Source organism: Oryx dammah, unplaced genomic scaffold (assembly GCF_014754425.2).
Source record: "Oryx dammah isolate SB20612 unplaced genomic scaffold, SCBI_Odam_1.1 HiC_scaffold_16, whole genome shotgun sequence".
NCBI lineage: Eukaryota > Metazoa > Chordata > Mammalia > Artiodactyla > Bovidae > Oryx > Oryx dammah.
The window spans coordinates 35,437,933-35,504,292 of NW_024070200.1; the positions used below are offsets into that span (position 1 = coordinate 35,437,933).

General features: G+C 54.2%; 5 protein-coding genes across 11 annotated transcripts in view; 3 read left to right on the top strand and 2 right to left on the bottom strand.

Moving 5' to 3' along the window:
* The window catches only part of CSK (C-terminal Src kinase), an 18,700-nt gene extending 14,506 nt beyond the window's left edge, over nucleotides 1-4,194 (top strand). The window contains exons 4-13 of the mRNA XM_040257258.1: nucleotides 1-48; nucleotides 361-580; nucleotides 1,341-1,434; nucleotides 1,643-1,708; nucleotides 1,788-1,887; nucleotides 1,982-2,072; nucleotides 2,531-2,604; nucleotides 2,693-2,888; nucleotides 2,994-3,080; nucleotides 3,331-4,194. The exon at nucleotides 1-48 is cut by the window's left edge and continues 65 nt beyond it. Of these exons, the coding sequence (XP_040113192.1) occupies nucleotides 1-48; nucleotides 361-580; nucleotides 1,341-1,434; nucleotides 1,643-1,708; nucleotides 1,788-1,887; nucleotides 1,982-2,072; nucleotides 2,531-2,604; nucleotides 2,693-2,888; nucleotides 2,994-3,080; nucleotides 3,331-3,513 (1,159 nt within the window). The 3' untranslated portion in view covers nucleotides 3,514-4,194. The remainder of the gene's footprint in view (nucleotides 49-360; nucleotides 581-1,340; nucleotides 1,435-1,642; nucleotides 1,709-1,787; nucleotides 1,888-1,981; nucleotides 2,073-2,530; nucleotides 2,605-2,692; nucleotides 2,889-2,993; nucleotides 3,081-3,330) is intronic.
* A 4,320-nt stretch (nucleotides 4,195-8,514) lies between these two features.
* On the top strand, nucleotides 8,515-20,704 carry LMAN1L (lectin, mannose binding 1 like). 3 transcript variants are annotated; one of them, XM_040257261.1, is made up of 14 exons: nucleotides 8,515-9,260; nucleotides 11,708-11,862; nucleotides 11,963-12,070; nucleotides 12,162-12,220; nucleotides 13,655-13,754; nucleotides 14,123-14,243; nucleotides 15,029-15,084; nucleotides 15,700-15,832; nucleotides 16,110-16,261; nucleotides 17,163-17,237; nucleotides 17,518-17,585; nucleotides 18,434-18,557; nucleotides 19,213-19,340; nucleotides 20,405-20,704. In XM_040257261.1, exons 1-14 carry the CDS (start codon nucleotides 8,930-8,932, stop codon nucleotides 20,535-20,537), a joined length of 1,743 nt encoding a protein of 580 aa, XP_040113195.1. In that variant the 5' UTR covers nucleotides 8,515-8,929; the 3' UTR covers nucleotides 20,538-20,704. The 3 variants fall into 3 exon arrangements, with proteins under 3 accessions (XP_040113195.1, XP_040113194.1, XP_040113193.1); XM_040257259.1 differs by lacking the exon at nucleotides 17,163-17,237 and having other exon boundaries at nucleotides 8,519-9,260; XM_040257260.1 differs by lacking the exons at nucleotides 17,163-17,237; nucleotides 17,518-17,585 and having other exon boundaries at nucleotides 8,517-9,260.
* Nucleotides 20,705-21,525: 821 nt separating this feature from the next.
* CPLX3 (complexin 3) lies at nucleotides 21,526-26,249 on the top strand. The gene is made up of 3 exons (XM_040257263.1): nucleotides 21,526-21,781; nucleotides 22,891-22,978; nucleotides 24,659-26,249. Exons 1-3 carry the CDS (start codon nucleotides 21,618-21,620, stop codon nucleotides 24,881-24,883), a joined length of 477 nt encoding a protein of 158 aa, XP_040113197.1. The 5' UTR covers nucleotides 21,526-21,617; the 3' UTR covers nucleotides 24,884-26,249.
* Nucleotides 26,250-30,082: 3,833 nt separating this feature from the next.
* On the bottom strand, nucleotides 30,083-37,107 carry ULK3 (unc-51 like kinase 3). 4 transcript variants are annotated; one of them, XM_040257276.1, is made up of 16 exons: nucleotides 36,957-37,101; nucleotides 36,171-36,311; nucleotides 35,967-36,087; nucleotides 35,171-35,275; nucleotides 34,347-34,490; nucleotides 34,069-34,151; nucleotides 33,293-33,448; nucleotides 33,015-33,120; nucleotides 32,769-32,809; nucleotides 32,440-32,542; nucleotides 32,248-32,312; nucleotides 32,084-32,162; nucleotides 31,967-32,007; nucleotides 31,508-31,591; nucleotides 31,328-31,394; nucleotides 30,083-31,209 (listed from the first exon to the last, which is right to left on the bottom strand). In XM_040257276.1, exons 1-16 carry the CDS (start codon nucleotides 37,056-37,058, stop codon nucleotides 31,193-31,195), a joined length of 1,455 nt encoding a protein of 484 aa, XP_040113210.1. In that variant the 5' UTR covers nucleotides 37,059-37,101; the 3' UTR covers nucleotides 30,083-31,192. The 4 variants fall into 4 exon arrangements, 2 of the variants coding, with proteins under 2 accessions (XP_040113210.1, XP_040113211.1); XM_040257277.1 differs by having other exon boundaries at nucleotides 30,095-31,209; nucleotides 31,544-31,591; nucleotides 36,957-37,100; XR_005723965.1 differs by having other exon boundaries at nucleotides 31,544-32,007; nucleotides 36,957-37,105.
* A 930-nt stretch (nucleotides 37,108-38,037) lies between these two features.
* Nucleotides 38,038-60,735, bottom strand: SCAMP2 (secretory carrier membrane protein 2). Of its 2 annotated transcripts, XM_040257284.1 has the most exons (10): nucleotides 60,564-60,728; nucleotides 48,350-48,418; nucleotides 47,824-47,922; nucleotides 47,159-47,287; nucleotides 45,644-45,761; nucleotides 45,005-45,133; nucleotides 44,219-44,378; nucleotides 42,999-43,100; nucleotides 39,474-39,591; nucleotides 38,038-39,215 (listed from the first exon to the last, which is right to left on the bottom strand). In XM_040257284.1, exons 1-10 carry the CDS (start codon nucleotides 60,618-60,620, stop codon nucleotides 39,081-39,083), a joined length of 1,116 nt encoding a protein of 371 aa, XP_040113218.1. In that variant the 5' UTR covers nucleotides 60,621-60,728; the 3' UTR covers nucleotides 38,038-39,080. The 2 variants fall into 2 exon arrangements, with proteins under 2 accessions (XP_040113218.1, XP_040113219.1); XM_040257285.1 differs by lacking the exon at nucleotides 47,159-47,287 and having other exon boundaries at nucleotides 60,564-60,735.
* Nucleotides 60,736-66,360: the final 5,625 nt, after the last annotated feature.

The window sequence follows — 66,360 nt, forward strand, 5'->3', positions numbered from 1 at the left end:
CCAGAAGCGGGAGGGTGTGAAGGCAGGCACCAAGCTCAGCCTCATGCCGTGAGTACCTCCAAGGAGCGATCAGGAGCTCCAGTCTGGGAGGGAGGAGGACGGGAGCCCTGAGTCCCCAGGAAGAGAGTCAGGAAAGCATGGAGGCAAAGCTGAGATGTCCGTGAGGGCCTCTCAAGACAAGAGGAAGGGCATGGGTGCAGACCTCAGAGGGGATGAAGGGCGGGAAGCAGAGGACGAGGGCCTTGGCGCCTGTCTGAGCCACAAACCCCGGGGAGGCACCAGCTAGAGGGAGGGCCTTTGGGAAGTGGAGCCCGGCACTGCCCTTGGGCTGCCACGACCCCAGGCCTGGCCTCCTTGCAGCTGGTTCCACGGCAAGATCACGCGGGAACAGGCAGAGCGGCTCCTGTGCCCACCAGAGACGGGCCTGTTCCTGGTGCGGGAGAGCACCAACTACCCTGGGGACTACACGCTGTGCGTGAGCTGTGATGGCAAGGTGGAGCACTACCGCATTATGTACCACGCCAGCAAGCTCAGCATCGACGAAGAGGTGTACTTTGAGAACCTCATGCAGCTGGTGGAGGTGAGCGGGGCCCCCGGGCCAGCTGGGTTCCGGCTGCAGCCCCACCGCCACTGGCAGGGTGACCTTGGGCAGGTCCCGCGGCCTCGGCGAGCCTGCCTTTCCCTGTGCCTCCATAGAGCCCCTGTCGTGTGCCAGGGTTGATCTCTGACCCCACAGTGCCTCCACACGGAGATGGCACCCCTGTATGTAGGCCAGGAAACAAAGGTTCAGAGCAGTTAAGGGACCTGCTGCTGGTCACACTGCTGTGAATTGGAGGTTCCAGAACTAGGTCTGAGTCTTCTGATCCCAGAGCTAGCTTCCCTCCAGCCACTCAGAACTGTCTGCCCAATCATGTGTGTATAAGCATGTCCCCTCGAGCTCCACCTTGGTGGCCCCCGTGTCTGGCAGTTCCCAAGGCCGACTCTGCCCCAGGCAGCCTTCAGGTGCCTTCTGCACCCACCCTCAGCACTGTCCCCGCCGCTGGCCTGACTTGCGGCAGGGGTCCTCTGCACACCTGGCTAGAGGCTGAGTCAGGGCTGCTGGTGCGGCCAAGTGATAGCAACAGCCGGTGTCCGTCCAGCACCTGGGGTGTGGGGTGGCATGGGAGACAGGCTGTGTGTCTGAGCCTCCCTAACCCTGCTAGAAAATGGGGAGCCCTCCCTCCCCAAAGCAACTCTGGACTGGGTGGGACCGGCCTCTGCTGCCCTCTGGTGGTCAGATCAGAGCGGTGCACTGGTGGTGCCCAGGGGCCGGTTCTGAGGGACTGCCCTGCGCCCTGCAGCACTACACCTCAGATGCAGATGGCCTCTGTACTCGCCTCATCAAGCCAAAGGTCATGGAGGGCACCGTGGCCGCCCAGGATGAGTTCTTCCGCAGTGAGTGCCACCGCCACCCCACCCCTCTCTTGCCCACCCGCCTCCTCCCCCACCCAGGCTTCCTGGCACGACGCCCATCCCAGAGGCTCTGGAGACCTCCAGGGGACCCCCATGTCATAGTCCAGTCTTCCTCTGCTGCAACCCCTGCTCTGACTTGACCCCCGCTCCCTGACCACCGCCTCCTGCCCCCCTGTCACCTCCCACCCAGGCGGCTGGGCACTGAACATGAAGGACCTGAAGCTTCTGCAGACCATAGGGAAGGGGGAGTTTGGAGGTGAGCCAGAGAGGGTGGGAGCCCTGGGAGGCGCGGGTGGCTGGGGAGTCCAGGGACCGAGCCCCAGCTGTCTCCCCAGACGTGATGCTGGGTGACTACCGAGGGAACAAAGTTGCTGTCAAATGCATTAAGAACGATGCCACTGCACAGGCCTTCCTGGCTGAAGCCTCTGTCATGACGTGAGCTGGGGCAGGGGGTGGGTGGGGAGGTCGCCCCGGAGCCGGGAGGTGGTGGGGAGGCTTGGCAGGCTCTGAGCACCCCGTCCCGCTGCAGGCAACTCCGGCATAGCAACCTGGTACAGCTTCTGGGCGTGATCGTAGAGGAGAAGGGCGGGCTGTACATCGTTACCGAGTACATGGCCAAGGTGTGTGCCTACCCCAACCCCCCCGCCATGCCCTGGGCCCATGCTCCCGTAGTCCCTGCTCTCCAGCTGAGCTTTGAAGCCACTGAGGCTTGGCTTTTGTCCTGGCTCATCATTTATTCATTGGAGGTGACCAGTGGAATGACCATTCCAGGTGACCTTGGAAAAGTTGTGTCACCTCGCCAAACCTCAGGTCCTCGTCTGTGAAGGGAAGTAGAACAAAGTTTTCCTCAGAGGTTTATGAGAATTAAGAAAAAATGCATGAAAATTGCTGAGAGCAGTGTCCAACGTGTAGGATCTGATATTCTTTCGGAAGTGATGTCCTGACTTTCCCCTCCCCTTCCCTCACCTCACACCTCCCGTGAGTGTCGCCGTTTACCCCTTACCCAGCCCCAAGCCCCCTGAGGTCTGGAGGGCACGTCTAACCTATGGGGCCTGTCGGTCTGTCTGTCCTGCCCCAGGGGAGTCTAGTGGACTACCTGCGGTCTCGGGGTCGGTCGGTGCTGGGCGGAGACTGTCTCCTCAAGTTCTCACTGTGAGTGAAGCAACCTGATTGGGGGTGGGGGGAGCTGCCCTGCTACGGGACCCCTGCCTGAGGGCACGTGCGGGTGGCTCATCCCTAGAGACGTCTGTGAGGCCATGGAGTACCTGGAGGGCAACAACTTCGTGCACCGGGATCTGGCCGCCCGCAACGTGCTGGTGTCCGAGGACAATGTGGCCAAGGTCAGCGACTTCGGCCTCACCAAGGAGGCCTCCAGCACCCAGGACACGGGCAAGCTGCCGGTCAAGTGGACAGCCCCCGAGGCCCTAAGAGAGAAGGTGGGCGGGCTTCTCCTCTGGGCCTGAGCAGGGTGGATGGGGTTGCTGGTCACCCCCACCCCCAGTTCCCAGGATCTGACACCGCCTCTCCCATCCACATGGCAGAAATTCTCCACCAAATCTGATGTGTGGAGTTTTGGGATCCTTCTCTGGGAAATCTACTCTTTCGGGCGAGTGCCTTATCCAAGAATTGTGAGTGTGGGCGCTGGGGCTGAGACTGGGGCTTGGAGAAAGGGGAGGGTGGCAGGGTGGGGGGCTTCACTGGGCCCTGCCTCTCGCATCTGAGGCCTGGAAGCTGCATGCCTGCCCTGGGGTCCTCGCAGGCCACCCCCGGGACCTGGATCTGAGACACAACTAGGGGTGTCATGGAGAGGAGTCCTAAGTAGGGGTCCCCTCGGGGTCAGGCCTCGCACCAACTGACACCACCCCCACCTCCGCACAGCCCCTGAAGGATGTCGTCCCGCGGGTGGAGAAGGGCTACAAGATGGATGCCCCAGATGGCTGCCCGCCTGCAGTCTACGAGGTCATGAAGAACTGCTGGCACCTGGACGCCGCCACGCGGCCCTCCTTCCTGCAGCTCCGCGAGCAGCTCGAGCGCATCAAGACCCACGAGCTGCACCTGTGACTGTTGGCCTCGCCCGGGCCGAGGGCCTGCGGGAACTGAGCCAGAGAGACTGCGGACCTCGCGCCCCCGCTTGCTGGGCCCAAACCCGAACTGAGCCCAGCAGGAGGCCGGTGGGCCTCTTTCCTGTCCCAGCCCGCGCCCCCTCTGGCCCCCGGAGACCCCGCCTAGGCCTGGCACCTTCTTTCATGGACCCACCTGTGGGGCTTTGGGAGCCCTGCCCTCGGGCTTGGATGGGAGGAGGCTGAAGAGCCGGGGGTAGACACCCTACCGTGGTCAGGCTCCCCCTGGCCTCCCATCTCTCGCCTTCTTAGAGTTTTATTCCTTTTCTTTTTTTGAGATTTTTTTTTCCGTGTGTTTATTTTTTATTATTTTTCAAGATAAGGAGAAAGAAAGTACCCAGCAAATGGGCATTTTACAAGAAGTACGAATCTTATTTTCCTGTCCTGCCCGCGAGGGTTGGGGAGGCCAGGCCCCTCTCTAGGGACCCACCGCCCCGGCCCTGCTCCCCACCCCGTGTCCCGTGTCCATGTTGCCTCGGTCGCCCCATGTCTGCGCTTGACCATGTCGCACCGTTTGCATGCGCCCGAGGCAGACGTCTGTCGGGGGCTTGGAGTCCGTGTGCCGCTGCCGCCCACCCACCTGCCTTGTGAGACGGAATCGTAATAAACCACTCCATGAGGACCCCGCTGCCCGGTCTCGGCGCTTCATCCGCCGAGCCTGCCTGTCCAACCCGGCCCTCCATCCCTGTGCCATCTTGTCCATCCCCCTGTCTCTCGTGAGTGAAGCTGTGCTTGCCCTGTGAGGGGGGCGCGGTGGGGAGCACTGCGGGGAGATGTAGCCACTGCCTGTGTCAGCTGCACGAGCGGGTGTCCTGTGTCTGCCGTGAGGGGGTTCTCACCACCCGCCTCCCCCAACATCCCGCTGCCGGGCAGGCCTGGCTCCGGGGCCGTCCTGGGCTTGGGTCCCGCCCGCCATCATCCCAACTGCCTCTCCTGCCGTGTTGTTCAGGCCCACAGCACAGGGAGGGCTGGAGCAGGGATGCCAGAGAAAGCCAGGCCTGACGCGCCGGACATGGGCTCCCCTTGGTAGGAGGCAGGATAAACGTCTCGTGCCGATGAGACGTGACCACGATGGGGAGGCTCTAAGCTGCTGGCCGTTCTCACAGCTCCCCTGAGATGGGGCATCGCTGACCCCGCCCCACGTGCGCCCAGCCCTGCGGGGCACAGATGGAGAAGGCAGACTGGCCCTGGGTTCCGCGGGGCCACTGGTCAGTCAGTGCAGAGCCTCTGAGGGTTCACTTCATTCATTGAGACAGGCAGCTGGTGGAGTGTCCACTTGTCCTTGGGCTCTGACCTGTCCTCTCCCAGCCTGCAGGACCTGAAACTCAGGCCGTTCCGACCGTGCAGGACACCTCGGGGCTGCTCCTCAGCCCACTGTGGTCCGGCCCCATCACCTCCTGCAGCTCAGTGCTGCCGCCTCGTCTCCCCCAGTTCGTGTTCTCTGCACATGGCCAGATGCATTTTTTTAAAGTCAGACCATTCATTCAACAACACACACTTGGATCCCTGCTGTGTGGTGGGACTAGGGTTCAGCAGTGAGCAAAACAGACCCTGTGGAGTTAACAGTTGGGAAGACAGTCACATAGGCAAACTGATAAGTGCTATGGAAGCAATGTGGAGCCTGGGAATCAGACCTTATGTGTATAGATCAGGGAGGGCTTCCCAGAAGAGACAGCATGCAAGCTAAAATCGGAAGGATGAACGAGGGTAAGGGCATGGGTAGCAGCATTCCAAGAGGGAGGGGCCAGCAGGTTCTCTGCTTCTCAGAGGACACAGGAGAGGGAACCAGTCTGCTGTCAGGGTTAGCTGCAAGGAGGTCACTGGTGACTAGCAAGACTCAAGTTTGGTGGGGGTGGAGTCCAGATCACGATCACAATGGCTAGAGGAGGTGCAAGGACGGCAGGAAGGTAGTCTGTGGAGGAATCCAGCTGTAATGAAGAAAGGATTTTTAAGGCGGTAGAGGCTTAAGCAAATCTGACTGCCAAAGGGAAGGACTTTTACCTCGGGATCGTGTCCACAAGCTGAGAGGGAGGTGGACAGTAGAGAGGGGAGGGCACGGTAGCGATTCCAAGTGGGAGCTTGCCGGGGGCGGGGTTGGCAGCTGGAATCCTGAGCATGAGGGGCAGTGGGTCTGCGATGGGAGAGGGACCGTCCTGGTGAGTTGCCGAGGAGAGGGTACCACGCAGTGGCACGCTGGTAGACAACTGACTCAGGTCTAGGGCAGGGGTCGCGGGTGGGGGCTCCGATCTAGAGTGTGCTGGTATCCACTCTGTGCCCAATACACGGTGGACTTCATGCTCCCAACCTGACTTCACTGAAAGTGGGGACCTGGGTGCCTTTTGATTATCAGCTCTCACTGACTGGTCCAGAAGCCAGCTCAGGTTCAGAAACCTCCAAAGATGCCCGTGGCCATGGGGTCACAAGAGGGGCCAAGCAGGTGACATAATGGAGAATTGTGCCAAGTGTGACAAGCAAGAGTGAAGGGGCAAGGTCCAGCTGATGGGGCCCTGTGGGAATGCAGGCACAGGGGACAGATATTCTGCCTGGTGGCGTGAGCCCCCTCCTGCCCCGGTCCTTCCTGACTTCTCCACCCCCTTCACAGTTTAATTCCCCCCTTCTCTCATCCTTCGCTTGTGCTCTCCTGGCCACTGGCACATCATAGATGAGTGAGAGGATTTCTCGCCTAAGGAGCTCATGGACCTGGGGGAACCTGCTCAGAACTCAGTTCAGTACCCAGAAATCTGGTGGGTGTCACCACTGCCACCCAGGCCAGGGAGGCAGAGGACAGAGGGAGCTTCTCAGACAGTCAAGGACCACTGGGGACAGAAAGGGATGGTGATCCTGCCAAAGGAAGGGTACTGCCTGGACAAAGGCAGTGAGGTGAGAGGCAGTTGAGAGGTTTAAGTGTGCCCGGGGCTAAGGGGCCAACGGATGCAGTTTGGGAGCAAGTGAGGCTAAAGAGAAAGCAGGGCCTAGACCCCACCTGGTTTTGCAGGCCCTGTGAGAAGTTTAACTCTATGCAAAGATGACCAAGAACAACAGAAGGATTGGGGGCAGAGTTTGGCCAGGTCTGCATTTTAGAGAAATGATTCTGGCTGGAGTCTGGCTAGAGTGAATGGGACAGGGGAGATGGTGGGAAGGCTGACAGGCCAGGTGGGAGGTGACTGATGGAGACCTGGGCTGGGGGACCTGGTAGGAGGTGGAGAGGAAGATGAACACAGCTGTTATTTTACTGAGCTGAGTTCTGCCCCTCTTTGTTCCAGTGGATGCATTATCTCATCTAACCCTCCAAACAACCCTTGGAGAGAGACACTATTATTATCTCCAGTTTACAGATAAGGTACATGAGGCTTGGAGAGAGTAAAGCATCAGGTAACAGTTTGAGGGTGGCAGGGGCAATTGAAGAGCTTACTGACGGCTGAGGAGAAGAAGGGGCCGTGGAAGGGCTCTCGGGACACTCCAGTCTTCGGCTTGGCAAGGTGGGTGGTGCCACCCATGACACCCCAGTCCTGGAGGAGGATGTGCTGGGGGTTGCAGAAGAGTTTGGTTTGGATTTGTGGCCTGGGAGCCTTTGTGACATCCAAGCAGAAAGGTCCCCTCCAGAGTTAAATGTTTATTTGGGCCTGTGACTCCAGGAGAAGCTGGGCTGAAAGCAGAAATTTGGGGATCGTGGGCCCAGAGAAGCTGCTTGAAGCCGTGGGTGTGGATGAACTTGGCCAGGTAGCATATGGAGCCTTTGGAGAGATGGGAGGGACCAGGGAGGGACAAGAGTGATCAAGAAGCAATTCCTGGGGTGGCTGGGGGCAGCAGAGAGGCAGGTGAGCTCTGGGGCGGGCGTTCTCAGAGCAGGGGGAAGGGAGGGGTGTCCACAGCGTTTCACATTGTGGAGACCTTGTTGAGAAGTGTCCACTGGGCGCAGAGAGCGGGCATCGTCAGGCCTTGTTGGAACAGTTTTCGTGGGGCCCGAGGGTGGGGAGGGCAGGAGCTGGGAGGACTTAGGGGGCGGCAAGGAAGCAGGGCTGGAGGGGAGCCCCCATTTCCACAGCTCGGCTGCGAAAAGGAAGGGGGAGAAGCGAGTGGAGGTGGTTGAGGGCTCAATGTAGAGAAATGAAGTTCTTCTTTTAGCGTGTCCTAAAATTTTCCATTTGCAGCCGTGGTTTTAATTAACTTGTAGAGCTTCAGTATCTTAATTCTACTGGGGGTTTACAAAGTACAGTAAAACTTAAGCTATCCAGAATTCTTGGAGGCACTCTGGAAAACCAAAATTTATTTGGATGAAAATATTTGAGATACAGGGTTTCTTAGCTTTTTTTTTTTTTTTAATTCATTTGGCTGCTCCAGGTCTTGGCTGCACCGTGTGGACTCTTTCGTTGCAAGATGCAGGCTTCTCTAGTGGTGGCATGTGGGCTTAGCTGCTCTGCAGCATGCGGGGTCTTAGTTCTCCAACCAGAGATTGAACCCACGTCCCCTGCATTGCTAGGCGGATTCTTAACCACTGGACCACCAAGGGGAGTCCCAGGATTTCTTATTTTTTTTTTTAAACTTCTTTCATTATGGAAATTATCAAACATATAAAAGGAGAGATTAGAATACAAGGACCCCTCACATCTCTACTACCCAACTTTAACAGTTATCAACTCAAGGCCAATTCTCTGCCATGCACACCCTGTTCCCCTCTTCCCACCCAAGTTCTAGGAGATTTGAAAGCAAGTCCTAATGTTATATCAATTCACCCATAAAGCTTTAGTATAGTTCTCCAGAAGACGTAAGACTTAAAATAGAAATTCTAGCACAATACCATTATTATTCCTAAAGATTCTAACAAGACTCCCTTAATCAAATATCCAGTGTTCAGATTTCCCCACCTCATTTTTCCCTCACAAGCTCCATGCGGTGCATTTATTTGCTGTCTCTTGAGACTCCCTTTCTATTTTCACATAATTTCTTTCTTTCTTTTTTATTTTCACATAATTTCCTTGTTGAGGAAACCATGTTGCTTGGAGGCATGAGTGTCTGGGAGTATGGGAGAGAGCTGAGAATCAAGGCAGCAAGAGCAGGACAGGGAAGGATGGGGGTGGTGGTGATGGCCAGACAGCAGGGACAGCCATCCGTGGGAAGGAGCCAGGACGCCGGGGCCCATCCCAGGCAGGGAGGAAAGTCAGAGCTGCTGATGGTGGCTCGTCCCAGTGATCCCCCTGAGGCCCTGCAGCCGCTGGGACAGAAGGAAGAGGAAGGATGGCCTGAGCCGAGGAGCCGAGGAGCCGGGCAGAGCTCAGGTTGGCAGGAGGTCAGGCTGCCTCATCAGGCTGGAGGTAAAGGGTGGGGCGGGGCCTGAGATCAGGCCTGGAAGGAACAGGATGTCTGTGCTGGCGAGGGAGGGAGAAGACAGTGCCAAAAACCCAGGTTCTGGGCCATCCTGGCTCCTCCCCACCTGGCCCTGTCCCAGGAGCCCCTCCCTATCCTCCCAGCTGCAAATCCACCCTGGGGCCCGGCTACTAGTTCCCTTCGCAATGAGGGTGGTCCGTGGCCTGGATCCCTTGCTCTGCCTTCTGCTCCTCATACTCCTGGACCCCCACAGACCCGAGGGGGGCCATCTGCCTCAGCGGAGATTTGAGTACAAGCTCAGCTTCAAAGGACCGAGGCTGGCATTGCCTGGGGTTGGAATACCCTTCTGGAGCCATCACGGAGGTAAAATGTCGGGTGAGGACCAGCCTTGCCCAGTGTTCTTCAGAGCACGGGAGGGGCTGACCAGCTCCGGGTGGGGATTGGGCCTGCCAGTACAGCCACTGCCCAAGACAGGGCCAGGCCTGGGGCAGACAGTGCCAGGGGCCCCAGGACCCCCCAGCTGACCTGACTCCTGCCCCACCACCACAGCCCCACCCCTACCAGTCCACCTCAGCTTCTCCTCTCTGCCCTGGGACTTCTCTCTCCTCTTCTTGCCTCTCCTTGGAGATCCCTTCACCACCCTGCCTCATGGACCTGTGCACACACACACACCTGCTAATAGGCTAAGTCTCAGACTCACAGACGCAAGGCAGCTTGGATCAGCACAAGCCGATCCTCTGGCACTACACCGTCAGGTCGTGGCTGTCCAGGAGACCTGGGGCAGCCTGGAGGGAGGTAGCCTCATGGCTAGCTGTTTCACCAGAGAGGGCCCCAGCCCTGCCCTGTGTGTGTGTGTTGGGCGGAAGCAAGCACAACAGCATCTTAGCCCGTACGTTGTATTCAGGGCCTTCCAAACCCAGAGCTACAAAGAATCTGTCTTCTACTCGGTCTTGTTCTAAAAAGATTTTCAAGGACTTATATGGACCTATGCAACTGAGAGGCGTGAAATGAGTCCGAGAACATGGCTTGCTGCCAAAATATATGCTGTGAAGCCTTCCCACTCTTCAGAGTTGAGCCATGAACTGGGTTTAGAGCCTCCTAGCAGCCAAAGTGAAGAGAGAAAGCAGATCCATTGTGTATTTCTGTGTCTATGAGATGTAATGTCTGAAAAACAGCATCATTCCTGAGACCACAGCAAATATCCCTTTAAGAAGACAGGCCCTCTTAGCAGGGTTTTAGGCCCAGTTCTCCCTCACAAAGACCCAGGAGGTAAACAAAGGAGGAGGCTGCTCCCCATAGCACGGAGCAGGCCCTGCCTCAGGTACAGGATGGTAGGACCACACTCATTGTTCTGGGCCATGCCAAGTCTGGGGTGTTCCAGGACATATTGGGGAGCAGAAGCACATTCTTCAAGGTCACTCAGAGATATGCTCACTGTCCATTCACTCGTTCATCCTTTTATCTGGCTCACCCCCATGTCCTCTGTGCCCCGCCCAGAGACACAGGGCTGAGTCAGTTTCGAGGAGCCTGCAGTCTGCAGTGAGGTCCCCTGAAAAATCCACCGGAGGCCCAGCGCAGAAGTGTGGCAGACATGGGCAACCTCTGCCTCCTGCATGCCACTTCAGAGGTGGTGGTGGCTCCCAAGGGCTCCAGCCCTCCTGGCCTTGCAGCCTCTGAGCCTCCCTGCCCCCAGCTCTGGCCTCTGCTGAGCAAACAGGCTGGATTAGCAGTCTCCAGGACATGCTGGCAGGGTCTGGGCCCTGGGCCAGGTTCCAGGCTGGCAGGCCGCAGGGGAGTGGAGGCAACTGGGGCAGGGCCTCTGGCCTCCCTTCTCTGCTTCCTGCCAAGCCTGCCTCAGTTTCTCGCTCCTTCCTTCCCTCTCCCCCATCCCACCCACATCAGTGGTAATTCTCACATCCACTGCACCCCCACGGCCAGGCCCCACCTCTGCTTTCATGCTGCCCCCACCTTGAGATGGCCCCTAGGTGCCCCCGCCAGGAAGGCTCACCTCTGTCTGGACATTCCCAGCCTGGAACCCTGGCCCTCCGCCTGGTTCTCTCAGGGTGCTCCCCTGTGTTCGTGGTCTCTGGCTGTCCTTTCCCTCATAGACCTCTCTCTCCTCCTCTGAGAAACACAATGCTCCCATGCTCACTTGCTCAGTCATGTCTGACTCTTTGCAACCCCGTGGACTGTAGCCCGCCAGGGTCTTCTCTCCATGGGATTCTCCAGGCAGGCATACTGGAGTGGGTTGCCATTCCCTGTGGACACAAATCTCTCTCATGGTGGAAATGGCTTGTACTTTGGAGTCAGAGGGAGCTGGGTTCCCATTCATTTAGTTCCTTAATTTTTCTGAGCCTCAGCTTCCTCATCTATAAAATGGGGCCTTGGGACTTCCCTGGTGGTCCCGTGGTTAAGACTCTAAGCTTCCACTGCTGGGGTCATGGGTTCGATCCTTAGTTGGGGAACTAAGATCCCCCATGCCATATGGCTAAAAATAGTATAAGAAATAATCAAAAGATAAAATGGGGCCCTATGAAAGCAAGCTGCACAGACTTGCAATGAGGCTTATGTGAGAATGCAGGTCAAGAGCTCCATGTGTGTCTGGAGACTTTGTTGACCCTCCCTCCACCTGGCAAAGACCCAATCCCCACTTCTTTGGTGGATTCCACTGTCTGACCAGCCGGCTTATTACCTATTGGCTGTGATGTTCCCTCCTTGCTCCTTCTGGAGCCCAGCCTAGACCAGTGAGAGAGAGTGATGGGGGAGTAGGGGCTGGTGGGGCCCAGGCCCTGAGCTGCCCTGGCCCGCAGATGCCATCCCGGGCCTGGAGGAGGTACGGCTGGCCCCATCCATGCGGAACCGGAGCGGCGCTGTGTGGAGTACAACCCCCGTCCTCTTCCCTGCCTGGGAGGTGGAGATACAGATGAGGGTGACCGGCCCGGGGCGCCGGGGAGCCCAGGGCATGGTGAGTGGTCCCCATGAAGGTCCGGCAGAGGGGGTGGTGGTGAGCCCGGGGTTCCAGCGTCTTGCAGGGACCCCTGAGCTGAGCAGCTGTGGACCCACAGGCCATGTGGTACACCCGGGGCAGGGGCCAGGTAGGCCCTGTCCTGGGGGCGCCAGACCTGGGGGACGGCATTGGGATCCTCTTCGACTCCTCAGCCCAAGATGCCCAGGTGAGTGGTGGTCTCCTGCCCATCGTCCCACCCACACCCTCACCCTCCGCCCTGTGCCCAGGTCTCAGACTGCTTGTCGCTTCCCACACAGAACAGCCCTGCCATCCACGTGCTGGCCACAGACAGGCACATCCTCTATGAGCCGCTTGGGTAAGGGTCCGCCTGGGTTGGCCCCTGCCTCATTCCTGGGCTGCGAGGAGCTCGGTGGGTACCCACGGGGCCCACACACAGAGAACCCTCCTCCTAGGGCAGTGGGTCCTTGGTGCCCTCTCATATGAGCTGATGACACTGCTCAGGGCCCCCCTCTCACTAGGTCCCAGCCAAACCTCCTCCAGGGCCTGGGACCAGGGTTGGCTTGCTCTTCTTGGGAATTACTCCACGGAGTCCTCAATTCACTGAACCCAACAGCCCCAGGGCAGCGGGGGTAGTGAAATTACACAGGCCTGTGGTCAGTGTTTTCTCTCCCATCATCTCCTCTTGACACTCTTGAGAAGTGGGGATTATTAGGCCCCAATTACAGGTGAAGATGTTGAGCCCAGAGAGGAGAAGTGATTTGCCCCAAGTCACACAGCTGTGCCGGGAGCTGAGATTTGAGGCCAGACTTGCCGGTGGAGGGTCCATGCCCTTTCCTGCACCAGCTGCCTGCCTGCCAGCACTGTCCCTTTCTCTCCAATGACATGGCTCCCCATCCCTCCGCAGCCAGGATGCCTCCTCAGTAGCTGGGCCAGTTCGTCAGTGTCTCTTAGCACATCCCTTTTAGCTCATAACAATTAGAATAATTGCTAACATTTATGACCTGAGCTTACTGTACGCCAGGCACTACGCCAAGCACTTCAGGCTCATGGCTTGGTTAACCCTCATAACAATGTTATGAGATAGTTTCAATTATTATCCTCATTTTAAAGATGGAGGAACTCGGGTTTGGAAAGGTGAGGCAACTTGCCCAAGGTCACAGGGGCTCAGAGGGCAAACACACACTGCCGGGGCCCCTTCCCCTGCTCGGTGCTGCCCCCTCTCGGCCGAAGGCGGTGGTGACGGGCTCGCTGCCGTCAGAGCTTCTGTGTTGTCCATGAGCCCAGACACACATAGAATGTCTCAGCACTCCTAACCCTCTGGACCAGCTGCTTCACCCCCGCGGGGAGGCCGGCTGGTCATATTGTCCTTGGCTGCTACGATGGGTCTCGTGCTGTCTGTCCTGCCACGGGTCAAGAGTGGCAGAAAGGAGAAGAAAGAGAAGCTGTACCCAGAGGGAAGCCAGTGGGAGAGCGTGGAGGCGGTGGTGGGCCTGGGGGATTGTGGGTAGAAATCCCACTGTTGGTCCAGGCTGAGCCCTAGGGAAGCGTCCCAGGGCAGGCCTCGGCCTCTTCTGTGGATTCCAAGCCCCAGCATTCTGCCAGGCAAGGCTCACTTTCCTGCTCCTCTCTCTTCTGGTGCGAGAGCAGAATACAGCAACGGATGCTGGAGCTAGACCATAGCAGTGGGGGCGGGTGGCACTGCAGGTCTGGGCAGCACGGCCTCTGGGACCACCCCTACTGGTTAGGCCTTGGGTCCTGTGTGGCCTGGCTGGATTCCAAGTGCCCACAGGGATGGAGGCAGCCTGCTGCTGGGCTCCTGCCACCAGGACTTCCGGAACCGGCCGTACCCCTTCAGAGCACGGATCACCTACTGGGGGCAGAGGCTGCGTGTGAGTCGTCCCTCCTGCCTTTGGGGGTCTACTGGGCAGGAAGTGCAGGTTACAGGGCTCAGAGCTCTATGGATTCCCACGATCCCACAGACACACCTGTGACACCACGTGGTCCCTGGCACACACAGACAACACCGATAGGGATCCCTGCTCTCTACACAGACTCCTAACTTGCCCCCAGCACATGCCTGGGAGAGCTGGCACGAGCCCAGGTGTGCGAGCCCCTCCATGTCACTCTGATTCCAAGCTGCCCACCCGCCTTCCAGGTCAGGGAGCCAGTGAGTCGGGTGGGGACACTGCCCCTGCTGGGGCTGGGGGAGAGCAGTGGGCTCCCCCTGTGAGGGACTCATGCCCTTTCTGTCCCTTAGGTGTCCTTGAACAGCGGCCTCACTCCCAGCGACCCAGATGAGGTCTGTGTTGATGTGGGGCCCTTGCTTTTGGCCCCTGGAGGTTTCTTTGGGGTCTCGGCGGCCACGAGTATCCTGGCAGGTGAGGGCCTTCTGGGCAGAGGAGCAGTGCCCACTGAACACCCCTTCTAAGAAGCACTAGGGTGGGGCCAGCCAGTTCCTCACTGTGGGACCCAGGAAAGCCGCAAACCCTTTCTGGACCTCTGTTACCATCCGGGGAAGGTCGTGTCTGCCTTGCAGAGTTGATGAAAGTCTCAAATGGGGTAAAACACGAGTCGCTTCCATTTCACTGTTGGCTCCACAAGGGTTCCTAGCTGGGATCTGTGGGGCAAGAGGAAGAGGAACAGCCATGAGGGACACCTAGGAAATGGAGCCAAAGGATGTGATGTAACAGAGAGCCTGTGGAGGAGCTCAGCTGGAGAGCAGGGTGCAATCAGAGGTGGCGTCCTGAAATGCCAGGACTTTTAGTGTTTAGACTCTAGGCACTGGGGAGCCATGGCAGGTTTCTAAGGAGGAGAGTGACGTGGTCAAAATCATGAGGAGGCGGCGGCGGCCCCTGTGTCGTTCCTCTGCCAGTAGCAGCCAGGCTCCGGGCCTGAGGGTATTGCTCGGCCTGTGGCCGTGGCTCTAGTCAGGACCAGTTTTCCCATTCACTGGGGGCCCCCTTCCCACCTCTCTGTTGGAGTCAACCCTCACAGCCCACCTGTCTGCTTATCTGATCCTCACACCTTTCCTATGAAGAGAGGCAAGATGAGGGTCAGAGCTGCTCAAAGTCACCCAGATCTCTGGCCTGCCTGGAACATAATGGAGGCCAGGGGTGAGGGCTGAGGGAGTGAGTTCCCTTCCCTTCGCTACCCTGCTTTCTAGATGACCATGACATCCTGTCCTTCCTGACCTTCAGTCTGTGGGAACCGGGTCCAGAGGTAATGCCAAACCTGGGCCTTCCCTGGGGGGAGGGCTGGGAGAGAAGCAGCCCAGTGATCCCTCCCCTCCCCGGATGCTCTGCTCATGTCAGCTGTCAGACCTGTCATTCCAACCCTTATCTCTACCTGCTTGCGGAGCTCTACTCAGGCCAAACCTTGTGCTGGGAAGTGCTGGGGGCCAGAGGTGACCCAGAGCCAGGCCCTGTCCTCAAGGAGCTGTGGGAGCACTGAGGGGTCCTAACCAGCCAGGGGAGCAGGAAGACAGCATGGCAAAGATGAGCTTGAAGGAACAGACAAGAGTGGCATAGGCAAAGGCCTGAGGGAGCTGCTGGGGTCTGGGCCACAGTGGGAGAGACGGGTGTAAAGATCGGCAGTGCCGCAGGGCTGGGAGGACTGGGCCTGGTGTCTGAGCTGAGGGAGAACTAGGTGTGTGTGTGAGAGTGTGTGTGTGTGTGAGTGTGTGAGTGTGGCAGAGGTACAGCAGGTCTGGGAGGACTGGGCCTATGCCAGGGTGACTGGTCAGGGAGGGGGACAGGGCTTGAGGGAGGCCCTATGGGAAGATTCCTCTGGCCCGCCTCTGGGTTTGGGGCCTAAGTTTGTGTCTTCTTTCTCCAGCCTCCCTCCCAGCCCTTCCTGGAGACGGAGCAGCTCCACCTGGCGAAGCAGCTGGAAGGGCTGCGGGCAAGGCTGGGCCTGGGCACCAAGGAAGGCATGACTCCAAAGCTGAACTATGGAGTCCAAGAAGATGGTAGGGACCCAGGGAATAGGCAGGTGGGCCAGGGACTCGACTGAGGGTCACAGTATCCTCTTTCCTTCACACCAAGAGCCCTTTAACCAGCGGGAAGGGGAGCGACTGAGGAGGCCGTACCTAAGCAGGTTCTGCCCCACCACCCAGACACATCTTTCCAGGGGAGAGTCTTGGAGGCAGAAGCCACACGTTTCTGCCCCTCCAAGGTGGCTTCAAAAGACAGGCTCTGTTGCCCACCCCAGCGGCCTGCCTGTCCCCACTCTGCCCCAATCCCCAGGGGAACAAAGCTCCGGCCTGGAGGAGACACTGCACAGACACAGCCAGATCCTGCAGGCCCTCCAGGGCCTCTCCAAGCACTTGGCGCAGGCTGAGCATCAATGGAAGCAGCAGCTGGGGTCCCCAGGCCAGATCAGGCTTGAGGGAGGCTGGGTGAGTGGCCCTTCGAGTACCCAAGGGTCTGCCTACAGGCCTGGCAAAGCCGAGCTCCATAGGCACCAGATCTGATGGCACCAGTGAGCTCTCTCTGTCCAGAAGGAGGGGCAAGCACTCTACCCGGGAACTTGTCTCCCCCAAGGTCTGGAGAGATAGGAGTGTGTGCATGCGTGCCTAGTCACTTCAGTCGTGTCTGACTCTCTGTGGCCCCAGGGACTGTATCCCACCAGGCTCCTCTGTCCATGGGGCAAGAATACTGGAGTGGGTTGCCATGCCCTTCTCTAGATCTTCCCAACCCAGGGATCGAACTCGCATCTCTTTTGCATTGGCAGGTGTGTTCTTTACCACTAGTGCCACCTGGGAAGCCCTGGAGGGAAAGGAGGGCAGGGGTGAAATGCTGCAGGTGGCAGGGTGGTGTGGATCTGCCAGGCGGGGGAGTGAGGTGGGGGTTGGGGGGCTTGGCACAAGCAAAGGCCCACAGAGCCCATGGCTGGGGCTGGGGAAAGGAGTTGCCAGGTATTTAGACGCGGATCTCTAGACAAGTGACAAAAATAGACTGAGTGCTTATTTGCATGTAGCTCCACATGTGATCTGATTCACATACGCTTGCTTAATGCTCAGATGCACCAGAATCCTCGTTTCCCCTCCACTGCCATCCTGGCTTCTCCCCCAGGGAATCACGTCCCATGGCAGACCCAGCTTGGGGCCTGAGAGCTGAGCTCAGTCAAGATGTTAGATGCCGGGCAGAAGAGGCCAGAGGCTCCTGTGAACTGGGCTCTGGCAGCTCGAGGTTTGAATCATATCCTCAGGACAGAGCAGCTCAACCTGGGCTGCTTTAATAGGGCAGAGGGGAGGGAGCAGGTCCTCCAAGGCCATGTCTCCCTGATCCTACCGCCAGGCCCAGGACTTCCCCTGCCAGGCTCCACCCACCCCTGAGAGAGGTGGCTCCCTCTCCAGGTCACTGGGCAAGATGGCAGCTCAAGCACTGGGAGTTGACTGGCTGGGACCTCGGTTGGGGGTGGAGATGAGGAGGGAGGGAGAAAGGGGACTTCTCAGGGAGAATGGTTTGGGAGGAGCGGAAAATCAGAAGCCCAGATGCAAAGGGTCAGATAAACCTAGTGTATCCAAAATGAGGGCCCAGGTAATGGAGTGAGGCCTCTAGAAGGAAGAGGGCTGCAAATCCCTGGGGAAGGTGAACTCTAAGAAGAGGGGCTGTGCCCTGGGCCCTAGAGAAGAGGCTGGTACCCCTGCAGGACTCAGCCAAGGTCAGTGCCCTACTCCATGGACAGCGGACTCTGCTGCAAGACCTGCAAGAGATGAGGTAAGGGCACCAGGAGAGGAGGATCCTGAGGGAGAGGGAAGAGGACTGCCCACCCACCACTTGCTTCTCTGCCTGAAGACCCCCCTCATCAGTCCTTTAATACTTTCATCATCTCCTGAGCAGCAAGCACAAAGCCTGGAAAACAGTGAGGGGCTAGGGGCAGAGTTAGGTTTGTTGAACTGAGCTGAATTTAACTGAATCAAGTTTAAAGTTTTGAAACTCCTAGTTTAAACACAACTCCCTGAGACATTCTCACCCCAGGGTGGGTTAGTAAAATTGAGCCTTCCTTCAGTGATAGCTTCTGGAAGGAGGGTACATTTTGAGGGGGTTCTTGGAGGGAACACAACCAAAAGCAGGCCCAGTTGGGGGATGGGCAGTCCCTGACTTCATTTTACCCACCTCTGGCCCCTCAGCATCCCACTCTAGGCCCAGGCCTCTGGAGTTACCCATGGAGCCCTAGGGGCAGGGGGTCACCTTGATGCCATCCATGGGAGGAGAGAGGCTTCAGGCTGTATGCTGTGGCTGCACCCTAACCCTAGCCCTTCTCCCTACGTCTAGATTCCCTGGGGCTGGGAACATGAGGAGGAAGAGGATATAAATCCCTGAGGGCCAGGGACGGAAGGCAGAGCCCAGGGAGCCTGGGGTTGGGACAGACAGCTTAAGGAAGATGCTTCTCTGAGCTAAAGTGTCTCAAGGAGAAGCTCTGGGTTGGGGGAAGACCACCAGTCCCCAAAAGGGGCCTTATGGGTGCTGCCTTTGAGGATTATGGGAAATCTATGATTAGGTACTTTGGTTGCAGTCAGAAGGAATAATGTGTATTCTCTCCCTTGGTTTCCACTCTGTACCAGGGATGCAGCTGCTCACATGGCCTCAAGAGCCCAGGTCTTCTACCTGCCTGTGGGCACCAAGCACCATTTCTCAGAGCTGGCCCAGATCCTGAGCCTCCTGCAGAAGGACCTGCGGGGCCTAGCGGTGAGAGGGACAGGAGCGAGGACCACGCGGCTCAGCCTCCTTCTAGCACTTCCACCGCCCCAGGCCCCTCCTGCCTTTGCCCTTCCCCCCGGGACTCCTGGCAGGCACACCTGTGTCCGTGTCTGTGTGTGCATGCACATGGGCATGCAGGCACACAGACTGCATCTTCTCTCTGCCTTCTCTGCTCTCTGGAGATTCCCACAGACTGTCAGTACCAGCAGGGCCCTGGAGATCACTTGGTCCAACTCCCACAAGGACCAGAAGATAAATGGGAATGGGCTGTGCCCAAGATCATTCAAAGCTTGGTGGTGAAGTCTGCTCTCTCCTGTGCCCTCCTCCATCTTGCTCTTTTCCTCGCCCTCTTCATCACCTTGTCTTTTGCTCTGTATTTCTCTCTCACTTATCTCTAGAGCCTTCAGCCCCCTGAAGATCCCAGGTCCCAGGCCTTCCTAGCTGTTCCCACAAATAGGGACATAGGAACTGGGGTGGGGAGGCAGCTTTGTACCCTGCCCCCTCTCCGAGTTCCCTGGATGACAGCCAGGGAAAGGGAGACGCTGAGAGAGGGAAACAAAACCCCACAGTGGTCCAGATTCTAGGTCCCCTCCCTCCTTCTGAGTAAGAAGCTGATCTAAGATCTTAGAACATCTCTTTTCAGAGAGCAGCAGCCAAGGACCCTCGCTCACCTGGCAGGTCCCCAAGGGTTTCCTCGTGCCTGCAGCCTGGCATCTTCCTGTTCTTCCTCCTCATCCAGACTGTAGGCTTCTTCTGCTATGTACACTTCAGGTGGGCATTCCCATGCATAGGACTTCCCACACCTACCTGGCATCTCTTGGGTCTGGACTACAGAGATTCAGTTTCAGAGAGGGGATACTAAGGTTCCAGTGGGGAGATCCACATGGCCCACCAGCTGGCAAGGAGCAGTGCCCAAGTTAGGGCCCATTATTTCCATAGAGATGCTGACTACCTGCTCAGCTGCTGGTCCCATCTGAGTCCTCTCTTCACAGAATTCACTCTCTAATGTGAGAAGGTGACAAGTAACTAACAGTCACATCCTTTGTGATCAGTGCCATGACAGCAGGAAGCTCAGGGGCTTAAAAAGTGCTGGAAAAAGCACTAGAGCCAGCTTGGGGAGATCAGGGAATCACCTGGAAGGGATATTTGATATGGATCATCAAGGCAACTAGGTGTGTTTCAAGCCCAACGAGATAAGTAAAAGCATTGATGTAGAGGAAACATCATGAGAAAAGACATGGAAGTGTGAAAAAATATATATATATATATTTTGGAGAAAAAGTGACAAGTTCAGTACTGCTAAAGCTAAATGTTTGTGAAACTGGTCAAAGAGAATTTAAAAGTTTGGGGGCATGTCACAGTTTCTGCTTGATGAATGTCTGTAAAGGAGTAAGACATTTAGAGATGTAAGATGGGCTAAGGAGCTCAGAAATGGGGCAGTCCTTGTCGGTGGTATTTCAAGACAAAAGGAATCAGTACAGGCTGTGATGGTCCTGGAGGAGGAGTGGAGTATGCTGAGTTTCAAAAGCAGAGTGGGAGAGGAGATGGCCTGCAGCTGTGCAGAACAGCAAAGGTATGAGGGTGCAAATGATGACAGGCTTATGTTACACAGGAGTGCGATGGTAGTCATAAGGCTGGAGCCACCTGGACAGAATTTGAATGCCAGGAAGAAAGTGTGGTACTGACGGAGCAGACCAAGGGTGTCATAGAAGTTCTCAGAGCAGGGGGTGCTGTGGTCCAGTGAGTGTAGGGCGGTGAATGCAGTAAATATAAAGAGCCTGGTCTCAAGAACCCAGAAGGGAGAAGCCCAAGTGACCTTCTTCTCTCCCTGGCAGCAAGCAGAAGCTGGACAAGGGCCTTCAGGACTATTTGTCCACATGCAGTCTTCCTCTGAGTTCTGCACCACAAATCCCCAGGGCCCTGGGGGCTCTCCGGAGGCAGCCCTTCTCTCCCAGCATACAGGCGTGACCTACTTCGAAGCCCTGGTGAAATGTCCACTTCTCATCCCTAGGAAGTCAACATGTACCTGGGGGTAGACGGTTTGGCCGGTGTGTTCTGCCCCTGGGTACCTAGCTCCTACCCACACCTTAGCTTTTGGGGACATCCACCCTTATTAAAGGCAATTTCCCTCTCCCCATGCTTTGATATGCTTATTTACCCTCCAGCATCACCTTAGTCTCTGAAGACTTCAACTTCTTCCAGATGGTCACTGGGAGTGGGCTCCAAGCAGGCACGGAGGCCCAGGGCTGGCTTGACTGCCAAAAAACCAAATACCCCGTAGGCCTGAACTCGGGACTATGGCGGGAGATGGCATCACAGCTGTGTGTAATTCTGTCCCCAAATTCACCCAAAACAAGGAAGGGTGCCTCCAAGTGCTCTTCCTGGTCTAGCCCAGCCAGCATCACCATGAACAACTCTCTCCCTGCTCCCTGTAGCTCCAGGGGTCAGCAGGGCAGGCGCATGACTGAGAACTCTGAGAGGCAACCCATGGAGCCATAATTGGGATTCCCCACTCTCTGGTCTCCCTCCCTTTCTCAGCGTCAAGCTCTTTGGGCAGCTGCTAGGGCGGCGGGTTGGAAAGAAGGTTGGGGTAGAGCCCAGGGCTACTTGCACCTCGCAACTGAAATCCTGGTTATCAGCCATCCAGGGGAGAAGGAAGTAGGGATAGCAGGGTTCTGGGGCGCATAAAAGCACAACTCATTCCCCTGGGGAGCAAACCCCACCCCCCACCCCTTAACGGCAGCCCCAATCCGTTGCCGGCAGTGCCCAGCGGAGCTTGCATGGAAGGAGGCACGTTGGGGAGGCGGGAGTGGAGCGCGGGCACGTGGTCCAGTCTGCTCAGCCCCGTGCATGCCCCCCGCCCCCTGTGAGGAGGGGTTTGGGGCTATGGAGGCGGGCCCGGGCAGGGGCGGGCGGTGGGCGGTGCAGAGCGTGGGGCGCCAGCCTGCGGCGGGAGCTGTCCCTGAGACCTAGTGCTGAAGTAGGAGCGGACGTGCCTGGGTGTCCGCCGCGTGGTAACTGGCGCCCGGTGCCCGGTCAGCGAAGACCATGGCGTTCATGGTGAAGACCATGGTGGGCGGCCAGCTGAAGAACCTCACTGGGAGCCTGGGGGGCTGCGAGGACAAGGGGGACGGGGACAAGTCGGCCGCCGAAGCGCAGGGCATGAGCCGAGAGGAGTATGAGGAGTATCAGAAGCAACTGGTGGAAGAGAAGTGAGTGGCATCCCTTCCTGACTCCACGGCCCTCCCCACCCCCGCAAGAGCCGCCCGGCCCACCCTTAGGGCAGTCTCAGACCCCGAGCCCCTCCCCTACTTTTCCAGAGGAGGTAAGGGCTGGGCCCTCTAGGCTGCCCCCAGAGCCACCCCATCTCCAACCTAGAACCCCGCTCCACTTTTACATTCGGGCCCAGAGGGAGTGGGGGCAGGGGCGACAGGGGCCTGAGAGGAGGTGGGGGCACGTGCATTTCTGACGAAACAAGTAATCCCTTAATCCGATCTGGTCTCAGCCGTCTGTGTCTTCCAACTGGAGCTCCTCTGAGCCTGAGGCTCAGAGCAAAGCGCTGCAGCTGAGAGAGAATCAGTCATAGAGACAGATCCCGAGATGAGGACACTCATGCGAGGACAATGCTGGGACAGAGAGGTACCTGGAGTGGAGTTAGGGGCTCACCTCCACACTAGGCTGCTTGGGGCAGACCCTGGCTTCGCTTCTTTTTTGCTCGGTGACCCTAGGCAAGTTACTTAACCTTTCTGTGCCTCAGTTTCTTCTTCTGTAAAATGTGGGTGGTGATAAAACATGCCGTATATGTTTATGAGGGTTAATACTTAATGTACATAAACCGCTTAGCAAGACACCTGGCACATGGCAAACCATTAAATGTTGGCTATTATTTCACTTAATCATGATCACAGTTTTGTGAGCTGCAAAATCTTATCTTCATTTTACAAAACAGGAAAAGGAGCCAGGATGTGAACCCGTGTCTGTCGCAAATACTTTTCCCCATACTGACACAACCTGTCAGAAAAAGAAAAGACAGACTGAGTCAGACGCCACCTATGTTAGGGTCCAGAAAGCCAGACAGACTACCCCGATAGCTGCATCGGGCAACGTGTGTGGAGGCAATAAAGGGTACTGTGATACCCGGGAGAGGCAGTGAAGATTAATCTTGGCTGGTTAGAGCACCCAACATACCGGCCCATGGCCTGCGGGGGCGGGAGGCCAAGTAAACTTCGGCTAGGACATAGAGACCCCTCCCGCCTCTTCCTCGCAGGCCCTGCCCATTTTCTCAGCCCAGACGGTGATTCCGCCCCCGGTTTCCCCACAGGATGGAGCGGGACGCGCAGTTTATGCAGAGGAAGGCAGAGCGGGCCACGCTGCGGAGCCACTTCCGAGACAAATACCGGCTGCCCAAGGTAAGCTTAGGACGCTGGGCTGCAAGACACATCCGGGACCCTGAGCTGTGGGCTCCGGACCCCTTTGCCTACTCCTGGCGCTGCAACTCTCAAGGAGTGTTTGATTAAATTAACGATTCTCTCAGTCCTTCATTCATTCACGGTTAATTAGTGCCTGCCAAGGGCCAGGGCTTGACGCTGAGAGGTAGCCCAGTCCAGATGGGTTTGTGTTTCTGGAGTCAATCCAGGCCCCTTCTCTCCTCCAACTCCCACTCACCCAACCCAGAGTCAGGCCTAGGCATATGAAGAGTCCGAAGGCAGTAGATTCTACCTCAGGGGTAAAATCTCTTGGCACTTCTGAACACCCAGGGAGGGAGATGGACAGAGAGAAGGCAGCACCTTCTGTGTGCTTGATCTTCATGCCCTTACCTAACCCTTCAGTAACTCTGCCAGGTAGCTACTACCCACATCTACAGATAAGGAAACTGAGGCTCAGAGAGATTGGCTATGGTCAGACACAGCCAGAGAGTGACGGGAGTGAGAAAAGAGATCAAGCCTGTACCTGCTGAGCCTGCACTTGCTCCCAGACCCCTGGTTGCCTTCCAAAGTATGAAGTCTGTCTGCAGAGAGTAAAGTACCCCCTTGACTGCCCAAGTAGCTAGGAGGATGTCTCCTCTAGGCTCTGCAGCATCAGATGACCATGTGAGAGTTCTGCTCCTGTTGCCTAAGGAGGGAACTGAGGCACAAGCCACTGCCCCTGCCCAGAAGCTAGACTCTGAGGAGAAAGGGAAGCACAGGCTATACCTGAACTTGATCTTCCACTTGAATTGGAGGATCAGATATGTGAACGTCCTATTCACTCATTCAGTACGTTTACTGAGTCCCTGGCTGCCTCTGATCTCCCACAGAGCACTAGTCTTTTGAAAATCTCTCAAAGGGAGAGTCAAACTCAGCTAGGAATGGATCATCCTCAAATGCTTGCACTAAGCATATAAGAGAAACAACTCTGCCATCAGAGAACTCTGAATACCCTAGGAGAGAGAAGACTTGGCTGTAACGGAGTAGGACATAAAGTGGAAAGCCAAAGAGCCCCCAAAGGGACAGGGAAGTGCAATGGCCATCGGTAGGTAGGTGCTGTGCAAAGAGGACACAGATGTTGCAAGGAGGGACATAGGTTTTCATTTAGCTCCCCAACTTCCCAGTGGTGTGATTTTGGGCAAATCACTAAAGTTATCTGAGCCTCAATTTCCTTAATTGTAAAATGGAGAAAATAATACCTACCTCACAGGGTTGTTGTGAGCATTAAAAGCACTCAGCTCAGTGTCAGCCATGTGATAGGTGCTGGATGAATGGAATCCATCACTGTGATGGGTAACATTCTTCAGTGCAGTTAATGACAGTCAACACACAACTTAGCTGACTCGGTCTGACTCCAAAGCATTTTTATGTTGTCATTACTCACTGCGCTAGTGTCTTACCTTCAGTATCTCAGGGTGAAGTCAGGCGGTGTGAAAGGGCAAGGTCTCCATATCCAAGCGTCAGAAGCTTGATCCTGGCATGGAGAAGGGGGGCTGAGTTCACTGGAACCTGGAGTTCCAGAATCCTGGGGCCTGGAACGCAGTCCAGGCTCCTCCTTGCCCCTCAGCTCTGAGTCCCCACAGACCTGCAACCCCATCGCACCCCTTTCCCTCTTCCCTTCAGAACGAGACAGACGAGAGCCAGATCCAGATGGCAGGTGGTGACGTGGAGCTGCCCCGGGAGCTGGCCAAGATGATTGAGGAGGACACAGAGGAGGAGGAGGAGAGGGCCTCGGTCCTTGGGCAGCTGGCCAGCCTCCCTGGCTTGGACCTCGGCTCACTCAAGGACAAGGCCCAGAGCACACTGGGGGACCTCAAGCAATCAGCTGAGAAGTGCCACATCATGTGACTACTTCCCCTGGGGTGACCAGACGGCTGGGCCCACACAAGCACTGAGAGCATGTCTCAGCTTCCAGGGACCCATATCCCATCTTGGCTTTGTCTCCCTGCCCAGGCCAGCCCCAGGACCCTTCTCATCCAGGGCTCCAGTCTGCCTTCTGCTCTCGCCCTCTCCACTGGGAGCAAAGTTCCCATTCCTCACCCTACCCCTCAGGACCCATCATCCCTACTCAGCCTGGGAAGGCCTCCCAGGATTGTAGGAATAGACCTGACCCTCTCTGACCATGCCCCCAAGTTCCTGCACACAGGAGAACCCATAGAGGGACACACAGAGGGACACAGAGATCCTGGTGTGAGCAGAGGGGTATGTCACAGATGCATCCTGGCACACACAGACACAAACATGGGCCAGCTCCCCGGGTGCCTAGCTCCTCTAGATACCAACACTCAGATATGCTCAGGGGAGCTTTAAGCAGACACTCACAATAGACAGGAGGCCTGAGTTCAAGTCTCCACATTTATTCTCCTTAAAACCCACCACCCTTTCTGGGCCTCAATTCATCATCTGTAAAATTGGAATGGACTGGGTGATTTCTAAGGCTTCCTAGCTTGGCCTCCCTGACCCTTGAGAGCCTGCCCCTCACCCCTCCTTGGGGAGAGCAGCAGCTACAGCCATAGTCTCAAGTGGCTGCCACTGTGGGCTCTGGCTCTTGGAAGCTGAGTGATGCTATGTGAGGGGCTTAGTGCCAAGGATGAAGCTGGCAATGAACAGTAGCCCAGGAGGCTCCAGGCCTTCTCTGGGCCCAGGGCCCAGCCAATTTCTGTTCTGTTCCTGTAGAACTCTCTCTGGATTCCATAGCTGGATTTCCTCTCTCAGTTCAGTGAAAAATAAAAATTCCAAATGACTTGCCTATTTTACTTCTTACTGACCTCCAGGAGTCTCAGGTTTCACAGGCCCCTAACCTTGCCCTTGGAGGGGTATTCTCTACTTTCTCATCCACAGCTTCATAGGAGTGTCAACTCCTATAAGATACTCAAGCAGTCATCCAGATGGGCTACACCAGGGAAGGCAGGAGGCATTACCTGAGCCTGCAGGAGGGGCTAAGACTCAACCACAGCTGTCTCTGGCACCTGTGCCTATCCCCTTCCACATCTTGGCCATCAAAGGTGTAACAAAACGAAGGCAGGGCAACTACCTTCCAGCCCAGGCACTGCTGTGTGACTTTGAGCAGGTCCCTTTCCCTCTCTGAGCCTGTTTCCTCCTCTGCTGTGATATTAAGAGCCCCCACTCAATAATAACACCTGGTTCAAAGGGTGGCCATTTGTAAAGCCCTTGGCATATGATGGACCATGTCAATAAATGGTAACTTGTTCTTAAAAAAGTGTAGAGTCCAAATCTCATCTTGCTCACCTATGTGTGTGCTCCAGGGGTGGGGGTTATCCAGGAGACCAACCAGGAGGCTCCGCAAGCAGGCCATCTCAGAGGCCTGAGAGGAGCAAGGTGCTATAGGCAGATCCTGGTGCCCCGTTTGACACCAGACTGTAGAAAAGCCAGCCAAGATTTACAGGCAGAAGAGCCATCTTGGGATTTGATTTCAAGGGCAAAGCTTCCATTAGGCTCCTTTGCAAAATAAGAACAAGAAACATAAAACCTGTGCAGTAGGTAATGTGGGGAAGGAGAGGTGGGAGAGAATGAAAGGACAATGAGTTAGGATGGTGGGGGCAGGGCAGGACACAGGCCCAGTATCTGGGCAGTGATGCTCAACTGTCACACTGGGTCTTCTCTCTTGAACACCCCAGGAAAAGGGGCCTGGGCTGCCCCCAAGCGTGATCATGGGACAAAAACCCCTCCTGACCTTCCTGGAGCTGGAGGAGACCAAGTTCTGGCCCCAGGTTGTGGGGGGTGGGGCATGGGCCACCCCGGCAGCATCAGCAGCAAGGCCCACGTCAGCACTCCGCCCTCCAGGGGCCTTCTGCCTAATGGGACTGGACAGACCCTTTCCCCTCAGTGGTTTGCAGGACCAAAAGCAAAAGAGCAGGGATGCAGGCCATGGGGAGGCCAGGGGGTGAACACTCACTGAACCCTCACAAAATGGGCTGGCTGGGGCCTGGGGTTAGGGAGTGGGAGGGGGCCAAGCCCCGACTCTGGCTCCTTGCTCACAGCCTGAGAACCTTGAGGGGCCCTGACCTGTCTGCCTGTCCCTGGAATCGAGGTGGAGGGGGCAGTGAAGGCTCTGGGGCTCAGGCAGAGATGGGCAAGGAGGGCGGGCTGAGGGGTGCACAGGAGCCTCGCTCTTCTTCCCCTGCTCTCTGGGCTTCCCTGTCAGCCCATGGCCCTCTCATCTGTATCTCCAACCCTCGGTCTCCTTCCTGGCTGACACCCACCCAACACCTACACCCTCAACGTGAGGCTGACCTGGCCTAGCTGGAGTACCCCCTGCACCTGCCGCACTCTCAGCCCTCAGCCCTACAGTCCACCACTAGACTGCCACTCTCCTCCCATCCTGCTTCTCCTTCCACTTAGACCATCATTTTCCTGATTAGTCCATCCTCCCGGTGTGATGTGAGAGCCACAGAGCCACTTACCGCCAAAACTTTCCAGACCGATGCAAGTCTCACCATTAGGGCACCATAGTTTAGAAAAGGCATCTTTCTTCTCCCGGCCCCTCCCTCCTGTTCTCTCCTTTCTTCCTTCTCACCCCACAGGCAGTCTGAGGATACAGGACATGTTGACAGGTGATAAGACAGCCCCTCCAACCCCTGTCACTTTCAGGAGGAAGACAACAGAGCTGGCCGGCCTGCCCTCTCTCACCCCCACCCTCAGGCTCTCTGGCTCCAGAAACAGGGGGACTTCAGGGAGATAAGTGGCGACTCCTGGCCCCTGCCTGGCTCAAGTCCCCTTCTGCCTTCACCCCTGCAGACAGCCCAGGCCTGGTTCCCAGAAGGAGGAGGGGTACAGAGAGAAGTGACTTTCTGGAGGCCAGTGGATCTCCAGGGAGGAGCTGGAGAGGGTGGTGATGGGTTTGGAGTTGAGAGGCTCTTCCCTTCCCCCAGTGGCCATATGGTCCCTCCTCCACCACTGGAGGCCCTGGCAGGGGCAGGCAACAGGACATCTGGGGGATGTCCGTTTGCTGAGCCCGAGCTGCTGGCAGTGCCTACTGACCCAGCTGACTCCTGAGGCTGGGTTGGGGGTGGGGAGCCACACATGAGGGGAGCTTGAAGGAACCATGGAGCCTGCTGCCCTGCCTCCCACCCGGTACCTGCCAGACATTGCTGTTCCTAGAATCCGTGTGAGGCTCACTGGGTCTGGGGAAGCAGCAACGCTGAGGCTACCTTGTCTCTAATCAACAAGAACCACGTCTGTGTCTGTTCGATCATGACTGCAAGTCTGTGTGGGGTCTGCATGGGTGAGTGTTTTTGTAGGTGTCTGTGGCCCGTGGCCTGTTAGTATCTGTGTGTGTGTGGCGGGGATGGGTATGAGTTACTCTGGGGAAAGTGCAGTGCCCCCTTCTTTCACACCCCAGCCTCTGGGTTGGGCCATCTCCCTCTCAGGGAGGGCCTGGATGGCAGCTGGCCTCTGAGGACAATGGCCCTTCTAGACGACATCCCTCAGGAACCAAGGTTCTGTGTCCCTCCTCACCCCAGTTGGTCAGGCAGGCTGGCCAGAGACGCCTAGGTCCCTCAACCTGCTCCAGAGGCCCATCCGCTTCTCCCAGGGCTGGCCCCTTGGGAGACAGAGGGCCCAGTGCTGGCTGGGCTGGGGAGACTTGGTGGAGGTGAGAGGACAGGGCAGGGTGAGCACCCAGAGGCTGGGAGGGAGAGGTGGCCTGCCGTCTTGGGCACTCTCAAAGTGTTAAAGGTGAGAGATGGAAATTCTCGCTCCTAGGAAAAAAACTTATTAAAAAACATTAGCATATTTCCCACAGGCCTCTGTCATTTAAAGAAAGCCCTGGGGAGCCCCACCTCCTCTGGCTGGGCTGCCTCCCTCCTTGGCAGGTGGCTTAGACACATAAACGTCTCACCTAGGGAGGGCCCTTCCCCAGGGCTTCCTCCGCCAGCCTCCGGCTCCAGGTCCTTCCTATACCCAGTGCCCTCATGGGGGCCTACTCCCTGCCACAATCACATGCAGAATGGTATCGGGCCCCTGTCCTCAGATTGCCAATGCAGACATCACAAATAGAAACTGGGGCCTCCGGGGCCAAGCTTTTACCCCGTTATCCTTCTATTCGATTAGTCTTTCACAAACCCCATCCTTCCTCATCCCCATTCTCCCATCCACTTCTCTCAATTTATCCACCCAACTGGATCCATTCATTTGCCTCCTTCCTTCTCATTTTACTCAGAGGGCTTTCTGTCCAGCCCACTCCCAGAAATAATCTGAATCTATTCCTCTGAAAATAACATTTTTGAATTCTGTGTGCCAGGCTCATTTAATCCTCACAGGTTCCCACGGGGCATTTACCTTCATCCTCATTTTACTGAGAAACAGGCTACTCAATGGGTCCCAAGCTTCAGAGCCACAGAGCAAGGCCAGGATTTTAGCTCTGCTTCCTGCCTTCCAGGTCACTGCTCCACACTGCCACCCAACGGTCAGGCTTCTGGAGAAGTTAGCCCTTTAAGGTCTGCATGGAAGGCTAAGCAGCGAGGGAACTCGGGCCTTGGTGGCTGCCCAAGGGGGTGAGCTCAGTCTCCCTAGGTCCCCAAAGATGCTCCTCCCACCAGAAGGTGGGTGGAGGGCTGCTGGAAACCGCCCCAACTTGGGGGGCCCCGGGGGAGCTGAGCATGAGCATGACACCCTAGAGAATGCCCTTTCCCTAATCCGGCTCACTGGCCCAAGGTGAGAGGCGGTGTAGGCACCAGTCCTATGTGGGACGAGGAGTATGCAGCACAGACGTTCAACAGAATCACTCCTGCCACCAGGCCATCCTCCCTGTGCAGACAGGAAGGGCCTTCCCTGGGCTCCGAGGCCTGTGCTTGCGGCTCCCCACTGCTCTCCTGGGCGGTGGGAGGCCTGGCAGCCGGTCAGCCTGGCTCTCCTGGAACCCCGGGGGCTAAGGGCAGGGGGCAGATGAGGCTTTCACTCCCCCGACCCTGTGACCTCCCCCAGCCTCCCGCATTCCACCCATCTTTTCCTGGAGCCACTCTAGCCCCAGCCTGTGAGCTGGGGCTCTCTCTCCTGTTTTTCCCAGGGCAAGAAGAGAAGAACAAATTCAGAAAATAATTTAATAGAAAAACAATGAATTATATTCTTTACACCCAGTCTCCTATAGGGAAGGCAGACAACTCTTGCCCCAAGGGGGCATTTAAGGACAGAAGGATTAGAAATCACTAACACCCTCTCTGATTGTTTAGAAAAGAAAAGGCAAAATAACTCCAGGTAGACATATTCATTCCAGGTTAAAGACACTTTGTTCTCCTGGAAGCCCAGGTAGGGGCTTGAGGAGAGAGTAATGGTGCCACTGGAGAGACGGGGAGAACCCAGCCCAGGAACGGGGAGGGAGCTTGCCTGGGGTCACACACTGGTGGAGCAGCCATGTCAGACCCAGGATCAGGTCCCTGGATCACTGGTTCCCCCGGAGCCTGCATGCCTCCCCAACCCAGGCCTGGACCAGCTCTTCGGTCAGTACAGGCATTCCTCAGAGGGATGAAGGTGGGAGGGATGAGGATTGAGGACCCGTCCCCTTATGGCCCCCAGACCAGGGCAAGAACAAGGCATGGGTTTCTCAAATTTGCCCCATCTCTACCAAAGATATTATTTTCATGCATGAAGGATAATCTTAAAATATCGAGAGGGTAGGCCAGGGTCAGCTCCCAGGAAGACTGGTTGAGCTCTGCAGGGCTGAGTACATATGGTGGGATGGGTGATCCCTGAGGGGTCTTGGAAGCCCTGTTCCAGTGCACAGAGGGAGGTGAGGCTCCCAGGAAAGACAGGGGTGGGCACAGCTGCCTGCTAGCAGGGAGTGAAAAGAGCAGGAGTGCCCTGCAGGGCCCTCATCTCAGAGTAAAACCAGAAATCAACAGGCTCAGCGCCTAACAACCACCAAATAAAAGTCACGTGACAGAAACACACTTCTCCCAGAGTTCTGCCCACCCCAGGCCAAGACCCCGTGCTCCTGGCACACACCATGGGCTGTTAGACTCTCTAGGGAGTTAGGAGTCTCCCAAGGGGTGCTGGGGATCCTGTGGTATGCGGGGGGGGGAGTCCCAGAATTGCCCATCCAGGAAGCCTGCTCCTTAGTGTTGCTAGGGCCACAGAATTCTGGGGGCCAGCTGGGGTGCATCCCCAGTTCCCAGTGATCTGTCTGATCATCCTGCAGGGTCACTGCAGCGTACAAGCTGTGGAGGGAAAGTGGGAACGTCAGTCTTGGGTCTCCGGCAAAAGAGGCAGAATCTAGAGCTGCCCCCGTCTTCATCCCTCCTCAAGTGAAGGGTCAGACCCCACGGCAGGACTCACAGCTACGAACAGACTCTGACAGCCCCTCTTTGTCCAGGGTCTCGGCCTCCCAGTGAGCCTCTTTCATCTGCAGAACATAAAGGACAGACTGTGATGGAGAGGCCTTCAGACAGTAACGAGAGGGAGACAGCACAGGGAGCAGGGGATAGCTAGCCACAGGCAGAGCAGACCAGAACACACACAGCTTTGCCCCAGGGTGGGTCCCCACAGGCCCACCTTGACCTGCTCCTTCAGGTATTCAGCCCGAGCCATGAGATTCTGAACCTGCCAAGGGAAGACATGCCCAGGGATGTGGGGTGAGGAGAGGCCTTCAAGTCAAGCTCCTTCTCACTCCTAATGCTCCCTGGGATCCTCTGCCTCATCAGAACAACTTGCCTGAGTCCTTCTCTGCCCCTTCCTCCAGGAAGCCTCCTGACTGCTGCTCAGTCCCCAGACCCTGCCTGTCCCTCTGCCCTGACCCAAGCACCCAAGCCCTGATGACGTGCACAGGAGTCGCCAACTTAGCAAGTCTGTGAGGTTTGACTCCCACCTGGGGCACCTTGAGGGAACCCAAGGAGGCCCCCACACACGGAAGCAGGGCAAATGGGGGAGAGGAGCCCCACCCCCACCCCCACCGACCCTCCCAACCCCAGTGGGCACCTCAGTGTGAAGCAGCTCCCGCCTCCGGCCTGGGGGCTCGGCTGCAGAGAGAGGGAGGGCGCGTGGTGAGGGCGGGGTGGCAAGGGGCCGGTGGGGAGGGCGGGGTTGGGGCCGTACCTGCCAGCAGCAGCAGCAGCTCCCCCAGACTGTGCTGGTACAGGGCCAGTGCGTCCTGCTCCCCGCCAGCCTCTTCCTCCTGCAGCCACAGGGACACTAGGTCGTCTAGGGGCGTGACCTGGATTCTTCCTGCCCCACCCAGACCCCTCCCAGCAGCTCCAAACCTTGGCCATGGCTGCCGCAGCCATTTCCAGGGCAGCCAGGAGGCGCGGCTTGTCCCGGGCCATCTCTGGGATGAGGGGCAAAGGCGCACTGTGAGAGGAGCCGTCTGCTTCCTCACCTCAGGACGCCTACCTCCACCTCGCTCCCCCTTGGGCTGGAGGGAAGTGGCCGGGGAACTGGTGGTCAGGGCCTACCTCTGAGCAGGTCTCGGGCAGAGGTCCCCTGCCTCAGCAGGGCCCGATTGGAGGAGGAGACGATGGCCTTGAGCTCCTCAGCCCGGGACACATACTGCCCTACCTGCTGGAGGGCAAGGGGCTGAGGAAGGGCTGTCCCCCACTGCCTCCCTCGCCAGCACCCAGCTCCAGGTTCACCCTCTGGGTCCTCAGTGATTGCCCCAAACTGCAACATCAGGGGCCAACTGGGGCTGGCCTGAACCCCTTCCCAGGGAGGGAGTTTCCTCTAGGAGAGCCAACCCCCAGAGGCCCTGGGACCCCTCCCCTTTACCTCAGGGGACTCTGATCACCTTTGCCTTAATTGCCTCCTTCCGCTGGGCGTCCACTTCGTCTGCAGAAAGTGGGGGTTTAAATAAGGCCTCTGAAGCGAGGAGACCCCTGCCTCACACCAACCCCCCTGGAATCCCACAAAGCACTGAATTCCAGATTTCCCCACTGTCTTGTCTCCCACAAAATTCTGGAAGGGGAGCTGCTTCTGGAAGCTAGCCACTGTGGCTGTGGCTGACCCCACCCTGCCATACCCGCCTGGTACTCACAGTGCAGGGCGGGCACGAAGAAGTCCAGGGCCTTGCAGTAGAGAGACAAGGCGGCCGCAGCGTCCCCCTCCTGGTCCTTCTTCACAGCCTGCACCACCAGGGCAGTCTGCGGGAGGGCAGATTGGGAGTCATGCCCACCCCCCACACTCACTGCAAGGGGTCATCCATACTGAGCCCACCCTCTGCCTCCTGCTGGGCAGGTCACCTGGTCACCACTGAAAGGGGTCTATGAAACCCCCCACCTCCCCTCAGCCCACCCGTCTCCACTGGCTGCTCACTGCTCGTGCCAGGCTCTCCCCACTGGGCATGTGCTCCAGGTCTACCCAAGGGTGGGCGAAGAAGTCCTGGAAGGAGATGCGGCGGCTGGGGTCCCGCTCCAGGAGCCGCTGCAGCAGATCTCGGCAGTCCTGGGACAGCTGGGGCCGCAGGGGGAGCTGCGGGGGTAGGGGTGGAACAGATCACACTGGGCTCTGGCACCCTGGCCCCCAGCCCCCGGGGGCCTGTTAGGACCACCCTGTCCTGGGGGGCCCCCAAGACACACATCTGACAGATGGAGAATATGAGACAAGGAGGAAGAGTGACAGGTCAGAGTGTGACAGCCAGTGAGAGCCAAGCCTCGTCCCCAGGCTCCTATCTTTGCGATCCTATGGACTGTAGCCTGCTAGGCTCCTCTGTCCATGGGATTCTCCAGGCAAGAATACTGGGAGTGGGTTGCCATTTCCTCCTCCAGGAGATCTTCCCAACACAGGGATGAACACGCATCTCCTGTGTCTCCTGCATTGACAGGCAGATTCTTTATCACTGAGCCACCTGGGAAGCCCTTCTCCCCATGGGGAACCTGTAACAGGCTGTAGGGCATGCCACTTGCTCCTCAATATGGTTGATCTGGGTTCCCGGGACTGAATGGAGCCAACTTTCAGGCTAGAGCGTGCCCAGCTCCACAGTGGTGGCCTGGAGCCCACATCCCAGTCTGTGCAGGTGGCAGTGAGCTCTGCCACCTCAGGGCCCTGACTCCCGCTGCCCCTCACAGTTTCGAAGGCCCTGCTAGACCTACCTCAATAACCCGGTTGCTCCGGATCTTCTCTTCCAGCTCTGAGAACGACCTGGAGGCAAAGGGGGGCTGCCCGAAGAGGGCTTCTGTGGAAGGGAGGCAGAGGGCAGGCTGGGAGGGGATAGGGTCAAGCTGGGCCTGGCCCACTCCTGGAGAAGGGCCCCAGACCAGGAGAGTCAGTGTGCTCATTAAAACCCTTCAGGAGTGGCCCAGTGATGCTGTGACTGAGGCTGCTCTGACAGGGCAGGCCTCCACGTGGGGGCAGGGGACAGAGCTCTCACCATACAGGATGACCCCCACGGACCAGAGGTCTACACGGGCATCGTACTGCCGCTGACACACCATCTCGGGAGCCATGTAGAGGGGGGAGCCACGAAGCACATGCTTCTCATCCCGGGGGGACATGTGCTGTGCAAAGCCAAAGTCTGCAGGCAAGAGGCCAGGCAGCAGGCTCAGTTTCTGCTCCTGCTTTACAGACTCCCCCTGGGCTCCAGGGCAGGGCTCCTCCCACCCTCTACTCCCCAGGATTAACCCCACTTCCCTACTTTGCTCATGTCGTTTCTCTCACTACAAACCCTTCTACCTCTTTGAAGGCATATATTCTCCCCATCCTGCACAGCCCCCTGCACACCTTTTCCCAGGAAGCCCACCCTGATCACACCAGCAACGAGGATAAGGGCTCACTAGGGGTTGACCTCTCCCTCACTGTCCTACTCAGCTCAGTGGACCTCTCTGGCCTCCAGCTTCAAGTCAGTTTGCCTCCAAATTTTATCAGGGGCCACAACTACCCCTTTTCCCATTCCACACTTTCCAACACTGCCCCAGACTGAGCCATAGTTCGGTGATGGATAAAGGACTAAGTCTGGTCACACTTTGAACCCTGACCCCACCCAGGATATCACATCGCTGGAGTCGAGCATCAGTAGCCTGAGAAAGGCCCTACCTTTTGGTGACAGGGCCTGTCCCTGGACATCCCAGCCTGTCGCTGTCTGATGACTCAACAGAGGGCTCCATGAGAACCAGGGCTGCTGAGCGAGCCCAGGCAGAAGGAGGCCTCTGCACACCCAACCTCCAAACCTCCACACCTTCCGTTCCAGACTCACACCTGCCAGTTTAAGGTGGGGCTTCTCCAGGGAGCTCAGCAGAATGTTCTGTGGCTTCAGGTCCAGGTGAGAGATGTTCCGTTCATGTAAGAACTGCAGGGCACTGGCTAGGCAGGAGGAACCGTGCGGAGTGACAGGTCAGAGAAGCCTCTCTCTCCCTTCCCCTCTCTTACCTGCCTGCCTGCCCAACCCCAGTTCTGGCCTGGTCTACCAAACTTTTTTTTTTTTGGCCTGTGCTACATCTCAGCTGTGGCATGTGGGATCTAGTTCTCTGACCAGGGATTGAATCAGGGCCCCCTGCGTTGGGAACGCAGAGTCTGATCTAACCACTGAACCACCAGCAAAGTCCCTACCAAATGCTTTACATATAAGCACCAGGCTCCGCTCCCCCCACTAAGACTTTGCTTGACCCCCACCTCGAGTGACCTCCTTCCTCCCTTGTACCCCTTCACAAGTCTCCCCTCCTCCTAGAAGCCTCCCTAGATGCCCCAGCCCTTTAGGCCCTTGCTCTTTTTCTTGGCAAAACACTTGGGTCTTTGGAATGTTCCACGAGGTCTTTATGTTACTGAATATGTTTCACATGTGGAAGCTTGTACTCCCCATAGATGGGACTCCTCTCCATCTCTCTCACAGCATCCTTAAGCCAGGGAAGGGCAAAACGAAGAGTGGGCCCTACAAATCCAAGCTGGGATGGCAGGCAACTGATAAGAGTGTCACAGCTCTAAGCCTGGGGCAGAGGTGGGGTGGGAGAGCAGAGATCATGGGAAGGGGTGTCAGGCTGGGGTCAGAGGCTTTTACCCAACTGCTGCATGAAGACCCGAGCCACCTTCTCGGGCAGAATCCTGCGGGTGTGGATGAAGCGAGACAGGTCACCTCCTGCACAGAACTCCATGATGAGGTAGATGTTGTCACTGTCCCACTGGGGTTAGAGGCAGAGAGGAGGCTTGAAGAGAGTGGCCCTTCTCAGTCCCCTTTGGTGGTCACCCCATCCCAAGCCCACACCTGGAAGTCTTTCAGCTGTACAATGTGGGGGTGTCGAATGCCCTTGAGGATCTCAATCTCTGTCAGGAGGTTTTCCACGGATGCCTTGTTCAGACTCTTCTTGGCCACACACTTTATGGCTACCACCTCCCGAGTATCCTTCTGTGGGGACAGGAGATTCAAGGGCTCTGCCTTGAGAGGACCAGGAACCATGCATGGCCAGAAGGCTCTGGTCGCCTCTGCCCTGGCTCCTCCTCTCTGGGCCTACTCACTCACACCAGCATTCAGGTTGCCCAGCTGCCCTTTCTCAGGGGAGTAAGGCACCCAGATTCTGGAATCCTGGCTTCCCTACTAGCCTCTCTGCTTCACAATCCCTTTCATTGTATTCTAGAGTGCCCCTGCTAAGGCATGTTATTCACTGTTCTAAACTGCCCACTCTGCTTCCTAAGTGGGTCCAGTCTTCTAGAACCCTGCCCCAGACTCCTCCCAGCCCACAGGTATCCTCCCTGTTTGGAGCCTATTCTTCAGCCACTAACGCCGAGGCTCCATCGAGGTCTTCACTCGTTTCTCCGCACAACAGCGGTGTATATTTGTTTTGAAGACCTATCTGTGGCGGTCACCGCATACCTCCTCCACAGAAGGTCGACCCGGCACAGGCTAGGCCATGCACCCTTAGCTCACGCCGTCTCAACCTCTCCCCGTTTCCCGCTTGCTTAGCGTCTGGCGGGCACTGGGGCCAGAACCTCAGAAGTTCTCGAGCCCCCAACTGTTGCCTGGCACAGAAGCCCCGAGGCGCCCCGCACCCACCTTGGCGTAGGCCTTGTACACCGTGGCATACGTGCCACTGCCCAGGCGCTCAGTGAGAATGAAGCCGTCCAGCCGCGGGGGACCCCAGCCGGACCCCGCCATCCCGACAGCCCGCGCCCGCGGCCGGGCGCTTCCTGGTTCCCGGAGCTGGGGTTCCGGCCAGGAGCCTAGAGGGGAGCGCGCGCGCGCGCGCGGCGGTAGCAGCGGACTCCACACTGCCCCGAGCGGCGCCCGCCGGAAGTGCAGCGAGGCAGGCGGGGCGGGGGCCCGGCCCCCCACCGCCCCCGCGCCCCTCCCTACCAGGTGCTCCAGGTGCGGCTCCTGGGAGCCTCCGCCTTCACCTGCACAGGAAATCAGATGACTCGCCAGTACCCGCAAGATCCATTTGGAGATACTCAGGTCCTCGCGGGCCTAACGGGAATTAGCAGACGCCAGCGGACGAGGTCCCCAGGGAAATCCCATGCAGGCTGGACAGCATCTTATTAGAGATCGCCCACGTGAATGGGATAGGAGAGAGAAGCCCCGTCTAAGACGTGGATAGGGTGTGTTCAAAGAGGCCCCTCTCCTCGCCCCCAGGGGTGAGGGACTGAGCCTGCCCAGACTGGCCAGGGAGTAGAGTGACCAGACACAGCACCTTCACTGTCTCTTCTCACCTACGGCTGGCCTGCCTCAGCCCCTACCCTATGGGCCACTCCCAACTTTCCAAATACAGCAGACATCAGGACCAGTATTGTCTGAAAATGTCTTTTGTTTTTATTTAAGGACAAAATTGAGACATAACATATACATTTGTACATGGAGAAAATACCAGAAAGGAGTTTACAAAACCCTCGTCACTGCCATCCTCATTCAGTGGCTCTGGGACTGTGTCAGCTGGCAGCTTCAGGGCTGCTTCCGGGTAGGCCCTAGATGCCCTGGGTTGGACAGCTTTTTGAGAAGTCCCCTCAGTCTACCCACCCACTCCTACCATCTCTGGAGGACAGGATACAGGTTTTAACCTTGAACTCCTAAGCACCCATCAGAGTGACACAGATCCTGGGGAACCCCCAGGACTAGTGGAAGGTGATCTAGGCTCTACCTGGGGAGAATGGGAGAACCCTGGGGGATTAGTCTGGAACCCTCAAAAAGGTGGCCTGAAGAATGAAGTTCTGAACTCATTCCCCTTGCCCTAAGAGTCACACAAGCTAGATACTGCTGATGGTGGGGGCAGGGATGGGCAAGAGAATGAGGCCAAGCTAAAGGGCAGCTGGCCCTCAGAAAGAGGAAATCAAAACGAATAGGGCCAAACCAATCACACCAGGACAATCAGACCCACCCTAATACAAGACTGCCAAAAGCTGGGCAAGGCAACTTCGGGTCAGTGTCCTCTATCCCTCTCCATCCCCAAATCCCAACCAACCCCATTGCACATTCAGTAAGTCTAAAGAGGGAAGGGCTTAAGAAGGGCCCCAGAGGGCACCATGTACTGCCCACACTGGGAGGATGCAGGGGGCCTAAAGGGCTAGGAAACCGTTCATTAGAAACATGAGGCAGGACAGAGGCTGGAAGCCCAGAGTTCACCCTAGAGTGATCTGAGGAAGAGCCCAGACTGCAGCTCATCTAAAGGGGAGCCCTTAGGAGGCTCCCAGAGTCTGAGCAGGAGGGAAGGGCAGGACTGTGGAAGTCACAGGCTGGGTCCATGAAGCCAGATTCCAGTCAGGCCTGCTGGGGAGGAGTGGAATCTCAGGACTCCAGCAGAAATAAAACCCCAGGGGGTTGGGCCCAGGACAGCCAGTGATCCCAAGTATGTATGTTTGTGTTTGTATGTGTGAGTACATGTGTATGGGAAGAAGAGAACTTCAGTCCCGCTGCTTCCAAAGAGACAAAAAAATCCTATCAAACCACCACCAGAGAAAAAAAGACAGCTTTTTTTTTTTTTCTCTTCTGTTAAGAAAAGTCCCTGTCCTTCCCTCCCCTTTCCTCAGGTGGAAGGGAGAGATGGTTGCTGAGGGAGGAAGAAGAGCCACGGGCAAGACCCTCCCCAGGTCTGTGCTGGGCATGCCCAATGCTTAAGGCACCCATGGAAAGTGCAGCTCAGAAGGCAGGTGAGAGAGAAGGCCAGGGCAGAGGGAGGAGTCAGGAGGACTAATTCCCCTGGAACGCTCCTTGGGCAGCAGATGAGGCGGCACTGCGGAAGGTCCTGCTACTGAAGATGCCCTGGGAAAACTCCTCCTGGGCCTGCTGGAAGCTGGCCCCCGTCCTGCGGTACAGGGAGTGCACCTGCAGAAAGAGGCTGTGGTGAGAAAAGTCCACCCGCCCGGGGGCCACCAGCTCATGGGCCCAAGGCAGCCACCACGGACCCCAGCCTGTCTGACCTCCCACCCAGAGCCTTGGAGGAAGCTGCTGGAGCTCTGAGGACCCAGGAGACGCAACTGGGGTAGTGATGAACATCCCCCACGGAGAAAGCAGGAGAGAGGTGCCTACCCCAGGGGCTGGGGCTTCCTTGGGTTTGCAGTTGGCCCACCACCCACCACTCACCCGCTTCAGGAGGAAGAGTGAGAGCACGGCACAGAGGGTGAAGAAGCCAGCCACCACCATCATGATGACCGACACAGCCAAGTTGTGCTTCATCGTAGACAGGGCTGCAATCCAACCACTGCAAAGGGGGAGGAGGCCGGGGAGAGCATAGTGGGATTGGGCCCCAGAGCTCCTGTGAGGGGCTCCTCTCCAAGTGGCCACTGTGTGCTGAACACCACCTGAGCATCTCTGGGCAGCACAGAGCCCTGTGGGCCAAAACCCTGGCCTCTGAGGCCAGGCCTCTATAAAGGCCATCAGGCCCCATAATGCCCATAGGGAATCTATGGGCCATGTGAGGGCTGGAAGGGAGGATGTGGCTGCTGCTTTCACAGTTAGGAGTAATGGTGGGTAGAGCCCTTTAGGGGGACAGAGCCCTCCCTCTGGGAAGGAGGATCACTGGCCAACACACTTTATTCATCCTCTCACCTCAGCTCCCCATCCTGTGGCCCAGGGACAGCCCCGCTGTCTCCAGCCAGTCACATCTCCTTCTGAGCCCCAGTGTTCTCATCTACAAAGGGGACATCCTCACATTTTCTGATTTTGAAACTTAATATAAAGCTATAGCTATCAAAACAGTATGGTACTGGCATCAGGATAGACATATATTACAGATCAATGGAATAAAATTGAGAGTCCAGAAACAAATCTATATATTTATCATCAACTGATTTTAGACAAGTATGCCAAAACTACTGAATGTTGAAGAATGGCTTCTTCAACAAATGGTGCAGGACAGCTAGATATCCACATACAAAACAATGAGGGTGACCAACACAATATTGTAAAGCAATTATCCTCCAATTAAAAATACATTAAAAAATTAAAAGAAAAAAAAAAATGAAGGTGTACCCTACTTCCACCATATAGAAAAGCTAACTCAAACCTAACAATAAGAACTAAAACTATTTAGATCTCATTACAATTAAGAACCTTTGTTCATCAAATGATATTATCAGGAGTGAAAAACAACATACAGAAAGGAGAAAATTTATAAATTATATACCTGACAAGCAGCTATGCAGTATCCTGAATATATGAAGAATTCAACAGACAATCCAAATACTAAATTAGAAAACAATTTGAATAGATATTTCTCCAAAGAAAATATGCAAGCAAATAAATGATGGCCAACATCACAATTATTTAGGAACGAGAAATCAAAATCACGAGTTACCACACTTCTAGACAGGCTATAAAAGAAAAAAGGAAAAAAAAAAAAGAAAGGAAAATAGTGTTAGGGAGGATGTGGAGGAACTGGAACCCTCATACACTGCTATTGAGAATGTAAAATAGTTTGGCCTGGACTTCCCTGGTGGTCCAATGGTTAAGAATCCACCTGCCAACCCAGAGGACACAGGTTCAATCCCTGGTCCAGGAAGATTTCACAGGCTGTGGGGTAACAACACCTATGCGCCACAACTCCTGAAGCCCGAGCATTCTAGAGCCCAGGCTCCACAACAAACAGCCACTGCAACAAAAAGTCCACACACCATAACTAGAGAGCAGCCCCAACTGGCCCAACTAGAGAATGCCCCCAGCAACAAAGACCCAGCACAGCCGAAAATACATACATAAAATGGTTCAGCCACTGTGGGACAGTGTGGCAGTTCCTTAATAAATTATACATAGAATTACCACAGGACCCAGCAATTCCAGCCTTGGATACACACCCTAAAGAACTGAACGCAGGTACTCAAAAACCTATGCACAAATGTTCACAGCAGCAAAAAGGTGGAAACCCAAATGTCTATCAGCTGATGAGTGGATAAACAACATGCAGTATATCTCCAAGAACAATGGAATATTATTTGGTCATAAAATGTAATGAAGTGCTAACATGAACCTTGAAAATATGATGCTATGTGAAAGAAGCCAGGCACCAAAAGCCAAATGTTAGGCTCAGCGGTAAAGAATCTGCCTGCCAACGCAGGGCACGCAGGTTCAATCCCTGGTCCAAGAAGATTCCACACGCTAAGGAGCAACTAAGCCCGTGTGTGCCACGACTACCGAGCCTGTGTTCCAGAGTCCAGGCGCCACATCTACTGAAGCCTGTGTGTCCTAGAGCCCATGCTCTGCAACGAAAGAAGCCACTGCAACGAGAAGCCACACAGAGTGCAGCTAGAGAAAAGCCCGCGCAGCAGTGAAGACCCCGCACAGTCAGAAATAAATACAAAAATATAGATATTTTAAAGCCACATATGATTTCATTAAAATGGAATGTCCAGAACAGGCAAATCCAGAGAGGCAGAAACAGCTTAATGGTTGCTACGGGCTCAGTGAATGAGGGAATGAAGAGTGACTGCTTAATGGGCACGGAGTTTCCTTACAATGTGATACAAATGTCACAGTGTGATACAGAATTAGTGCTGATGTCTGCAGGACACTGTGAATGAACTAAATGCCACTGAATTATACAAAGTGGTTTAAGTGGTAAACAAAATGACAGATTTTATGTTATGTGTATTTTATAATCAGTAACAAAAAAAGGAGGCAGGAGGACATCCACCTAATCGTGGGTGTTCTGAGGTGAGATGAGGAAGACAGTGGGCGGCTGGAGGCCTCGGAGCTCAACCAGGCAGACCCAGGAGGGCAGTGAGGGGCAGAGCAGGACCAGAACTCAAGCCTTCTGGCTCCCAGTCCAGGGTGTAAACAGCAGTTGTTAATACATTCTTTTACCAGGATCTCACTGAGGGTAGTGAGTAATGAAACTGGGTCACCAGTCAAACAGAAAAGGGGCCAGGTTAGAAATAGCAAGGCAAGAAGGCAGAGGGGAGGAAGGCAGCATGCACTGGCTGCGAGTGTGAGGTGAGTCACCCCTCCCCACCACTCTGGACTTGCCAGCTCCACTGGAGGGCGGGGACCAAAATAGTGCAGCCCTTCCAGGCTCAGGCTTTCAGCCAAGTGCCAGCCTGACCTTTCTGTAATGTTCCCTGTGCACTGGAGCAGAAAGGAAAACATCAGCCATCAGCTTTTCTCTTTGAGACTAATTCTGAGCTGAGAAATTGCAGTAGCCGGGACTCTCAAGCCAGCTGGATGCTCAAGGAGAGCAGCCCGAAGGAGCCGATCCTTGAGGGGTGAGGGCTCCACCTCCTGAGGTTACAGGGCCTCCAGAAAAAGTCACAGCTCACAGTTTGTAAAGGCCAGGACATCCATCGGCAGCCTCCCAAGCCTTGGGGCTTGTCTGGGGGCGGTGGGAGCAGCCGCAGGCTCTAGGAGGGCATGGCAGGAGAAAAGGACGAGGGGGCCCTGCAGTGCAGGACACAGCCCCCAGAGCCTAAGGATTCAGGCCAACTCCACCCACGACACTCTGGAAAGGGGTGAGCAAGGCGAAACAGTGAGTGGCTACCAGGGAAGAAGTGGAAGGAGGCAGACCCCCGCTGACCCATCACTCCTCTCCCAGCCATGGTGGAAGATGGGTCATCGGTGGGGCCTTTCTGGGAGCAGGGGAACAGGGCCTAATCCCCTCTGTGCTGCCCCACGTCTCACCTGTCCCCAAGGCTAGGGATGCCGATCAACTGGATGATATAGATTCCTATTTGACAGAAAAATATAAAGAAGAACACGAAGAAGCTGAAAGAGTTGTCAGACCTGTGGAGAGAGGGGGAAATGAGAAGTCACACAAGGGCTTCGGGCTCAGTCCTCAGCCTTCTCACTTGCCAGGACACCTTCCTCGCTAGGAGACAGGAGGGAGTGTGCCAGAGTAGACAGAGCTCCAGGGGTCAGCCACACTGTCCATGAAGATAGGGACACACAGACACCCTATAATCAAAAAGGACTTCCTTCCGCTGCCTTCCAATTTAAGGGGTCAATGCTTGACTGCTTAAAGAGCTTATAAATAAAGTTGCTCACCCCAAGGACAATGTAAAAAACCTAACAGTCCATTTCCTGAAGTTATCTCCATTTCATTACAGGTAAGAAAATCTAAGCCTGTTATAAAGATAATAAAACTTTAAAAATCAATCTGTAGGTCTGGGTGGAAGAAAAGACATCTATGGAGTAGGGAACACCAGATAAAACTGGTGTTTTGAGAACTTCCATCTCGCCCTGGAGGGCTAGAATACAGTCAGGGTGCAGGTTTTGCCCGCTGACTACATGGGAGGGTTTGGCCACTGCTCCGCGCCCTCTTTCCCAGGACCTGTTGGGCTCCCTGTCTCTCCTCCCTTCTCTTCACTCCCTGCTGGGCTCAATTCCAAAAGTCTGGGGGTCTGTTAGGTGGATTCATTCATGTCCACAGTACTGGCTCTAGGGCCACTGCTCAAATACTGGCACTCATCGAGGCTCAAGGGTTGCTAGGGAGGTGGGGGGAGGGGCAGACATGAGCATGGAGGGATAAAGCTATTAAGAGCTTATCTGACTCTTATCAGACTCTGTCTGGCTATCACAGACACACAGCCTCTCCCCAGACACTAAAATCCTACTGAACCAGACAGACTGGGAGCAGGGGGAAGGCAAGAAAGGCTCTTGATTTCCTCTCTGGGTCTCCTGAGCCTGGTCCAAGGACAGGGCCCAGAACAGACCTCTGGTACAACAGAGGAGAAAGCAGCTGCTGATCCCTGCCCGCTCTCACTAAGGGTGGGGATGGGAAAGTGAATTTTCCCACCATTCCATTCTGCTTTAAGACTGGGAGGGGGCCCCAGGGCTGATGGGTTTTGGCCTGCTACCCGATGCCAGCCATATATTACTCACCCCTGCCCAGCCCCACTCACCTGAAAGCCTTATAGATGGGTCGATACCAACAAAGGAAGGCACAGGGGGTGAAGATCACGAACCACAGGATCGAGAGGCCGAAGTCTACTCCCCTGGAGGTGTCGACTAAGAACCAGGCCAGGCAGGCAAGCAGGTTCAGAAACAGTGTCACTGAATGCACTGCGGAAGGAGAGGGGGCCAGAGAGAGAGACGTGTGCCAAGGTGACCGAAGGCTTCCCCTCTGAGGCAAACCATCCCCTGAAGAGGTCCACGCTGTGAGAGCAGCTGCAGAAGTACTAGAGGACCTTGGTCTGTACATAGGCAGGGTGTTCTGAGACCTTAAAACCAGGGAATCTTCAAACTCAGGTATCTGAGGAATGGCAGTGGAGGGGCAGATACAGATACAAGGGCTGAGCTTTGGGGAATGAAGTCTTTCAGCAGGGTTTCCCCTGTTGTGGACAGCCCCCAGTGGAGCTCCTCATTCCTAGGAGTCAAGGGGACCGTGGAGAGGATAGGCCTTCCCCTAAGGAGGGCTGTTCGGTGCAGGGAGCTCTGTAGGAACTCTGAAGCCTCCGGCTAGTCCCACCCTACCTGATATGGGGTTTGGACTGGCCCTTGGGGAGAGGTTCCCATAGGGAGCAGACTGTGGAGGGCCAGTTATGTGGGCAGAAGGCACCCCTCAGCCCAGCCCAGCCCAGCCCAGCAAGCAGCTGCAGCCTGCCAGGAGGAGCAGCCAGAGCATAGCCAGCACGCTCGAGTCACAGCCCACTTCACCCTGAGCTCGAAGGGGCAAAAGCAAGACTCACGCATCCAGAGATAGTAGAGCATCTTGCATATCCGCTGGTAGTCGGCAGGGATCTCTGTGGAGAAGTCCTGATAGAAGCAGGGCTTGACAGGGCACCACACGGGCAGGGGCGGCCAGTTGTTCTCCCTCACTGTGTGGGAAGAGGTGAGGAGGTGAGCCCGGCTTTAGCAGCAGCGTGGCGGGTACACGTGTGGGCCAAGTCCCTGGGCCAAAGCAGGGCTCCCGGCGGGCGCCAGCAGACGGGGCTCAGGGTGTATGGATACGGAGTGGGATGGGGAAAGGATGACGGGACACAGACAACCCTGAGCTCACTCCAATACAATGGACCCCAAATGCACTGGGAAACACAGAGTTTGATGGCCTAAGTGATTACTTTTATTAACAACCAGACCATAAGCACAAGGGGGCATCATCATGGGTAAGGAATCCTGGGACCAAGGCCCCCACTCTAAATTCCAGAGTGGGGAAGGAGTGCAGAAATAATCTACATCTATTAGGACCAAACGGCAAGTCTCCTGAACTTCATCTTACGTGGCGTTCCCCAGGACAATGCCATGACAGACCTCAGCAAAGCTCTGAGGCTGCCCTGGAACAAGCGGCCTCAGGGAAGTCCCAAGCCAGGTAGCATGGCCTCCCTTACCATGTAAGTTGGCCACCGTGTTCTGAAGCTCCCGCTCCTTCCGTTCCAGCTCGGCCGCTTTCCTGTCCAGTTCTTCCTGCTGCCGGAGCAGGCTTGCCTGGGCTGCAGAGGCCACAGCCTGGAGGGTGCAGAGGAAGTGGAGGGCAGCCAGACACAAAAGACAGTGAGACAGTGTCAGCCTGAGCTGAAGTCAGAGAGGCCCTGCCCCACGCAGGGAGGGCCCAGAGGCAGTCCCAGGCCCAGTGTGTCATGGGTACCCAAGACCACCATAGAGAGACCAAGATGACCTGCCCCCCACCACCTCCACACCACCTCTGGCCCCTTAGCCATCACCAGGGCTCTCCTCTCTCTTGTATCCCTCAGCTTGAAAGAGATGGGAACTATCCCCATACTGGAGTCACGCAAAGTTCAAAGTGACTTTTGAGGTAACAGCAAAGGGAAAAAGACCTCAGAAGGGACCAACCTATAGCCAGAAAGCCGAGACTCAAGCCTCATTTGAAGAGCATGGAGTGTGCATGCGTGTGTGTGTGTGTGAAGGGGAAACAGTGCAGACCCGCCAGCAGTGAGACAGGAAGGGAGACACTTGAGGGCAGCCTCATGCGCCCAGAGCCTCGGGATCTCCTCTCACCCAGGAGCTGCCCAGAGGTACAAGTGAACTGTGACCCAGTACCACCCAGCAGCCCTTTAGGCTTGGCTGTGCTTGGCCTTGCTTTCATGACGTGTGGAGTCCAAGCTTATCCCTGTCCAGGCAGTGCGGGGAAGGCGCTGAAGGCGCTAGGAGACTACACACAAGGCTGAACAGAGCTGGGCTTGGGCACGGTGTTCCAGCCTAGGGCCCTGCTCCCCTTGTTGGGACCTGGTTCCTCCTGAAGTCTACAGGCCTCCTTAGGGAACAGGTATCAAACTGGTCATCTCATGGGGTAACAAGGCAGGCACACCTGCGCAAGCGTGTGTGACCACATGCACCACACACACAGCTTCTCCTTCTCCCTCTCTAAAAGGAGTTCTCCAAAGAGTTACGGCTGCCTTCAGGAGGTATTTTTTTTTGGCGGTGGGGGCGGGGGCAGTGCGAGGGTAGCCTTGGCTCCCTGGCCAGGGACTGAACCCACGCCTCCTATGGTGAGAGTGTGGAGTCTCAACCACTGGGCCGCCAGGCAAGTCCCAGGAGGTCAATTTCAGGCAGTGGGGGCAGAAGCAGGACCAGAAGTGGCCACAATAGACCACACTGGGGTCTCAGCCTCCTCTCCGCAAGTCTGCAACTTCAGCTGAGTAGGCCCAGGTCCCTACAGCCCACCACCCAGCTGGACAGAAGTCACTCCTGCCTCTAAGTCTCGCCTCACCTCCACAGGGCTCTAGGGCCAGGGGTGGGGCCCAGGGGCCTGGGCAGGGGCCGCACATTCAGAGGAAGCCCAGCCAGACGACAGGAGCAGACTGGGGCCCACTGGTGCCCACAGCCCAGCTTGGGTGGGCCCCAGGTGCCCTGCCCTCCCTCGTGCTCATCTACTCTTCGCCTACCTTCGGCAGGTCTCGCAGGTAGCTGTCTCTGAGAATACTATCTCCTCCTAGCAGCATCTGCCTCTCTGAGAGCTCGCTCACTGCCAGGAATCTGGTAGGCAGGAACCTGCTGGCCTGTCTAAGCAGGAGCTGCAACACACAACTCCACTGTGGGCCACGCTCACCTGGGGGCCATGAGGAGCGTGGGGTGGGGCTGGGAGGCATGGAGGGGAGTGTCAGGCACAAAGCACAAAAGGCTCAGAGTACTGGTGGAGGGACAGAGGGAAGCAGGAAGGAGGGCAGGAATAAACGAGGTTTAAAAAAAAGACAGGGAGAGTGAGGGGAAGAGAGATTCTGGGCCCTGTGGAAGAGAGAACAAACCAAAGGCCCGAAGAGGATCTGGAAGGACTCAATAGGGGTAAATGCTCTTCCTGCCACCAAGGAGCCTGGCCTGGTGAGTAGAGCTTATTTCGGGTGGTGGTCACGGGGTTAGGGGAGAGGATACAGGTTGGTAGAGCAGACCCTCCACCTGCAAGTGACCAGCTCCCAGGAGATGACCCAGAGGGCCCTGGAGGGGAGCCCGAGATGAAAGCCCTCTGCCCTCTCCTCAATCTTGGGGCTCAGCCACCAGTCTGGGTGTGTCCCTTTGTGGAAAGGAGAGGCCAAAGGGATCTTGTCAACGGTACCTGGGGGGTTGGCTGGGTGGGCTCCACTGAGGGTTGGAGAACTGCCGGCTGCGAGGGCCCAGGCATCTGTGAGACAGGAACCGTTGTTGCTGCATTTGTCTGCATGGGGCAGAGCGGAGGAGGGAGGTGAGTGGGCCTCCCCAAGTTGGCCACATGGGGACAGACCCACAGCCGGGAGAGTGATGTGTCCTTGCCCGTTAAGGGTGCTCCCTCTGGGCCTCCCCTGGGCCTGCCTCCACAACTTCATGGCCAACAAGCCTCAGGTTCTGGGCAATGTGAGGCCTAACCCAGGACCCTGGATCTAGACCTTCTCAACACTGCCTGGCCCTCCTCTTCGGGGAGAAGCCCAGATCATGGATCCTGAGGGGAGAATGGATGGGTTCCTCTTCCGTACCCCACCCCACTGAGTTCACATTAGGACTGTTTAAGGAACAGAACTTCTCTGTCTCTGCCAAGTCTCCTTACCCAGAGACGCCAGCACCACCCAGAGAACCCAGGGACTCAGAAAGAGGGCATGTCCACCAACCTCTGAGAAAGGGTTGAATTCAGCCAGGCCTCCTTGTGGGGCATTGGTCAGCTGGGTCACAGAGGGATCCTGAGAAAGTGAAAAAAGAGTCATCAGACGCTGGGGAAAAAGGAGAGTCTTGGTGATGGGGAGGGAGACCACCGTCTCTAGGCCTCTCCCGGGGCTACCTGGCTGAAGTAAGGCTGTTGATGGCCCTTCCTAGAGTCCTGGAGAGCCTCTCCTGAAGGCTCCTGTGCCCAGCCCCTGCCATACCACAGCTGCAGTCATTTCTCCCTTGCTGGAAAAGGAGGGCTTCAGCCCAGATGACTTGCCAGAAGAGACCCAGAGCAAGGTTTACATTCTGAGGCCAAGGAAAAGACACCACAAGTGTTCTCTTTGGAGCCCCTGAGAAATTCAAGATGTTAGGGAATTCCCTGGTGGGCCAATGGCTGGGACTTGGCACTTTCATTCCTGGGGCTATGTTCAATCCCTGGTTGAGGAACTAAGATTCCCTAAGCCATGCAGCGTGGCCCCCCCAAAAAAAACAGAAAAGAGATTGAAGATGGTTTAGCCTGAAAACTAGTCCAAGCAGTATACAACCTGAAGTAAAACAAAGTGAAAGGATGTGTCAGCAAGTGGGGAAGTCCACTAGGTTACAGACTGCTTCTGAATGGACCTGAGTGCTCTGTGGGACCCAAGTGAGCCAGCAGGGTCTTTTTTTTTAAACAACAACTGTACCCACACAGCATGTGGAATCTTAGATCCTTGACCAGGGATTGAACTCTGGCCCTTGGCAGTGAAAGCACTGAGTCCTAACCGCTGAACCATCAGGGAATTCTGGAACCTGTAGGTTTGACTCCAGAGAGGGGTTGAATATAAATGTCCTCACCACTTTATGGCTGCTCTTTACTGGTACTGGCCACTTGCCAGATTCAGTTCCCTCAGAAAAAGGGGAGTCATCTGGGACCCAACAGCCTGTACTGAATGGATCTGGTGTGCCTTGGACACACACACACACGGACACACACACGGACACACACACACGGACACACACACACACACACACACACACAGACTACTTAGAATGAGTTCCTCTAGGATTGCTTTGATTGCCTTTTTTCCTCTAAATTACTTTTTTCTTTAAATTTAACTTTCAGTTTTGAGTCACTTGGTTGACTGTTGAATCAAATGATTCTATGGTTTTACAGGTGGTCTCCTGCAGATGCCAGATGGGATCAGCACAGCCCAAGTACCAACTGCTAACACCTATAAAATAACCCCCACCTCCTAGAGGAGACTCACTTAAAGAGTTCTTTGGACTTCACCCCCAAAAGTAGCTAAAGAATTCAAGTGACAGGTTATCCCAGAAAATCTTCTGCAGTTAGTGAAATGTAGGGTGTAACCAAGAACATTCAGAACACACAGTTTACGTGGGGTGGGCCAGCATGATTATAAAATGACAATAATTAACGTGTACATGCTCTGTTAGGGAAGATTAAGGGGAAATAAGTATTCAGCCTAGAAAAACATTTCTCAGTGGATTTCCTATGAAGTCAATGTGTCTTGAACTTAACTTTGAAACAAAGTTAAAAACGTTTTTAAAAAATAAAGTAAAATAAACTGGTTTAAAGTATTTACCTTCAGGGAGGGTTTGTTTTTTTGGTGGGAGAAGCAGGTGGGGGAGGGTGGGTAAATAAGGTGATATGAATGGATACTTTTCACTTTATAACCTTTCTATACTGTTTTGTTATTTTTCTTATTTTACAGAAAGCATTTATTCCTCTCATTTTCTAAAGGACAATTTAAGGTTCTGGAACAAAAACGTGCTGCTGGCTGCCAGTGCTGATTTTATTAAACCATGCACACTTGCGAGGAATACAGATTTAAAGGACTCAGCTGAAATGCCAAGAAAATGATGTTCTTGGATTTTTTTCTCCCCAGATTCTTTTCAAAAAATGCAAAAATGTCCTCAGAACACAGCCTTTCCCCAAGTTTTCATCCTTCCCTTTTCCAGAGGCCAACCCCTCAGGCTCAGGGCCTCACACAGGGCTCCCTGCCATCCTCTCTAAGGGTGCTGGCCTGGGGCCAGGCTGGGCACCTAACGCAGCTCCTCCACCTCGCCTCCCTTCCCTTCCCCACAAAGAACAGGTACGGGGCTCATGTCCAGCCCAACAGCGACGCCTCTGGGAGAAACAGCTGCCCCCGGACTCTGCCAAGGCCCCGTTACAAGGCCTCAGCGAGGCTCCCCTATCAGCACAGCTCACCCCTAGTTCCTCACGGCTCATCCAGATGCTCCTGGCCTTCTTGCCAGCTTCCCCTCCAGCAGCAAGCCTTCACAGATTGGATTCTTAAACACAGTATTCAAAGTAGACAGACTCTCAGAGATCCAGGCCTCAATTTTCAGATGTAGAAATGGATATTCACCACCCTGCAGGACTGGCTCCCTTATCTGAACATTTATACAGCCAAGGGTCAGCGCTAAACATGCCTCTCTCTCTCTCTTTTTTAAATATTTGTTTATTTATTTGGCTGTGCCGGATCTCAGATGTGGCACACAGGATCTCTGGTGCGGCATGTGGGATCTAGTTCCCTGACCAGGGATCGAATCCAGGCTCTCTGCACTGGGAGTTCAGTCTCAGCCACTGGACCACCAGGGAAGTCCCTGAATGTGCCTCTTTCACACATTCTGCCATCTTCGTACTGAGGCCATCAGCCCCTAGAGAGCAAGCCTGTGTCCGCAGGGCCCCAGGGCCTGGCCCAGGGCTGGACACACAGCCTCAACCCACTTTCTGTCTCCTCCGCGAAGAGGCAATGTGGCCATGTCCTTTCTGCTGGACACCATCCTTGCCAGGTGGCCCCTGCAATTTGGACCAAGTGACAAGGTGAGGCTCGAGAGGCCAGTTGGAGGAACTGACCTTGAGGTTTTTTGCTGGCTGAACAACTAGCAGATTTCTCCCAGAATTACTGGGCTGGCTTCCTGCAAGAAAGATCTAGGGCTCAGTATCTGTTCCCCTTTCAGACTCCGCAGACATCAAGTCACAGCCCAGTAAGTGAGCTGCAGTCACTGAAATCAGATCCACTGTCCAAGGGACAGGTTACTCGAGTCGGTCACTACAGGACAAGGGCAGAGGGGTGGCCGTGGTAGCAGTGTCAGAAGCCAGCATACCCGCTTGGCTGAGCTGTACACCTTAAACAGGCAGCCTCCATACCTGTGAAGGGCTGTCATTTTCTTACCAAGGTTAGCCAGAAGAGGATTCTGGAGGGTGGGGGGACTGATCACCCTGTCCAAACTGACTCCTCTTCTTTTCTCAACAATCTTAAGGACTTGGCCCTGGGCCCCTAATCAGGCTCACCACAAACAAATCCTGTCTCCTCAAGCAGGCTGTAAACTGCAGTCAGGTGCCTCTGTATCTAGTTCATACTTCTGGCTCCTAGTGCTTGGTGGAAGGCCTGATGCAAGCAGAAGCTCAGGTAATGTCTGGAGTAAGGACTGCAGGCTGACAGCCCTTCTCTGCTTTCTCTACGAGGTGCTGCCCAAGTGCCAAGGCACAGAGAAGGGGAGGGCAGCCTGCATCAGAGCAGCAGCCCAGGGGCTAGAAGGACTCTGCTTGGGGAAAGGAGCCTGGAACACTCTGGGAGACATGGGTGCTTTCCATCTGAGGAGGCCTAGGCACTTTCTGACAGATGTGTGTGGTTTCAAGAGAAGCTGAGGCCCAGTGAGAGAGCAAGGGAGGAGGGACAGACACGGGAGCTGACACGCAGAGTGTCCACCATGCGCAGGCTCGTCACACAGTGATGCTGCCGCTGCTCATCCCAGAACTGGCCACTGTGCCACACCACCAGAAAAGAAGGCTCTCCCAGCCTTTCTCAACCTGGGTCCTCGAGAGAGTCAAGCCCCACTGCCCCAAGCCATCCACTGTCGGCAACGACCTGCCTTCTTTCCTGTGTATTAGAACAGTCCTGGTGATGCTCCATCCTCGGGAAAATGGAGAAAACAGTAGTTCCAGTCAGCTTCTGTGTTCTGTGGCTCAGCTGAGGAGCCCTGGCTGAGAAAAATACAACCCACCTCCTCATTCAACCTTACAACCACCCTGGGAAGGAGGAGTATGAGGATGAAGAAAGGCCCAGCTCAGAGAGAGGAAGACCTCAGGGACTGTAGTGGTGGAGCCCAATTTTGAATCCAAGTCTGTCTTTCTCCAAAAACACAAGTGGTAAACCCACGTGGGCAGTCTCCCCAAAGCCTGGCTCAGGAGCTGACCAACAGAAGGTGCTCGGTCAACATGGAGTTGAGGGGTCAATCAGGACGACTGGGTCCACTCGGCTATTTGTTCCTGAACTTCAGAGCAGTCCTTCTGGGAGAACACCCTTGGAAGGACACTGGCAGAGAATCTTGTGAGTCAGGACCACACTGACTGGCCTGAACGAGGACCCTCAGCTTTCCCCTCGAGTCACAAATAAGCCAAGGGCAGCAATCTTCCTTCCCACTCACCAAGCATCAGCCAGCTCGTACGTGGGTCAAGCATTTAAAAGCATGGTGAGAGCTAAGTCTCACCTACCAAGAAGTAAGCTGACACCCCCTCAGCGCCCAAAGGACTCAACTGGCTCACGCCCGTGACTGAATTCCTAACAAGAACGCGCCTGGTCGCAGTTCCTTTCATGCAGTGAGCAGCCACACACAGGGTGAGGGACACACCAAGAGGAACAGGGTGCAGCTCCTACCCTTCAGGAGACCACAGTCTGGGAGCTGAGACAAGCGCACACAGCATGAGTGGCCGTGGGAGGGGAGGGGAGGCCGGGCAGGCTCGGAGGAAGGTGAGCACAGGCCCAGTCAGGTAAGCTCAGGCCATACAGCTCCGGGGCAGGGGGCACTTGGTGGAGCTGGGCTGTGAGGACTGAGAAAACGAGGTGGTACAGCTGGGCTGGAGTTCTGCTGGGCGGGGAGCCTTGAAAAACATGCTTGTTTCCACTGGTTTGGCAACCCCTTTCCACACATCTCCCAGGTCTCGGCTGTGCTCGAGTTTACTGTGACTTTTCCTTGCTTTCCCACCCTCCACTCCACCCAGGCTCCCAATGTGAGGTTTATTTCAGGCTTCAAATAAACACGTTAAATAAATACCTCATAGACTAAAAAACAAAACCAAAACTTGGCCACTCCCTCTGCGAGGCAAAGAGTCACCACTACTTTGGATCGTCTGTGAAGTCCTGTTTGCTTTAGTGACAAGGCTGTGTGTCACAGCACAAGAAGGACTGGTCATCCCCAGGCTGGCTGGCTGGGTCCCAGGAGAACGAGGCGCCACGGTTAACCTTGGTTTCTCTGAGCTACAGCCCGAGAAGCCATCCAAAGGAAACATGACAAAAACATGTGAAAATCTGTATCTGCAAAAGTATTCACTGTACTGGTATTTACAACAGGGAAGAAAAAAGCAGGGAACAACTTAAGTACCCAGCGACAGTGAGCTCCAGTACATTTCGGTGCACATCCCCTCAGTGGCCTAAACAGTCACTAAAAATCACCGTTATGAACACAGGGCAGCAATACAGAAACAGCTTGGTTATACGAGTATCAAATGATGATTCTGTCAGAAGTACTCACAACAGAAAACACATCAAAACAACAATGGCTGCAAAACACTAGGAGAAACAGGGATGGTTTAATTTGTTTTCCAAATTTTCTATAATGTGATTATGTTTATGTTAAACAAATACATACACACTTCTTTTTTAAGAAGAGAACCTGAGAACCCAACAAATGAGCAAGGTGCACCTTGGGGCCTCCCTCCCTGCCACAGCAGCGATGAACAGAGGCTCTCAGACAAGGGTCCAAGTCCCTGGCCTGGCGTTGAGGCGCTCCATGACCTGGCAGCAGCTTTCCTCCAGATGCAGCCTGTTCCCCATCAAATGAGCCCCCTGCCCTCTCCTTCCACCGCGGTCTGTCTACTCCCTACACAAACCATTCCACACCAGCGCACGGTGAGGGCACCAAGAAAAGGCCTTGGTTCCTGCCCTCAAGAAGCAAATAGCACAGAGAACACAACAGAAGCCAGGGCAAGAAGTGACAGCATGTGACCAGTGCTGAATAAGGGCACAGGCAAAGGGCTCGCAGAGGAGGGAGTGAAGAGGTTGTCTGAAGACTCGGGGAAGGCTTCTCTGAGGTGGTATCTGAGCTGTATCTCAAGAGAGGAAAGAAATTACGCAAGCACTCAAGAGGGAGAGGAAACAGCATTTGCAAAGACATGGGATCTTTAAAAAGACCTTGCATACGTTCAGTGAGGAGGATCAGGAGACTACAGAGCAAAGTGTATATACAGAGAGAGGAGCACCAGGGACCCAGCCTGAAGATGGCTGGGCCGGACTGCAGGCTGTGGCAATGGGGGCAACAAGAGATTGTGCAAAGCCTGTGTGTTTAGTCATATCCAACTCTTGTGACCCCATGGACTGTAGCCCACCAGGCTTCTCTGTCCCTGTGGGTTGCTATTTCCTTCTCTGGGGGATCTACCCGACCCTGGGGTTGAACCTGTATCTCTTGCATTTCCTAAACCAACAGGTGGATTTTTACCGCCACGCCACCTGGGAAGCCCTCAGAGGTCGTGAGCAGTGATCACCTCTGCCAGCAGCGAGGAGAGCGCAGTGCTCAGGGAAGGAGGACAGCAGGAAGACTGCCGGGGACACAGGGTCCACGTGGGTGAGAGTGAGGCCTGAGCTAAGGGATGACACAGGGGATGGAGAAGAGGGAACGGGCTCCGGAGGCCCTCCTCAGGTAGATGCTACAGGCTTGACCACTGCACAGGATGGTCGGGGTATAGAGTTACTGCAGGACAGGAACACAGGGGAGGGGAAGGGGAGGGGAAGGGGTGGAGTGACCAAGGCTGCCAGCTCGGGGGACCTGCCAACAGTGCCACCACTGAGCACGACAGGCGGTCACGGGAGAAGAGAAACAGGATTTTCAGGAGCGGGTGTGTGGGAGCAGGGAGAGGATCTGGGAAGGTATTGATTCGCATCAGAGAGATTGATAAAATGCATCTGGGTGGAATGGGCGGAAATGTCCAGGTAAGAGCTGGAAATACTGGTTTGGAGCTCAAGAGAAGGTGAGGGCTAGAGCTCTAGACCTGAGACCACTGGAATGTGGATGCTGCTCTGAAGCCAGGAAAGTGGGAGGACTCACTCGGAGAGGTACACACTGGGAACAAAGTCAAGAACAGAACTCTAGGACACCCCCAAATGCAGGAGACAGGAAGAGAAACAGGCAGGAGGAGGTGAGAGTTATCAGTATAAAGAGGCCAAGGACAGAGAGAACTTCCAGGAGACTGGTCAGACAAGCTGGTGCAACACAAGCAGCAGACCCATCATGGGCCCACAGATCCCAGAGAGTCCCAGAGAGTCCACAAGAGTGAGGTGGCACTGGGGGCGTGGAGCTGAGAGTGTGCGGAAGTGACTTAAGTTGGTGCTCCCTCACCTGGAGTACCTTCTTGTGCCACAGGCTTTCTGCCCCCAGGACCTCCTACCACAGGACTCTGCCCCAGTCTCCCTCAGATCCCTCACAGGCCCTTTTGGTGAGTTCTGACTGCCCTTATCACACCAGGGCATGCTGTCATGAAAAGTGAGCATTTCTTAGCTCTCCTGTCAGATGAGAAGCTCTAGCAGGCCATGTGCCCACTTAGCCTGGTCTCCTGCACAGGGCTCAGAGCAGCAGGGGCTCAGTGATGTGCATGAGTGTGTCAGCATCTCATAAGAGCACTGCTGGACGGGTCACATCTTGCGAATTTATGTGCACGGCACTCTTCTCTGGACCAGCAGCAAATACCCTTTGTTTGTCCTGGTTAAATATTACCGTTTCTCTGAACTCAGGACTGTCCTACTCCAAGTGGCTCCAAAGAAAACTTAATAGACATGTAGGGTCAAAGTTCAGCTGTATCACTGGCCAAGGGCTTTCTAACACCCAGACTACCTCCAGATGCAACTATTAAGGCAAAAATACCTCCCCACCCCAACCTGGGCAGCTGCCTGGAGTCAGTTAAACTGTATGAACCTTGCCATTTTCAAGTTTCTTGAGACAATGCTCCTGTTCCCCAGGAAAGTTCTACCAAGTCCAATGGGAGGTTCTGAGAATTCCCAAAGCTACAGTCAAACTGAAGTCCACCCTCTCGAGGAAGTGACACAGCCCTCAGTGTCTCTGCAGGGAACTTCATGTGACTGTTCACGCCCAAATCACGTTTCTGCCACCACTTTCTCCTCCCACAGGAGAGAAATGTCTTAAATCCTTGGGAAGCAGCCATACCGCCAAGATTATCTTTTAACTGCAAGGAGACAAGGTGTGAAAGTGATATGGTGTGATTTGGCAACTCATGAACGCTGAAAGGTTTTCTCTGTTTGGAACCACCAGCTAGTCTGCTCCCAGATCAATGTCGACTGCCTGGGGTAACCTAACAGAAACAGCAAGCAGCCAAGCAGCCCAGGCGTTTGCTGGGGTCTGCTGTTTTTCAGTGGACTGCTGAAAGAGAACATGGGGAGGATCACGCCCATCTGGAGCCCTCAACCTCTTCATCACCCGGCATCACATTTTCTGAGAAACTTTTGGGAACAGACATGCTGGAATCAGTAGAAAGCAGAATACCCAGATGGTACACAGCAGATGCACCATAATGCACAGAGGGATTAGGGAGTGCCAGGGGAGGTTGGGAAACCAGCCACTATCGGCTTGCACTTTCCTGCTTCCTCCTAGGAGTTTGGTAAAAAACCTCTGCTGCACTCTTGTGACAACTTTCCACTTACAGTCTGACTCTGCAGGAAGTTTTCAAATAATCCCACTATAACCGTACAAAAGGAGGAGGTTATAAAAGCCCACAGCCACAGTTTGGGGGGGGGGGGGATGGACTAGAGTGCAGATAAAAACCAAGTATAAGGAAGTCAATCTACAAGCACACCAGGAGCTTCAGGGGATATTGCAAGAGTTAGAAGAAGGATTCCACGATTGCAAAACTCTGAGAAAGGCTGGATCAAACAAAGTTGGGCAAATATCTTTACTGCAGGATTTCTCGGAGCCTTTAACAAATGAACAAGCCTGGTCAACCTTCAGGAAAATGATTCCTGACTTTATTTGACCACAGAACCCTGAGCACCTTTCAGGACTGGCATTACTCAGAAAACATGCTATATTAAAATATCATCTAGCACAATACAGGAGATTTCCTGGTGGTTCAGTGGGGAAGAGCCCATCTGCCCGTGCAGAGGACAAGGATTCAATCCCTGGATCTGGAAGATACCACATGCCATGAGGCAACCAGGCCCACGTGTCGAGCAACTATTGAGTCTGCGCTCTAGAATCCACGCTCCTCAACAAGAGAAGCCACCACAATGAAAAGCCCAAGCACCGCCACAGAGTAGCCAACGCACAGCAATAAAGACCCAGAGCAACCAAAAATAAATAAATCTTAAAAAAAAAAAAAGGCACAATACAATCCATATTATTCCACCCCCACACACTGAAAAACAACAAAAAAGCTCACTTAATTTGTTACTTTCACCCTTACCAGTACTCTCATTTTAAGAATGGTAACAGTGGTGATGATGTTACATTCTTTCCTTAGCTGGCTAAGTAACTGCCAAGGCAGTTTAAAATCTTTAGAACAGCACTATCCAGAGAAGGCCCAGATCTGAGTCCCTTCCTGCTTCAATTAGCTAGTGACTCTGGCATGTCCCATCCTCACTGCATTCTTGGTTTCTCATCTCTAAACTGAAAGGGTCAGAAGAGATTTCTGAGGATGTTCCCAGCTCTAAAAATCCACCATGGAACTCTGAACACTAAGTATATTTTCGTAAACCACCATGGAGAGAAGGGCGGAAAAAAAGACTTCTGAAGGACGGTTAGGTGTGCCAGTTTCTGGGTCTATAGCCTCTCCACCTTCTCTCTTCTGAGCTCTGTGCCAACATCCTAAGTAAATGAAGCTGGGCTCACACCCAGCCCCCCAAGGGCTGTGCCTTCCCAGTGTCCCAGCCCCAGCAGTCAGAGAAGCGGAAACCACTATCACAAGGAGAGGGAGGGCAGCTCTCCAGGAAAAGAAGTTTGGGGGCCTCACACCCAAAGCTCCTTCTCCCTCCACAGCTGTGCGCCAAGAGGAAAAACCCAGGAAAAACCCAGCGCAGTCAGGAGGAGCAGAATCGCAGCCAACTGGCTCTCGCCTTCCCCCACAGGCTTCCCCACCAGATGTTACTCTTTACAGGACCACAATTGCTTCCCGTCCTGCCATATCCTGGGGCTGCCTGATGGACAGACTATCTTGCTTCAGTGCAGAAGTTTCTTCTACCACAGTTTGCACAATCATTTCTGGGGTTGGAGATGTGGTTTGACTTTCAAGCTGCTATTAATACAGGGCAAAATTTAGGCCAATTATCTAGCCCACTGCTAGCCCTGAAGACAAGCTCTCTGCATCTCTGGATATCTGACTGCCCCTTTCAGAGAGCAGCAGACATTTGATTTCTGATTCTGACAGTACAAAAAAAGAAAGAAAAAGGCACATCATTACACAGCACACATACCATAAGGCTTCTGAAAATGAAGTCGCTCAGTCGTGTCCTTGACTCTTTGTGACCCCATGAACTGTAGCCTACCAGGCTTCTCCATCCATGGGATTTTCCAGGCAAGAATACTGGAGTGGGTTACCATTTCCTTCTCCAGGAGATCTTCCCAACTCAGGGATCGAACCCGGGTCTCCCACATTGTAGGCAGACGCTTTACCGTCTGAGCCACCCGAACTCCAGTATCAGGCAGCAGTTTTATAACTAAAGTAAAACAGTTATCTGAAGACAATGGCACAGGAAAAAAAAAATGCAAATGTCCTTTCTTTACTCAAATAGAGATTACTGCATTACATAAAAGATAAGGTCCTCCAAACAGTTCTGTCAAGAAGCATGAAGCTACTAGAGGAATGTTAGGAATTCCCTGATGTTACCAAGATATCAAAATTTGCTTCAAGGGCTCCCACTGGCTAAGTCATCTTAAAATCAAGAAAGAGACGTAAAATATTCACTCTCTGACATTCATTCTAGTCTCTTTTGTGTTTATTCTGACCCTTGAAAGAAAGGATTCAAGGTGGACAAGCTCATGCTGTGTCTTGCAGGAAGGACCCCCTCCAAGGACTTCCCCTACACCTGCAGGAAACTTTAAAGTTGCCAATGACCAAAATAATGAACAAGCAGGAAGAGTTCACATGCCTGGTGACATCCTGACAAAGCAGAAAACTCGAGGCTCATAAATCACTAGTCAGCACAAGCAAGCTTCCCTAGAACTGGTTTTGAGCATACACAAAACAAGAGGTACCGGAGCTTTGGAGTTAAAGGAGTTCCAACCCCCCATCATGGAAAAGAATACCCCTATGCTCTTAGCTCAAAGGTGGGAAGGTTTTGGCTTTTATTTATTTATTTTTAAGGTTTTGGCTTTTAAAAGGAAGTCTCTTCTTCCTTGGGCAATTGTTAAAAGGTCAGGCCAGCTCATAGATCAGTGCATCTCATCTACCCTGCCACCACACACAGGTCCATCAGACCAACATTCCTTGCACTTCAAGTCCCTCAGAGGCTCCTCACTTCTCTTCCCTCTCTACCCTGGGCTCTCTCATCCAGCCAGAGCCCAGTCCAAACTAGAGCCATGGCCAAGGTGTGTAATTATCATCAAGGCCATATTTCAACTTGGGTTACCAGCCTTCCCTTTCTGACAAATCTCAGGGGCTCTCCTGTATCTCATAGACTAGTTGGCTGTGTGTGTGTTGCGGGCGATGGTCTTAGGATTTTCTCACGTTTCTCCATCCCTCTACAGGCTTCCACCTCCTCATTATGTTGCTGTCACCCTCTCTCCTAAAGTGACTCAAGGCTAGCGTCTCCCCAAGACTGCGGGATGTGGCAGTCACACTTTCCCCTCAGGTGAAGTCGCTTCTCTCCCTGAAGCTGGGGGCTTCCCTGATCCTGTGCGCCAGTCCCCTTCCTCAGCGGTATCCAGTTAGAAGGGCTACGTTCCTGGGAGCTAGACAGTCCCACCCTTTTCCCAGAGTACAGCGCCCCGCCCCCTCCGCTGTTCCACCTGCTGCTAGTCCCGCCCCCCAGGCGCTACGATAGGACACCCCTCGAAGCCCGCTCTCCCATTGGGCAGACAGCCCGTCCCTCCTACGCCACGTCTCCCTGCTCGGGCGAAAGAGGCCCGGGCGGCGGCCTTTGGGCACTGGACAGAGCTGTAAGATGAGGGCTCTACCTGGAAGGGGTTTACGTCCACTGGGTCCGCGAAGGGGTTGGTATCGAAGGACGACATGGCGGTCGGGGGCCGACGAGCGAGCTCCGAGAGCGCTTCTGCCTCCGGGCACCCAGACCCAGCGGCGCTCTCCGTGCAGACCCTCCACTTCCGGGAGCGAGGCAGCCGTTCTGGCGCAGGCGCAACGTCCTCCCAGAGGGGCGTGGTCGTGTGACATCACAGAAGTCCGCTCCGCCCTCGTGCCCAACCCACTGTGGAGCCTGGTGGGTTCCCTCTGCTTATTCCTTGTGTCTGTGCTCCAGTGGTCGGCGAGGCACCGAGGAACTTGGGAGACGGAGGAGGGGCTGGAGCCGTTCCCAGCTGCCTCTCCGTCAGATAGGTTACGACACTGTGTTAGAAACTCCTCAAAGTAAACTCCCAAAAGTGGGGCTGGAAACTTAACCCCTTCAGCTTTCTTAGAGGGCAAGTTTGGGAAATACGCCCTGGTTCAGGCAGGGGACAGGAGTTCCAGCCAACGGGGGGAGTGGGGAGTGGAATTCCGACTTAGAGGACTTCGCCAAGCTAGGAAAGGGTTCTGTTGGTAGGGGCAGAGCAGAGAGGATCTTTTCGAAAGAATGGACTGTGCAGCTGTCCCCCATACTAGCTGAGTCCTGCCTCTCTTAGGCCTTGACCCCCGATGTCAAGTTTTATCATCTTAGGCGTGAGGATCCCTGAGCTCAGACAGGTTTAGGGCTTGAGCTGAAATTAACCTGGGCATCCAGCATTTATTAAATGAATGAGGGAGTTCAGCAATAGAGCCATCAGTATATGGGAGATGGCTGACTCATTCCCCACAAACTCAGGTTATTTATTCATGTCTTTGTACATTTCTGCTATAACTGAGTCCAGCCACTCCTCCATACCCTGGACGAGTACAGGGCTGCTAACTGGTCTTTTGTTGTTCATGTTGTAACCAGAGATTCATTCAAATGGGGCAAAATCACTACGGAACTTTGTTTGAAATCTTTCAGTTACTTTCCATAAAGGTCCATATTCTTAGTTTGACCTCTAAGACTTGTAATATCTACCCTTCACCTATCAATCCTTCCCATTCCTTCTTGTGCCTTCCCCTCCACTACACCCCATGCCTGAGCATCCCAGCCTTCCTAGTGGCTTTACAGGTCCTCAAACTTATTTGTTCCTTTGCCTGCCTCAGGACCTTTGCACTGGACTCTCCCTCTTCTTGGTATGCTCATAGCGCATGCCCTTATCATCCCCTAGTTAACTCCTACTTATTCTTCAAATCCAGGCTTATGGATCTCTTCCTCAGGAGTAGCCACTCTTTTATAGATTATATCAGCCCCTCCCCCACAACATAAACCCTGTGCCTTTCCTTCATAATACCTATTGCAGATTGTAATTACATATGTGTAAAGATGGTTATTTATGTCTGTTTCTCCCACTAGACTGTAATCTCTACAAGGGCAGGAATAGCATCTGTTTTGCTCACTGTTGTATTTCTGGCACTAACATAATACCAAGCAGATAACAAGCAGATATTTCATAATTATGAAATATTTACTATTTACCTCATCCACTTTTCTGAGGGTCCAGCTCAACTTTTTTTTTTTTTTTTCAGGAAACCTCAAGTGGAAGAACAGGAGGGATTTATGTTTGTGTGCCCTTAGAAACTTCTTACCCCTAACCCCCCATGGCTGCCTCTCCGATCACAGTGTAAGCACACTTGTGTTTCATCTTTACTAGTGACACAAAACATTTCTGTGATCAGACATATAGGGTGTTTTTTTTCCCCACACTAATCAATTTTCTGACACCAGTTGGATGTCATTCAATTCCGTTCTGACACTGTCTACCTGGATTTAGCATCAGATCCCGCAGCTTAAGTAAGCACTCAGTCCCACAAGACTGCCCCCACTTCAGAGACCAATTTCAAATCCCAGGGTGTCATCACTTGTACTTCTGTAAATCAAGGTCCCCATCACCCCCCTCCTTAGTTTTAATAATTTGCTAGAATGGCTTCTAGAACTAAGAGAAACACATTTACTTATCATTAGGTTGGTGCAAAAGTAATTGCCGTTTTGCATTGTTGAACTTTGCTGTTTGATATTGGAATACATTCTTAAATAAATGTGCTTATGTGACATCATTTTAATGTGCTTTTCTCGCTTAATGTTTTTGTGTGTGTGTGTATTGGTTTTTGAGGGTTTTTTTTGCTAATGACATTACTTGCTGCTGCTGCTGCTAAGTCGCTTCAGTTGTGTCTGACTCTATGTGACCCCATAGACGGCAGCCCACCGGGCTCCCCTGTCCCTGGGATTCTCCAGGCAAGAACACTGGAGTGGGTTGCCATTTCCTTCTCCAATGCATGAAAGTGAAAAGTGAAAGTGAAGTCGCTCAGTCGTGTCTGACTCTTAGCGACCTCATGGACTGCAGCCTACCAGGCTCCTCTGTTCATGGGAGTCTCCAGGCAAAAGTACTGGAGTGGGGTGCCATTGCCTTCTCCTTATTACTTGCTATGTATTATTATTTTAGACTAGGGAAATGATGTTAGACAAAAAGCAAATTCAAGTGATTTTCTGATTTGAGTTCAAAATGGGTTGTAAAGTAGCAGTTAAAACTCGCAACATCAACAATGCATCTGGCCCAGAAACTGCTAATGAATGTACATTGCAGTGCTGGTTCAAGAAGTTTTGCATAGGAGATAAGAGCCTTGAAGATAAGGAAAATAGTGGGAAGCCATTGGAAGTTGACAAAAACCAATCGAAAGCAATTATCAAAGCTCATCCAACTACATGAGAAGTTGCTTAAGAACTCAGTGTTGACCATTCTCCAGTCATTTGGCATTTGAAGCAAATTGGAATGGTGAAAAAGCTCAATAACTGGGTGCCTCGTGAGCTGACCACAAATCAAAAAAATCATCATTTTGAAGTGTTGTCTTCTCTTATTCTATGCAACAACAGCAAACCATTTCTTGACTGTATTCTGACTTGACGAAAATTGGATTTTATAGGACAATCGGCAATGACCAACTCAGTGGTTGGGCCGAAAAGAAGCTCCAAAGCATTTCCCAAAGTCAAATTTGCACCAAAAACAGGTTATGGTCACTGATTAGTGGTCTGCTGGCAATCTGATCCAGTACAACTTTCTGAATCCTGGTAAAAACATTACATCTGAGAAGCATGCTCAACAAATCAATGAGATGCACCAAAAGCTGCAGTGCCTGCAGCTGGCATTGGTCAACAGAAAAGGGCCAATTCTTCTACAGGACAACACCCAACTGCATGTCCCACAACCAATGCTTCAAAAGTTGAACAAATTAGGCTACGAAGTTTTCTCTCATCTGGCATATTCACCTGACCTCTTGCCAAATGACTACCACTTCAAGCATCTCGACAACTTTTTGCAGGGGAAAATGCTTCCAAAAACATCAGTTCAGTTCAGTTCAGTTCAGTCGCTCTGTCGTGTTGGACTCTGCAACCCCAAGAATCGCAGCATGCCAGGCCTCCCTGTTCATCACCATCTCCCAGAATTCACTCAGACTCACGTCCATCGAGTCGGTGATGCCATCCAGCCATCTCATCCTCTGTTGTCCCCTTCTCCTCCTGCCCCGAATCCCTCCCAGCATCAGAGTCTTTTCCAATGAGTCAACTCTTCCCATGAGGTGGCCAAAGTACTGGAGTTTCAGCTTCAGCATCATTCCTTCCAAAGAAATCCCAGGGCTGATCTCCTTCAGAATGGACTCGTTGGATCTCCTTGCAGTCCAAGGGACTCTCAAGAGTCTTCTCCAACACCACAGTTCAAAAGCATCAATTCTTCAGCGCTCAGCTTTCTTCACAGTCCAACTCTCACATCCATACATGACCACAGGAAAAACTATAGCCTTGACTAGATGGACCTTAGTCGGCAAAGTAATGTCTCTGCTTGTGAATATACTATCTAGGTTGGTCATCACCTTTCTTCCAAGGAGTAAGCATCTTTTAATTTCATGGCTGCAGTCACCATCTGCAGTGATTTTGGAGCCCAAAAAAATAAAGTCTGACACTGTTTACACTGTTTCCCTATCTATTTGCCATGAAGTGATGGGACCGGATGCCATGATCTTCGTTTTCTGAATGTTGAGCTTTAAACCAACTCTTTCACTCTCCTCTTTCACTTTCATCAAGAGGTTTTTAGCTTCTCTTCACTTTCTGCCATAAGGGTGGTGTCATCTGCATATCTGAGGTTATTGATATTTCTCCCGGCAATCTTGATTCCAGCTTGTGTTTCTTCCAGTCCAGTGTTTCTCATGATGTACTCTGCATAGAAGTTGAATAAGCAGGGTGACAATATACTGCCTTGATGTACTCGTTTTCCTATTTGAAACCAGTCTGTTGTTCCATGTCCAGTTCTAACTGCTGCTTCCTGACCTGCATACAGATTTCTCAAGAGGCAGGTCAGGTGCTCTGGTATGCCCATCTCTCGAAGAATTTTCCACAGTTTATTGTGATCCACACAGTCAAAGGCTTTGGCATAGTCAATAAAGCAGAAATAGATGTTTTTCTGGAACTCTCTTGCTTTTTCCATGATCCAGCGGATGTTGGCAATTTGATCTCTGGTTCCTCTGCCTTTTCTAAAACCAGCTTGAACATCAGGGAGTTCACAGTTCACGTATTGCTGAAGCCTGGCTTGGAGAATTTTGAGCATTACTTTACTAGCATGTGAGATGAGTGCAATTGTGTAGTACTTTGAGCATTCTTTGGCATTGCCTTTCTTTGGAATTGGAATGAAAACTGACCTTTTCCAGTCCTGTGGCCACTGCTGAGTTTTCCAAATTTGCTGGCATATTGAGTGAAGCACTTTCACAGCATCATCTTTCAGGATTTGAAACAGCTCAACTGGAATTCCATCACCTCCACTAGCTTTGTTCGTAGTGATGCTTTCTAAGGCCCACTTCACTTCACTTTCCAAGATGTCTGGCTCTAGATTAGTGATCACATCATGATGATTATCTTGGTCGTGAAGATCTTTTTGTACAGTTCTTCTGTGTATTCTTGCCACCTCTTCTTAATATCATCTTCTGCTTCTGTTAGGTCCATCCCATTTCTGTCCTTTATCAAGACCATCTTTCCATGAAATGTTTCCTTGGTATCTCTAATTTTCTTGAAGAGATCTCTAGTCTTTCCCATTCTGTTCTTTTCCTCTATTTCATTGCATTGATCACTGAAGAAGGCTTTCTTATCTCTTCTTGCTATTCTTTGGAACTCTGCATTCAGATGCTTATATCTTTCCTTTTCTCCTTTGCTTTTTGCTTCTCTTCTTTTCACAGCTATTTGTAAGGCCTCCCCAGACAGCCATTTTGCTTTTTTGTATTTCTTTTCCATGGGGATGGTCTTGATCCCTGTCTCCTGTACAATGTCACGAACCTCATTCCATAGTTCATCAGGCACTCTATCTATCAGATCTAGGCCCTTAAATCTATTTCTCACTTCCACTGTATAATCATAAGGAATTTGATTTAGGTCATACCTGAATGGTCTAGCGGTTTTCCCTACTTTCTTCAATTTAAGTCTGAATTTGGCAATAAGGAGTTCATGATCTGAGCCACAGTCAGCTCCTGGTCTTGTTTTTGTTGACTGTACAGAGCTTCTCCATCTTTGGCTGTGAAGTATATAATCAATCTGATTTTGGTGTTGACCATCTGGTGATGTCCATGTGTAGAGTTTTCTCTTGTGTTGTTGGAAGAGGGTGTTTGCTATGACCAGTGCGTTTTCTTAGCAAAATTCTATTAGTCTTTGCCCTGCTTCATTCCGCATTCCAAGGC

What these genes read in the sequence shown, in the direction of transcription:
- LMAN1L (XM_040257261.1), top strand. Translation starts at nt 8,930, where the DNA reads ATGTCTGTGCTGGCGAGGGAGGGAGAAGACAGTGCCAAAAACCCAGGT. An exon ending in ACTGGGGGCAGAGGCTGCGT is followed by an intron (nt 13,755 to 14,122) that starts GTGAGTCGTCCC and finishes TCTGTCCCTTAG; the next exon opens with GTGTCCTTGAACAGCGGCCT. An exon ending in TTCTGCTATGTACACTTCAG is followed by an intron (nt 19,341 to 20,404) that starts GTGGGCATTCCC and finishes TCTCCCTGGCAG; the next exon opens with CAAGCAGAAGCTGGACAAGG.
- CPLX3 (XM_040257263.1), top strand. Translation starts at nt 21,618, where the DNA reads ATGGCGTTCATGGTGAAGACCATGGTGGGCGGCCAGCTGAAGAACCTC. An exon ending in AAGCAACTGGTGGAAGAGAA is followed by an intron (nt 21,782 to 22,890) that starts GTGAGTGGCATC and finishes GTTTCCCCACAG; the next exon opens with GATGGAGCGGGACGCGCAGT. An exon ending in ACAAATACCGGCTGCCCAAG is followed by an intron (nt 22,979 to 24,658) that starts GTAAGCTTAGGA and finishes TCTTCCCTTCAG; the next exon opens with AACGAGACAGACGAGAGCCA.
- ULK3 (XM_040257276.1), bottom strand. Translation starts at nt 37,058, where the DNA reads ATGGCGGGGTCCGGCTGGGGTCCCCCGCGGCTGGACGGCTTCATTCTC. An exon ending in CTGCGGCAGCCATGGCCAAG is followed by an intron (nt 32,163 to 32,247) that starts GTTTGGAGCTGC and finishes CTGTGGCTGCAG; the next exon opens with GAGGAAGAGGCTGGCGGGGA. An exon ending in GCTGCTGCTGCTGCTGGCAG is followed by an intron (nt 32,008 to 32,083) that starts GTACGGCCCCAA and finishes CTCTCTCTGCAG; the next exon opens with CCGAGCCCCCAGGCCGGAGG.
- SCAMP2 (XM_040257284.1), bottom strand. Translation starts at nt 60,620, where the DNA reads ATGTCGTCCTTCGATACCAACCCCTTCGCGGACCCAGTGGACGTAAAC. An exon ending in GCTCTACTATCTCTGGATGC is followed by an intron (nt 44,379 to 45,004) that starts GTGAGTCTTGCT and finishes CTCCTTCCGCAG; the next exon opens with TGCATTCAGTGACACTGTTT. An exon ending in ATCCCTAGCCTTGGGGACAG is followed by an intron (nt 39,592 to 42,998) that starts GTGAGACGTGGG and finishes CCCCCTTTGCAG; the next exon opens with TGGTTGGATTGCAGCCCTGT.